Source organism: Antennarius striatus, chromosome 17 (assembly GCF_040054535.1).
Source record: "Antennarius striatus isolate MH-2024 chromosome 17, ASM4005453v1, whole genome shotgun sequence".
NCBI lineage: Eukaryota > Metazoa > Chordata > Actinopteri > Lophiiformes > Antennariidae > Antennarius > Antennarius striatus.
In genome coordinates this window covers 10,657,944-10,710,940 of record NC_090792.1, presented here as the reverse complement: position 1 = coordinate 10,710,940, position 52,997 = coordinate 10,657,944, and the positions used below count along the sequence as shown (strand labels likewise).

Below are 52,997 nucleotides of genomic sequence, written 5' to 3'. Positions count from 1 at the left end.
CTCTGTGCTGATGGAAAACGCAGTGGCAATATGGACACCTCCGCTATTTATACCTCTCAAATCCTCATGCATATTCACACGGTGCAGAGTCGGGGAAAGAGCAGGCAGACACCCTGACAAATAAGTGCCTGGATCTCATTTCTTTTGGAGTCTAAGCTATTTCAGCATGCAGGGGCCTCCTCCCCTCCTCACACTATGACCGCAGTTTCATCCATTCTCTAGGTCTGCCTGTTTTCATTTACTCTCGGGCAACATGAGTGAGGGATGTGTATGATCGTGTTTATATGTGTGATAGAGAAAGAAAAAAGAAAGGCGAAGAGGGAGAGAGTGAGGTAAGGAAAGTAATGACAAAGCTTGGTGGAAGCGTATAATCTGTTTTGTCTGAGGCGCAACTTCCATTGAGTATGTTAGAAATCGCTCTATACTTTAAATCATACTGTAGGCATCCCAAACAAAGCTATATCCTTTGGTCACACTGAACTCTGCTGACTGTGATATAATTCTCTGGCCTTACACCAAACGCTCTTCAGGCTGACCCTTTTTATTTTTTTCAAGGAGTCTTCAGAAAAGCACGGATTTTAGCTAGCAAATATTAAATAATAACCACATGATATTCTTCTGTCATGCTGCTGAAGAAAATGAACTTAATGATCCTCTATAATAACATGTCAGTTCTCTTGGCATCTTTAATAATGGTAAATTATCACAGAAGGGTCCTAAAAAAGTAATAAAGATAATATAAGGGGAAAAAAATCATAGCTTGAAATTTCTAAACATTGTCTTTGGTTCTTTTTCGTGTGATTAACACTGCTGTGTTCTATCACAATGAGCTACATCGAATGCAGAGGTGATAAATGAGTAGAACTCCGCATAAATGAATGAACAAGGATAATAATTGCACACCATGCAAACAACAGATGAGAGATCATTATTTAAACAATGTATTTATTTATTTACTGTTTATCACCACAGTTGGGTTCCAGATCATGTGGTTATGAGCTCTAAATCGCTTCTGACATGTCAGATTTGTTGAGCTCAATGATGCCCACCTCTGCCCACTATTTATAATATCATAGAAGAGTAAGTTTCTGGTAGATGGGAGGCTGGGGGATTTCATTATAATTCATATATTGTTTTAAGCCCACATGCAAAGATAAAATGACATTAAACTGAAAAATATGAAATTAAATACTGTAGCTTCTGGTTCAGCTCAAATTCCACTTTCCATTAGTTGGTTAGAGCAAAAAAAACAAAACAAAGTGAAAAATAAAATGAAAAATAAAATGAAAAAACAAAAACAAAACAAAAAAACCTGCTAACAATATGAAATAGGCCAAGATGAACATGGTTCACATATGAATAAATAAAGAGACTCAAACCAGCGGTTCAGACTGATAATCAGGGTTTTAGGGACTTAGAGCTGCTCTGGCAGCTCTTGGTGGCACAGCAGCTCACTTTGACTCTTCTTTTGCTTTGTCCTTTAATTTATCACCCACCTCTTGGTGTGACTCTTGTGAGGCTGTGTGGGCTGACAGAGGGTGACCTTACAACTCTTTCAGCTGTTGGACAGGTAGTCTGGTTGATCTGTCACATGAGTGGGAGATACCAGTGTTCCCCCCTTCAGTCCCTCTCTGAACGCTCCTTAATCCTGCTTAATATCAGGGCAAAGAAATTCTTGTACCAGTAAGAATATTTACAGGGTACTCTACTGCCATTTGTCGCAAAATTAAAACAGGGCTGATGCATCAAGCTTTAATGATCTTACAGCTGGATAGTGTGGTTGAGGGGTGATATGCTCTACCACTACATCCTGTACCCCTAACTCTGTGTGTCATCACTGCCACAATCAGCCATCGTAGTGTGGTGGAGGATCTTTGTGTGAGAACGAAGGTGAGACAGTTGGGACAGAGGGAGCCGTGGGCCAGAGAGATGCAGATTCATTCCAATAAAGATTTGAACACCTCCTGACTGTGGGTGGGCAGACATGAGGAGAGACAGAGCTAAAGGGCTGTATGGCCACCCGGTAGGAGAAACTCCACACTCAAACGATGGCAGGCATTAGTTCAGCACCAGCTCTCTGGCTCACACATACTGACAAACCCAAAGGCTGCAGAAGTAGCAGCTTTGATCACTGAATCACTGGCAGTGACGACATGAAGACATCCACCATTTCCATTTAACCCACTTCCACAAAATCACGAAAACTCAAAATTTTCTCCCTTCAAACATCAAAGTGGTGTAATAGCATAAGGCTGGGGTTTTTTCCCCCAGTAAGGTTCCATCTTCATTTAAAAGGACAAAGTGCCATTCAGCATCTGGCTATGAAATGAGACATTATTGGATGCACTGACAAACAAAAGTAAAACCCTCACCAAGATGCAGAGCACAAACTGTTCATATTTTCCCGAGATTCTGTTCATAGAAGTAAGAAACATGAGGCTACAAATCCTCGGCTGACAAAGGCGCTATCTCATTGTTTGTGGTGCTGAATGTAACGTCTCATATCTCATTGGCATCTTCCTTTGGCAGGCTCACTCGCTTTCGTCTTTGTATTTTCATTGTGGATTGTTGTTTACTGGCTTCAGCGTGTTATATCAGTGCCTCTCTTTCCTCAAAACACCTACTCATTTGAGAACTGATTCATTCCAGGCTAATTCATATTCCCGAGGGATTAGAGACATCTAATTTGGTGATATTTCTGTCATGCACACGTTGGATGTAGTATTCAAACATTCTTCCCCTCCCCCTTTGCCACAAGCTCAAAAACACAAAAACACTGCAAGACATAGTTACCTTGGTTTCCAACCCATATATTGTCCTATATGGTTGAGCGAATCTTCTGCTTGTGTCTTTATTAGACATCTGCATTGCCATAATGGTGGCAATGATTGGTAAAACTTAGACATTAGTGGAAAAGTCTCAACAACATAGAGACACACTGTAGTACAGCTGTGAGCCACTGGATGCAGATATGAAGGAATAAGATAGACCAAAAGGTCAGAGCCAGTGGATATGGCTATGTATGCATAGGCAAATTAGGTTATAAATGCTGCAGTGTGCATAACAGGGCACGAGTTATTGGAGGAATGTTTCAAAATCGACAGCAGATCTATCGTATGGGATTATCCACAAGTTCAGCAGAGTTTTAGAGCTGTATCATGTTTAAAAAAACAACAACATCAACAAGGAATCATTGGCAAGTTCTTATTAACTTTCTGATATATATAATCAACACTATTTTTGGACAAAGTAAATTTAGACTATTTTGTCTTGAAGTGCAATAATTATTTAAGTTGTGTAGCTCCATTCACTCCCATGAAAAACTCTTTTGTTTTTAATGGGAGTGAATGGATTGCAGCTGATGTTGGTACATTCGAATAGGGAGTGATTATGCTGAATGTTTTTGATACATGTTTGTCAGGTCCTACAACTCATGATTGGGGAAAAAACTAGAAATGCATACAAAATCAACTTTTGAATCATCAGAGTCTGTTAAAATAAATGATAGGGTGGTGTATAACATATTTTTCTTTTGGACATTTTAAAATCAAAGATTTAGGGCTGTCTGTCTTCAGGACAGGGACTCATCATATCATTAGAGCAGTAGTTAAGACTATTTCTGTCACTGACAACATTTTTATTTGACTATAAGCATATATTCTTAGCCTTTAGGGTGTAAAAACAAAAATAAATATGATTTATTAACAAATACACTGTTTTTGGTCCACCAATGAATTCATTCCAAAATATCTATCAACATAGCACAGCATTTCAGTCTCAGTGTCAGTTCATGAACAAATAATGAATAAATAAGTAATTTATGATTTTTGTTTGTTTGTTTGAATTCTTAAATTCCTGAAGCCACAACTGTTGATGCAGTTTCTCCCCAACTATAGTGGTTTTCAGAGGGTGGCGTGACAGTGATGGATAGCTGTTAGCTTGGTACCAATAAGGGCCTCCGAGTGGTCGATGTGGAGCCTCGGCCTCCAGTAGATGGACGCACCAGGAGACAGACTATAAATTAAAACCTCTGGGGCTGCCAAGGTTAGGGTTAGGGTTATAACGGTCTCGCCGTGCCCCATGCCCATTCTCAACTACTGCCTCCAGCCAACCTCACTTTTGTTCCCCATGAACAAGTTTTTCCTCCTTAATGAACTCAACGGAAAAGTAATTAAACCTTTGCATTTTGGTGACATGCCCCAGCCTCACAAAACACAAAGACAATTTATCCTACCTTTTCTTTGTGGAGAGAGGGGGGGCACCAGAAATAAAGAACACTTGGTGCCAAATGACTGTCGGAAGCAAAGCAATATTATCCCCATGAGTTAGTGGCCTGGACTCATAATATAGAAATAACAGGAGAAGGCATAGAGCTTAGATGAATGCCCTGCATGGTTCAGGTTGTATTATTCTGCAAGGAGGTGTAGGCCACTGGGGTGGACGGCCCCAGCTATAGAGTCTGCTCTTAATTTGCTGAGTGATGTAGGTCCTCAGGGGGGCATGTTGTTTGCCCTGAGGGGTAATAATGTACTTGGCAACTTGTCATTTTCTCCCCTGCATGCAGCACTTCTGTAGAAATTAAGGAAAACGAAATGTTCTATAGAGATAGATAGATAGACAGATAGATAGATAGATAGATAGATAGATAGATAGATAGATAGATAGATAGATAGATAGATAGATAGATAGATAGATAGATAGATAGATAGATAGATAGATAGATAGATAGATAGATAGATAGATAGATAGATAGATAGATAGATAGATAGATAGATAGATAGATAGATAGATAGATAGATAGATAGATAGATAGTCCTGCTCAAGAGTAGCATCAGTATTGTGGGTATCATCATTCCCAGGCATGTCCAATGGATGTGACCATGAGTAGACCACCAACTTCTGGATGGATTCCATCCCTCATCTGGCCATGGAATATCTTGGGATCCCCCAGGAGGACTTCAGAAGTGTTGCCAATGTCAGGGTTGAGAGCAGGCCAGGTATCTGGACAATGTGTCTGTTTATTCCAGAAACAGCGCAAGGCAAAGATTTCATCTTTCAGCAAATCACAAAGTTTATTTAACAGACAGAATGAAATGAGTCTTTAACTCTGCAGAAGGTTCATTCATTGATAACAGATCTTACCGACAGGAATAGTTGAAGAACAAAAATTCTTAGCATTTATAGTTTTTTTAGTAGGCCATTGTCACCTAAATCTTTCCTCTTCCTACAGACTATGCAGAAGGACCCTGGCATGTTTTCACCATCTATTGGATGATATCTGCTGTCTGCTCTGAACAGACCTATCACCCAGAACTTGAGTGCATCAGGAACAGGACATTCAGAAATACATACAAACCCGCGACTTTCTTGCAATGAGACGGCACCTAAACACTGTGCCACCGTGCCGTCCAGACCTCAGACACTAGGAAGAGAAATGTACAGTATTTGTAGTTGTAAGGTTTTTATTTTTTCAATTATGAAGTTGATATTTTTACCCATTGAAATATTGTAATTCAGATAGAGCTGAAAGTGTATGTGTTTAAATTCTTTAGACTCTTGTGGTAATTTCTCATTTTACAATGGAATACAAGTTCCATTACTTGCATTCATGACCCTTGAGTTCCGTATGTAGAATGGCTATTGTGCATGTTCATCGTGATCATATGATTTACCATTTAAACACAAAGTTCTGCATGACATCCGAGAAATTATTTTCATTCTAATTAGATTAGGATTCATGGCCATCCACTGGGTGTGGTCTGGCATTGTCTTGATGGTTTGTCAAGTAACTAGAGAAGTTGCTTAAGCACATGTCTTTGAACTGTGATGTTGGGTCAGACGGCCGAGTCAGATATTTGCACAGCAAATATTTTAATCCTCAACTAATCACTTGGTGAGTTCACTGGGTGGAGTTTTTTTTTTTTTTTGGTGGGGGGGGGTGTCGACTGTGGTGGCCTGACACATTCTTCCTGTCAATGACGCACCCTTTTTCCAATAGAATTACGGGCAGAGGCAAACAGGGTGACCTGTGGAGTGAGCCACTGGATGTTAGGAGGCATTCTAGATTCTGATGCACGTGGATTCATTCATTTAGAAATCCACCTGAACACCAATGAACAATGGTTATAATTAATAGCAGATACTGTATGCCCCCATTTGTCACCAATCTAAATGTTAAATCTGAGATATAAATGAACATTGTCAGTATGTGCCTCTTTCATCTTTGGCATAAAGAATGTGCCCTCTAGAAGCCTTGCTCTTTCTGCAGCTTGGATTACATTTCCTTTCAGTGAAAATGCTGTGCATGCACTGCTCACTCTCAACATTTTTCCACTGATGCAGAGGAACGCACTCTCACGCTGTGGCACTCCAGATTCCTTAGCCATTCGGTGACTCTTGGCATTTGCTTATAATCAGAATATTCTTAATCATAGTGGAAACAGTGCCAGTGGAGAGAGCGAGCCGAGAGAGACACGTCAAAACATCTTCAACCGTAAAGGACCAGACAGCAAGCGTGATGGGCAAATTAGTCAGAGGCGCTGCCTAAACGGATGGTGAGGGCACAGGGGGAGAGATAGGGAGTACAAGTGTGTGTGCAAATCAGCGAGGGAGCAGAAAACAGAAAGAGAGGAACCTTCTCCATTTCACCATCCAGCATTGCCTCCTATTCCCGAAGCACTTCGCCAGATCACAACCCACTAACTGATAGACAAATAAATTAAGGAAAGGCTGCTCAAAAAGATATGATTTTGAAGGAGATTTAAGGAGTGGAACTGATTGTGCATGTCTGATTCCTGTGCTTCAGAGTCCTCACCCGGGGGGCTTGGCTTTCAAAGTTGAGTGACTTGCATGGAGAAATGCTCCATTAACAAAGTTCAGTTCCCCTCTGAGTCCCCATCTCTGCTCTCCCCCCTCTCCCACCACAGAAGACCTCTCAGAAGAAGCATGGGCTTTTTTTTTTTCCAACAATGTTTCAGGGTGCTCTTAATATACAGTAAATGCTACACAGAGAGTTAACAGCCGACTTACTGACTGTGAAGTAGGAAAAGGAAAACTGCAGCATATTACATCTCGGGATGTAGTTTCTCATTTTTGGCCGCTGTTATCTGTTATGATATAAATCCTTAGAGTCCTGATGTCAGCATAAAACGTTGTGGCAAGAAACACGAGCTGATTAGAAAGAGTGTAAACCATAATTTTAGCCAGATTGCCGGAATTAAAGTATTTGTCCTGGTATCAGTTAGTGCAAATACTTAACTGAGAGGAAGAAAATGTTTTCATTAGTCTTACTGTACCGTTCAGTAATGTTCATTCACTTTCAGTGGATCATGACTCAGCATTCAGCACTACAGCCTTCACCTAAAATAAGAGCATCTGAAATATTTATCATAATCCCACTTCAAACTGTGAACAAAAGCATGAAGCATTTGATCATCTGTTCATGCTCCTGATTCTATGACGTAATCAATAATAATAATAGATCAATTTTCAATTTACACTTACCCTTATCCTGTGTTTTTAATTTTAATTCTAAGTAATTTTAACCAGCTTGTTGTTGAAATGAATAATTTCACAGTTTAATCTGGACAAAAATTTAAGATTTAAAATCCCACTAACCTGAATTTCATGTGATTTTTTCCTGAGAAATCATTACTTCAACTAATTAAATACTGTACAGGAAGAAGAAGAAGGAGAGCACAAGTTAATCTTTATAATTCTTTAGCTATTTATTATTTTTATGTTGCTTTATCCCTAATTACTTTAGTGACTGATGATCAATTAGTTTGCATAATGATTTTGTACTTTAGGATAAACATTTGTTGAGACTGCAGTTTGGAGACAGGCAGAAGGGCAGTGAGAAGCAACATGCAGAAAGGAAGGCAGTAGATTTGGTCCTGAGTGTCAGGATTAAAGTCATGGGACTAGGAAAAGGCAGCACTACTGTAACGTCTGAGGGGAAAGACTCAACCCAGTGACTCCGTCTCACATCAGATGGAGGGAAAAAGAATCAGATAAAGAGAGAAAGAAAGAAGAGAGGGAGCCATAGCTGACTTAGTCCTACTGATATGACTGAATCCCTTTATCATTCCAGCAGTGCTGCTATCACCTGAAAGCATTACAAGTTTATTTCTCAGTTCTTGTTTACAGCTGAGCTCTTGACCCTTAACCCTTTTAACTTGTAAATATGTCACTAAATATATTTGATTTTTTTTCCCCGCAGGTGAGAGGAAGAAGAAGAAGAGCTAGGTGGGGATAATCGAGGAATTTGCAGGCATGGAGCCCAGAGATAAGTGAAAGAGTCAGAAATTGAGTGTGATGGTGAAGTGAGGATTGGACCTTTTATTTTGATGGAGAAAAAGGAAATGAAAAGAGGATGTCTCTGAGGAGGAGAGATAGACAGCAGCGGAGCAAGGGACTCAGAAACAGAGAGGGGAAAAGATATGGATGGCAGACAGCAATTACTGAGACCGAGGCTCCATGTGAACACAGTCATGTATGTGTGTGTGTGTGTGTGTGTGTGTGTGTGTGTGTGTGTGTGTGTGTGTGTGTGTGTGTGTGTGTGAGAGAGAGAAGCGTATAGTGAGGTGGGGGGGATTGAGATCTCTGGCTGCCTGGGCCCCTGCTGACTCTCATGCAGGCAGATCACAGGCTCATCATGTCAGCTCTGTTTGTGGAAATCCTCCCTCATCAAATGACAAATTTGCTACACGTTTACCTTTATCAGATCGGGGAGGAGAGGCAGAGGAGGTGAGTGGGAGAAACGGTCCTCTGTCAGTGTGTGTGTGTGTGTTTGTGTGTGTGTGTATGTGTGACTTTCTGTGTTCGCTACCGTCTAGGGGCCAATTACTTGCTCCTCTGAGAGTGACTCTGCCTTCTCAGGCCTTTCATTCAGCCCCAGCCTTGTCCTCTAAAACATCTGTCTCTGAATATGCAATGAGCATGTCAAAGAGAATACAGCACCTCATGCGCAAAGCTAATATTTGCTAACATCAAACCTGTCTGTTCTGCCTGTAGTGCCATGTACGCTGCTGGAGCAGGATGCCACCGAGCTGCTGGGAACCTCTCTCCCTCCTGCTGAAAGATTACTAGTCCCTCTACTGACATTATGTCTCCCTTCCCTTCTCCTTCTCCTTCTCTTCGACTCCTTTTTTGGAATCATCTTCTTAAGACTGCCCTTTATCTTTTTCTTTACGTTAAGGTGTAACTTACTGGACTTGGGCCTCATCATCCTTCTTGAATAAACATCAGTATTTGATATTGACTAAAGGTTTACATGTCATCTAAGGCTATTTGGGTTTTTTTGGATTATACGCCATGATAATGACGTTCACTCAATCTCCATGTGTCTTTTACAAACACTATAATATACAGTATATTCAGTATGTTCTGATATTTCATTTGATAATGAGAACCTAAGATTCAATAGAGATATGTGAAGGTTTGATTTTTAGGTATGGGTTTTCACATTTTTATAGTAATATGATTTTTTTCAAGTACATTTACCTGCTTTTATTTGTCTTCAGAGTTAGTTTGAGAGGAAGGTAATTTACCAGCCCAGGCATGAAACAGAGCCCATAATTGTACACAAAATAAATAAATAAATGAACATGATAAATGCATATGAAAGTAAAAGTGCACACGTATGATTGTCTCTCCACTTTAAAAACATAATCAGTTTATTTGTCTTTGAGCTAGCTGCTAACTGCTGCTAGCTGCTTTTCCATTATTTAAATCTCCAGGCTGTGGGACACAAACTTCTTTAAATATTATCAAAACATCACATACAATCCTTTTCCGCTACTCAACTAACTTGAATATTTACACAGGTAGATTATTTAGTTGCTCGCAATTATATGATCTCGTATCTCATTCACTTTTCAGTTCCCTGTTTGGGGCTGCCGTCGTTGGTACACTACCATTTGTTCATGATCACTACATTATTGATGACTGGGACAATGGCATGGTGGGGTTTAGTGTTGTTGAACAGACTCACTGATTATGAGTCGTATTTGCCACTTTTGCCAGAATTACGTTATCTTAATGGCTTATAGCTGAGACAGACGGTCCTACGAGAAGAAATGAATAGCCATCCAGCTGCTTCTATTCATTGCTGATTATTGTGATTATTGATTATTATTCCTTGCATTGAAACATTCTAAGTTAGGAGAAAAGTGAAGGTGCTTCTCCTCTTAATTAATGTTATTGCTCCCAACCACAGGTAACTCTATTCATACACCTCAGCATTGATAGGTAGAGAGAGGATGGAGATTTACCTTTAGAACTGATGCTTTTGGCTCTGCATCTTCTCGACCTTTCATATGTTTTGGAGATTTTTGGGAACCCAATACCTGAATGAGCGTGGGAGATGTGTGAATGGCAACAAAGACCGCCGCTCTACTATGTCTGTAACTGACAAAGATTTAAAAAAAAAAAAAAAAACATAGACAGACTGAGAGTAAAAGATTATAGAGGACCAGAGATTGACTAATAGAGAGTAAGAGTGAAAATAGGAGGGAGATAGAGAGGGAGTGGATGATAGCACGCTATGACAGAGAGAGTGTGAGGGAGAGAATTTGCATAATGTCCTCCACCACAGTAAGTCCCTGAGGCTAACCATGCTGGATAACAGAGGACCAATACTCTTAATTCAATCTCTTTATTTTTATAATACTTTAGAAATTAATAATTTGTCCCCATTCCACCCCCAGTCTCCCCCACTCGTCCATAAAACCACCGTGAGCGCAGAGCTGAGCTGCCTAAGTTTGTAACTTTAACCCAAGAAATTGATGTGAGCAGGCCTTGAGGCAGACCTGCTAATGAATGGATAGAGAGAGAAAGAAGAAAGTTAAAAGATGGTCTTTATAAAGTAATTTAAGAAAATCCTGTTAGCTGGATCAAGTACAAGAGTATAATTTCTCAAAATGGGAAGAAGAGGAGCTTTCGCGCTTTTCCCGCACACTTAATAACAAAATTAAGGAGGTAAAAAGATAAAGGGAGGGAATCAATTAGGCTGGGCCTGGTAAACAGTACTGAGAGGATGGGATGGCCCATCGAAGTGGGATGATGGGCGTGAGTGCTGACACCCTCAGGCGGCTGAATTCCACACCACTTCCCACACTGACATCTTGAGTGTGAACTGGGTTGGGTGAAGCCTGGGGTGGGGGGGTGGGGGGACTCATGACAGGTAGACACATATACTTCTGTCCACACACCTGTCCTCATTCATACTAGACTTCATTCAGAGAGGCACTCATCACAGTTTGAATTTAATCCCCCCCACACAAATCAGTCCTCTACATCACTGTAGGTTGATTTATTTGAAAGTTATTTGTACAAAGGTACAAAAACATGCTATTAAATGAATTTCTCTCAGTTCAGTTTCTCTCCATCTACAAGCAACTCTTTTTTTTTTCTCCTTCAAGTTCATGATGTCACAATCATTTCTCTATAGTGGGGACGTGGAGAGACACCCATCATGAAGACAGCCTGTTAACCAGGCACTAAACACACTGGAGATAAGAGGAGATTATCAGACTGATTGTTCCAAAGGGGAGTCCTCTGTCACAGAGACCTGGCCAGGCTCAGTCAGGCAGGCAGGAGGGAGGGATGGATGCTACAGTATTGTTTTGTTGGTGGTGGTGATTGCTGGGGCTGTGGGGGTGGGTGGGAGAGGATCCCTCACTATCTCATCCCTCTAGTGTAAGCATAACCTTGGCAGTGTTGCCTTTGGGACTAGAAAGCAGATAAATATAGATGAGGGGTACTTGATATTTGTTTAAAAAAATGACAAAATTCATCTTAGAATATTTAAGTGTGGATTGTTTGTGCATCTAAATATGTGTGTGTGCATTTAAATATGTATGTGCATATATGTGTGTCGGGGAGGGGGGGTACATCTGCTGCAATCTTTTCTTAAATCATCAGAAGGTTTAAACCTTTAATAGACCATTTTCTGCTTTATGCTCTCCTTAATTGAGTTGTTAAAATGATCATTAATCAACATAATCTTATATTCTATACCATATTTACAGTGTCAGCTCTTCATTGAGGCTATATACCTTCAGCATCTTCAGTTTATCACAAACTGAATAACATATTTACATCCATGACTCCGTGTTTTTATGGCTGAATGATTTCATCAAAGGTAAATGTTGAACCTACTACTTATTTATACATTCACACATTCAGCCTGAATGAAGATACTGAATGTAAAAACTTTAAAAGTAATGTCTGACTCATCTGCTGCTCATTTAGGAAGATATCAAGACAGTTTTATAATTTATATTCTCTTATAAGTAAATTAAGTATTATGCCGTACTTTAGTTGAGACAAATATGAATTTTTAAAAATGCATTTGTTCTAAAAATATTACTTTTCTTTACAGTTATGCATAATATATATATATATATATATATATATATATATATATATATATAGTAGTCGAGTCATGTTATTTTTTCTGATTTTAATATAAACATAATAATCTACAATAAATAAAATACATGTAAAATGGTGATCTCAAATGAAGTTATCAGTTTTGAACATGCTAGACATTTGTAGCTTTGTATTTTTATATTAATCCATTTTGTCAGAAGGAGAAATTATATATAGTAAATTATAACTATCATGAATTATGACATGTAAAAATTAGAATGCATTTTATGAAGGTGTAGATTATATCTAAGAATTAACTAAAATGAATTTATACATTTCTAACTTTACCTTGTAGTCAAACATGACCCCTTTGACCTTTTATCCAGTGTTTCACTTACATTCCACTTCCTCAGTTGATAAAAGCGAAGATGAATGGTCTCAGTGGGTGTACCAAACACTGAGCACTATTTGATTCAGACTCCCGTGGGTGTTATGACTGGGAAATAATTGTACGTATTTGTATTTGTTTCTTTCTCACTGTGTTGTGCTCTGGGTAATTCTTAATACCTTCTAGAGATTATACGGTAACTCCCAAACTCCCATGATTATAATTAAGCCTGACTTGGTTATAAAATGAGGAAATAGCAATTTAGTTTTGCGTCGTGTGAGGGAGCATCTCTGTGTGTTCCTCTGTACTCCAGGACCTTCATAGGCGCATCCATTTTTGTTTTGGACTATGCTTACTATTTGAATATGCACAAATATTGTGGCAAAATGTTGTACTGTTGAATATACAGTACAGTATATATATATATATATGTGTGTGTGTGTGTGTGTGTGTGTGTGTGTGTGTGTGTGTGTGTATATATATATATAAAATGTGTGTGTGTGTGTATATATGTATATATATATGGAGACCGCTATCATCTTCCTTTTAAGCAAAGAAGACAAACACACAAGCTTTCCCCATCCATTCTCTTTCTCCCTCTTATTTTATGTCTTGCTCTCACTCTGTTCAGTTTCTCTCTCACTCTTTCTGTATCACTTACAAAGGCAGCCGTTTCCTCCAAAATGAGGCCACGCACAGAAGGTATGCAAATGAAATCATCGCTCGTGGATTAGAATGGGACACCATATACCCTAAATCATGATTGTCAATCATGGCTGGGGATTAAGGGATATGGGCTCACAGACCTAAAAAAGCAACATTTCCCCCCCTCTGGCAGATCCCCATTGTGAGGAGCTCTGAGGAAGAGAGAGCTCCACAGGGGAGGGGAGCAACACTGGAGCACTAGTGCCCCCTTCTGTCTGATGTTCAGTGCACCATTTCATCATCAAACACCAGCAGTCTGAACAAAAATAGAGGCTGGCACACACAAGCCTATTCATTTACATTCAGTGTAGCCACAGGCAAAAAGCTTGATTAGACAAATGCACATGCTTTGGTGATGCAGTGTTTCATCTTCAGTGGAGGAGGGAGAGACCTCATTTGTTTCTCTGGCATGTGTGCAGGCTTGGTTCAACATCAGTGGGTTAGGAGGGCCAAAGGCCTTACAAACGTAACAGATGTTTGTTTGCCCTCTGAGTGAATGTGTTTAGCACTGAAGTCCCTTACCCATCAGAATCAATTTGCTCTTTACACTGTTGCTATGTGATTTTAATATGTAACGTATTGTTTATGCATGACGATTTGTACATTTGCCAGTTTCAATTTGTCAGTGGAGTGTGACTTTAAGCATTCGTGCTGGTGCATTGAAATAACAATATAACACATAAAACAGGAGCAACAGTATTAACGCAGCAGCTACTACGACTGTTAACAAAAGTATGTACTTAGTGACGTAGTGATACACACAAATATGATATCAGCTTATTATGCAGGCTAAATATTTTACAAATCAGATCTCACACTTGTATTTCAGAAGCAGTGCAGCTCCTCACACAGAGACATACTGTATTTAGTGGATTCTGTGTGCAGACCCTGGAGCCCTCAGCTAGAGTGCCAGTCTGTTCCTGTGGAGCAGTCAACCAGACAAACCCAGCCAAGAGAGAGCAAGGCACAGGCACCAGGCCAGGAAATAGCACTGGAAAACACTCCACTATGGCAGAGAATTAATAGTACTCTGATAGGAGAGAAGGCATAGGGGAGGGTGAATTTTAAAAAAAAGGAAAACAGTCTGATTTAGCGTCATCAAAAGGACGGCTGTATGTGACTGCTGGTATCAAGAGAGCTTCTTTATGCTCCGCTAGACTAGACCTCCATAAAGAGAGGAGAGTTGGCAGCATCCACATCCTGCACAGTGTAGCTCCCAGCTGCCCAGGACTGAAGGTGGTATGGCACCTGTTCCAGTTTGGCCCCAGGATTGTATGGGCAGCAGGTCAAGGCCAGGGCAACATCTGCACCACATCAGAGGGCCTGGCTGTGAGCCCTCATCATGGAGGGGTCACAGAGAAATATTAAAGAATAGAGGTAAAAAGCCACACATTGTGCTTCATATGGATGCTCACACATGTTGCATGTATGAATACACTGGATATTTACCTGACAACACATCGCTTTGAGTCCAGTCACAATCACTTAGGGGGGATTGTTAATACCGTTTTGCGTGTCTGCTGCAGCAACACCACCCGAGTCAAATTTTTTGATGGCGGTTAAAACAAACCACCTAAATTGATATGAGCCACCAGATCACTAAAGAGCAAATCATTAGGCATCATTAGGTGAAGATTTAGTTTAAACGTGTTTAGCAGGAATTAAGCAAAGCTGTTGTTGACATGGATTGACTGCTGTAATGCTTTATTGTCAGTGCTCCAAGAGGCAGAGGGAGGGCCGCCTGGTTGGGGTAGCAGCAATGAGCCGAAAGCAAGGATTTATTGGATGTTGGAGGACTAGCTGGATATTCAGAAAAAGTGAAAAGTCTATGGCTGATTATGTGGCAAAGAAGACAAAGGAATGGAAAACAAATATGGACAGGGCAGGAAGCTAAAAAGGAATCCAGTAGTACAATTTGGAACTTTCTGGTTTGACAGAAGAATGAATGTTAGTGAGGAAATCAGAAGGTGATGTCAAAGCCTAAACATTTAAAGATCACATGATCTGTACACTGAATAGAAAATCTTAGGTATCTTTTTGAAGCATTTTGAGTTGTCACTGTGCTTTAAAAAATTAATATGGTTTAATGTTTAAAACATTTATTTTAACCTGTTCATTTACCTGTTCAAAATCACAAAATCCCATCCTGTGTGATCCTACAGTAGTACTTTCCTTTTTTTTTTTTTAGCTTGAAAAAAGTTTACGTTCTAGATCTACATTGTAGGTGTATTGTTTGGCGGTCGCAATTCATCAGAGAGATGTACTAATATCTGGACTGGAGGTAATATATACTGTATTAATATTAGACGCCCTTGAAAGCTGCTGCCTTTACAAATGGAGTGAATCTACTGATAAAAGGCCCCAAAGGACATAAATTCAAAGGAAGAACATTTCAAACTTGTCTGGTCAGTTCAACCGGACGCCCGTGTTTGTATGTGTTGTCATCTTTATGTGTCTGAGTGTGTACGAGAGCTGCTCAAACTGACGAGTAAGAGAGGACAGTCTTATCCAGCTCCCCAGTGTTGACAGTCTTACTAATCCCCTCCACCTGCTCAAACAGCCACCCCAAAAAACAGCCACCCCCCCCACTCTTCCATGTGCCTGCGCCGGGATCCCTGGGGCCAGGCTGCGCCTCTGCCTTCGTCTCCCTACCAGTTATCGTCCCCGGCCCGGCTGCGCTCCCCCAACCCCTTCCTGCACCGTGCACATTAATCGGCGTAAAAACAAATAGTTTTCAAATGTTTGGAAAAGACCCACTGTTTGCATCAGGGCCTAACAAAATAATTTTTACAAGCTATCCAGTTGTGATTAGGGCTGAGTGAATTGAATTTATATGGCATTGATAAAATTAATATTAGCCTAATTAATTATGTTGTTTGAACGTGCACGGCATAGTGTGTACCTTCTACACAACACTAACCAGCCGGAGCTGGAACCGAGCTCTCAGGCGTCTCTATCTCCCCGGTTCTCCCCCAGTCCATGACTACTGCACACAATTCATCAATTCGTAGATATCTAATCCCCTCTGGCTCTGCTCACTTCCTGAAGTCTAAGAAAGAACTTTACTCTGGTGGCAAGAATTCCCATGAATACTTGATGACTTCTATAGAAAAGAAGACTGTTTCATCTCACTTTGAAAGTGACATTCGAGGACTCGGCCATACTTTCTATTCACAGCAGCCCGTTTGTGAACAATATTGAGGAGAAACAATAAAATGCAACATATATTTAATAATTCACTAATAAAGGTACACAGCAATACAATGGAAGCAGCTTTGTGTGATAGTTTCAGGCCATGGGGAGGTGAGCTGCTTGCTTGTCTAGTGCAGAAGACTGTGGTTCAGAATCCTTTAGAAGCACCGCGTGAGGATAGAGTCACCTCCAGGTTATTTCTCTCATTAGCATAGGTCAGCAATTTCAGTGTCACCTGACCCAATAAGCGTTGCAGATCCTGCCGGTGTCTTTGGTCTGTGTGTAGATGACCAAGTGTTGATCTGTGCAATTCCAGTGACATACTCACTGACCCATCACACCAGTCATCTGAGCCTAAGAAGTGACCACCCAAACCTCCAGAGAGATTCTCAGACTTGGTTGTAGCTCTGCTCACACTCCTCTGTGATAACCTCCACTAGTCTGAGGTCAAAGGTTAGAAGGTGGTCATGTGTTTCTTTTAGCTCATTATTTGTTGGAGCATACTATTTTCATTACAACAGTTCCCAAAACACACTGCTGCTGCAGGCTTGATGTCTGAATTCATAGCATTGTGGCGAGTCTCCCTTTATAGCAGCTTCGGGGTCGATTTCAAGCAGCTGCAGAAATTATATATTTGGCACAAAGAATATGTTTCTTTTTTTAACATAAGCACAGAAATCAATGTTGTCAATTTACTTATATATGTCGGAAATCTTAGCCGTGTGGATTGGTGGTGGATTAGCTTTAAAAACAAATGAAATCATGAGTCAATTAACATTTAGATTTCTTCAACTTGGAGAATTAACATCGGAAAGGAGGTAAAATGCACATTTCGCATATTCAAGGAGTGGTGAACCTCCTCTCCTTGATGATGTGATCCCAGTAAAGTTTGTAAGCTGGAGCGTAGTCGATGCATTCGCTACAGCGGGGATCGCTATCTTCAAGTTGCAGTATCTCATCAAAGCCCGGGTTACTGGACGGAGGGCAGCGAGGTGTGAGTCAGTCATTAACTGAAATGTCGACCTAGTCTGGCTGAACGGTAGTCCACTCTGAGCTGGACGAAGGCATGTAGGAGGTTTCGGTCCAGATTGGTGAGCTGTTCACCTGAGCAGACCTGCTTAAGGTTGTCCGGGGCGACGACCAGCAGGTTGCAGAGGGCGTGAAGTGTGTCAAAGAGCTGCAGCACCAGAGGGACCTGGAGAAAGGAAACACTATTACTCCTTGGAAGTTATTCCCTTCAGACATGCAAGGCTGTCATGAAAAAACAACTAATTGGTCATGTGATTTTGATACTAACAAAATGCTAAAAAAGTAAACCTACTGTTGTCAAATGTTTTATCAAGTAAAAAGACACTTCTATCTCTACACATCACACTGCCTGAAATATACTAGTGATCGGCACCATGTTTACTAATATTTATTGCTAATATGATTGTTCAATTTATCAAATTGTTGCTCAGCAGAAGATGTATTAAAAAATAATTTATGTAATTTACATTACTTATCAAATAAAGATGTCAAAAATATGAAATCTTACAGGATCACTAACATGAAATGGGAATTTTGACTCAACGCCATAAATTCACATTTAAAGCAGGGGAAAGCAGACTTCTGGGTAAGTGAAAAAACATTTTATAATAGGCTAATAATCCTAATGAATTGAGCACATGTTTAAAATATGTTAAATTACCACAGCGCTGTACCTGAAGTGACCCAACCTTTTATGTAATATGTAAACACACAGGTAGTCTTTGTTAGAACAGCAGCTTTTTGCCCTGTGACCAGTGTTTCCTGGACCTAAGCCTCCTCTGCTCACCCTGAATTCCTTGGCGCACCGTCGGTACTCCGCCACGTCGCAGATGGCGAGCATGCCTCCCATTGAGCTGTAGCTGTACTGCTGTAAGTGCTCATGAATGAGACGGTGGAAACGAACACCCAACTCCGTAAGCACTGTATCTACATTTTTCCCATCCATGGACCGCCGCACGTGCTCCACCTGCCGACTGACGTAGGCACATACTTTGGAGCAGGCCTTCAGAGTGGGGAGACACACACACAGAGATAAGGAATGTATGCTAAAAAACAGCCAAGGCAGTTCAAAACCATCCAGAGATTATTCCAAAAACAAGCAAGATATATGGATATGTCGCTGTCTGAAAGCTGCTTCGTTGATGTCGGTGGAGGCTGAGGCTACGTCTTACTGTGGTGTACTGTATCATCACGTTGTTCTCGTCCTCAGGTTTGAAATCAGTCTTCCTCTGCTCTGTTGCCAGGATGTGCTTCATTTGCCCCACCATGCAGTTTATTGTTCTGTTTGTGGCAGAAAAATACACCGGAGAATAATTTGAGAAATCATTCAGTGTTCTCACGTGGGTAGATGCAACACATCACATGTAAGAGCAGTCTTGTGACCTTTTAGAAATGCACTGACCTGTCGATTCCTGTGTCCAGTTTCACTTCCATCTGCTCAATCACCTCTTTCTTCTTGTGCAGGCACTCCGCCAACTTTGGAGATGAGCTGGAGATAGATTTTAAAAGGTACAGTTACCCATATATCCTGACTAAAAGCAGTGGCAATACACTATAATACTGTACATTGTAATATTTTGCATATGATTAACCCAGAACTGACCTTATTAGAGGCATGAGCTGGTCGTTAAACTGCTTGTCGAACAAGTGGAATATAGAGTTGGCCTGTTGAACAACGTCCAAGAAGTAAAGGTTGGAATTCTTAGCATCCGGTGAGGGAATTGCTGTAGATCAAAGACAGACAGAATAAATCCAGACAATAAGCCAAACGGTAGGTGCTAGAGTAATGAGTCATTGAAGCCAGAAAAAAAATATTACCTGCTTTCTGTAATATCATACATAAAAACAAACCTTCACAGCAATGTTCTGCTTTAGCATCAAACAGTGATGACACACTGATTAAACTAAGGAGACATCAGTGTTGAATTTCTTTGATGAAAAATATACATTATGAATTGAGTAGTGGGAGATGAATAGACACGTTTAGTTCCACTGTAGCTGTTTGAGAATGATAAGGTGTCTCCTGTATTCAGCCATATATACAATAAAATGCAAAGAAATGCCACAGAGACACAACCCGCTATGGATCAACTGAACGTCAATGTCTGTGTTTTTGTTGTGAAGTGCCATAAAAATGTGTTGGTTACATAACAGAGTGGTAACCTTGGCAACAAGCATCACCTTCCTCTTGACAAATCAGAAGCAATTAATAACAGCAGGCAGATGGAACTTTATCCATTTAATTGTATGTTTTTGTTTTTTAAAATGATTTAGTGCCCCTGACACATTAAAGGTCCCATATTATGCTTTTTACATCCTGCTTCAAAGCGAGTGATGTATTGTAATTGTCAGCGTTTTTGTGTTCGTCCGTTTGTCTGTCCGTTAGTCCACCAAATGTCTTCAAAACCATTGCAGACAGAAAGATGAAACAAAAAGCACATTACTCGGGCAGCAAAAGGGATGAAAATGAGATGACCTTGAAAAAACTAGGTCAAGATCAAATTTCATCTTTCTTACTCTCAGGAACCGGATAAGATGTGAGGGAAGGCCAGTGTGACTAATACCATAGATCAAAGCGAGTGCTTTAATCAGTGACAGCTGATCTTTGACCTATGCAAGTAGGTCAGGGTAAAATGTTGAATTCAGGGTAAAGCATACTTCAGGATTGTGTTTGCCATGTCGCGGGATGTTGCAGTCTGTGACTGCCTTGGTTCTTGTTTTAATCAATGTCATTCAGCTGCCAGATGTCCAACTGCATTGTTTTTGAAATGTCTTGCCCCAAAGTGATCTATGGTCCTCAATATCTTTGATTGAATATTGATAAAATCACTTCCGCCCCCAAACGCTCTGTGTTAATGGGGCGTAGGTCTCAGCTCCCTATCTCCACTCCCCTCTTCCCTCTGAGCTGCCTCCATCAACAGGGACAATATCATCACTGTCCAATCACAGAGCGCCGTTTGTGACGTCACAAATTGCCCTCTAGCAAAATCCGATCGTTTTGATTCAGTCTGGGACATGAATTCCTAAACCTCCAAATATCTATTAATGCAGGAAGCGTTTGTTTATGAGATTCTAGGAGTTGGTCGGGTTAGGCGGGACCACTATGTATGTGTAGAGATCAGAAAAAATTTGACTTTAATAGGACCCCTTTAAGAGAATTTAACATTACATTTTCCTTCAAGTGTTAATAGGGAAATAAATGTAGTAACGTCGCTTATTTCAATCCACATGAATTTGAGTTGATGTAGTAAAAAATTAAAAAAAAGAAATCACAACAACAAATTGTCAGTTCCTTGCCAGTCAATTAATTACAAAATATCATTTGACCATGTCTTATTTGCCAAATATTTTTCTTCTGGTAGTCATGGCAACATAATGAAAATCTACAGTGTTTGTTCTTATACCAGCCTAAATATGAGGAAAAACACAAGTTGTAAATACTTCATACCGTTGCTTTGCAGTTGTTAATCGTGCCTTTGTAATCATTATAAATGATTCTTTAATTCCATCAATAAATTTTGATGGAGTTTGCTTATTTTATCAGCAATGGTTTGGTTCTTTGATTTAAAGTGTTTCCTTGTGAACTGAGAGTGACATTTAGTCTCATTCCAATGACATTGACTGTAGGCTCTGGACAGACTTTTGTGGTCATATTTCTAAAAGAACCAAGTCCCACTTCAGGACATGGTTTGGGGATTAAATCATCAGTGCTCACTCAGTGTGATTCAATCAGGATTCATCTCCAAACTCAGCTAACAAAAGCACAGATTATGATTACAATTAGCCAGCCAGAATGTACCTGAGAGACCAATCTCTAGGGCATAGTCGATGTGTTCCACACAAAGATGCTCAACCAGCAGCAGGAAAATTGAGAAGGCATTCTTGGGAAGGTCTGATGGATCTGAAAGCTGTGTGACACCAAACAGTATAAAAGGGAAACACTTTTCTTAGCCGAGAAAAACTTTCTCTATGAAAGTGATTTTGTCCTCCCACTTCTTTGTGTCGTCCTCACCCTGTGGCATCTCTCAAAGGCATGACGTGTCTCCTGCAGCAAGTTGACAACTAGCTCTGTGGAGAGGAAGGTCTCGCCGTGGGTTTCAATGAAAGGACCAAGGGGGAGGTTGGTGCGTTGTCTGATGCGCTCTTTCAGTTCCTGGATACTGCAGACAGAAACTAATGCTGACTATTTTGCTATATATTGAAATAACAATGAAATCCTCAGCCACCCTGATTTACAAACAACTGAGATCCAGAAACTGACCTTCCCGTGCCAATGGGGCGTTTCTGGTGATTCTTTGAGTCGTAGTATCGCTGCAGAATCATGGCACCTCGTGTGCGAAGGTACTCCCTCTCCATGTCAATGTAGCTTTCCAGGTATGATGAGAAGATGCTTTTTATCAGTTTAGACAGAAAAGTGTGCTTGTCTGAGCCCAGGTTAAACTCTGTCAGCTTTGTGGCCAATGCTGTGGTCCTGGAAATGTGTATATAAAAATACCGTATGTATAAATGTCATCATGTACTCAGGAAGTAAATCAAAGCATTCAGAAAAATGAACTTAAATACCTGGTGTAAAGGTCATAGAGGTTCTTGAGGTACTGTTCCACATCAGAGTTTCGAGTCTCATCTAGTTTTTCCTTAACATGGGCCTTTAAACACAAATGTGTCAAACAACATGACAAATTAAACAACTCACAACTACATAAAACTAAGTACATGATGACACATAATGAAATAAATACCTGTAATTTGTTTTCAAAGATGTTCTGGATGAGTTTGGCCATCACGGTCTCTGGGCTGCTGAAGACCTCGCCCACCTGCTTGTTGACCCTCTGGCAGAGGACTGCAGTGTCCTCAAACACATCATTCCTCATGTAGGCCCCCTAGGGAGATAAAATCAGGTCTATTCATAAGTCTATGAATAGAGATGGACAGCGACAAAACAAATATTATGAATTGGAGAAACTTTCACACTCACCTCCTGACATTGCTTTATGTAGACATCCACACAGTGTGCATAGCCCTGGTACAAAAAATGCAAGTTAGCTTTGTCACACAGTTTTAGACCCATCTGATAACATAAAATCATTTTACTGATATTGAACCTGCGTGTTAGAACAGTATATAATGTATAATAAAAGACTAATAGTTACTTTAAATAGGGATAATGAAATATGATTCTTTCAGGTCACCTTGAAATGTAACAGAACTGCTGCCACCTCCCGCATGCGTCCAATCTCTCCCCTGCGCTGGGCAGCAGTGAACTCCTGGATTAACTGCCGCTCCAAGTCATGGTACTTACCTGGACAGGAGCGTATCGTAAGTTCTAGCATGCTTCTAATACATTTGCAATGGAGACTAAGCTAAATGATACATTTTTAAATACTTACTTGCAATTTTTGCCTTGACATCTGCAAATCTGCAAAGGGAAATGATTAGACGATTACAAAATTTGTTCTCCCAATGTGTTAAATAATTGTCTTTAAGATATGAAAATGCAAGGGTGCTTTTAATTTGAGAAATGTACGGTTTATGAACTGATGCTTTAATACTAGATATGTTCTGACATCACACAAAATGAGCAACAGTCTGTATCACTATTACGTACCCTTGTTTGACATTGCTTTTGTAACAAGCTGCCTCCAAAATGCATGACTCACCTGTCGAATGGCAGCTCCTGGGCAATGAGATGTAGCTTCTGAATGATATCTGCAGCCTCTTTAATCTGAGAGAGACAGGAAGAGAGGGAGAAAGAGAGAGAGAGAAAGAGAGAAAGAGAGAGAGAGAGAGAGAGAGAGAGAGAGAGAGAGAGAGAGAGAGAGAGAGAGAGAGAGAGAGAGAGAGAGAGAGAGAGAGAGAGAGGTAAAAAGAGACAACATAAAAGGACCATGAGAGGTGGACCTTCAGACAGAAAGCTGGCAGGCCACCGGTGGTGTCTCCACTTGGGGATCATCATTTCAGAGCAGCCCTCCTCCACCTCCCCATGTTGAACAGGGGGGCTGATAACAGAGAGGCTGCACTCACCTGGGCATCGACAGCAGAGGCAATTCTGACTTAGCAGCACATCCAACACTTTATTGGCATGCCTTTTCTGAATGGGCTGTAATCCCACAGGAGACTAAATCGCCTTCAATAATCTGTCCGGCCAAGGATATCTGTCTAAAAAAGGGGACCCTGTTGAGAATCCCCTCCCCCCCGTCCCTCCTGACATACACACTGGCTAAAGGAAAAAAAAAAAAAAGCAGACCCACGAAAGGCCCGCCGTCCGCAACTCCTCTGTTCCCGCAGATGCCTGCCTCAGCTAACATCATTACTCTGCTCCCGTGAGGAGGATCCAGCCTTTCTGCTCGGCGAAGGTTTTCTAAGTATCTGTCCCCCAGCTAAGATTAGCTAAATCCCATGTAAGTAATGTAGCCGTCTCCCTGCAGTCAGGGTTTAGCAGCACTTGTCTCCACGCTGGCGGCCCAGCCCTCCCTTTCAGAAGGATTAGCAAAGCCATCCCCCTTCAGCTATTCACTTGCAGCTTTCCTCTTTCCCCTTCGTCTGGAGGTATGCACAGGAAAAGGAATCTGGCCAGATATTTCTGCATGGCTCTTTGGAAAACTAGCTCCATCTCTAGCTCCCGTTCCTGGGATTGACCCCCAGACTCACTGATATGCTCCCGCTAATGATGTTGTTGCAAACAGGAATTACCTCAAGCATCCCAAGCTCTCCACTGTCAAAACTGCTAAATCAAACTTTGAGGGGTCACTCATCTAACATCAACATGGTGAGTGGATGTGTAGGCAGGAACTAAGTAGAAGAGTGGATCTCTCATCTTCCTGCAGTGCATGTTATCACCGCCCTTACATGTCCCATAATGCCACAAGCTATTTTCTGCTGTAATGTGACACAAAGCTGAGGACCAACCAAATTCTTGCTCCAAGACAACCTACTGTAAATGCAATTAGGGTTGACATGAGAATGTTGGCATCCATGCGAGTCAATCACCCTGCTATTGTCAGACGGAAGGTGACAGTTTATTAATTCAAATTAGCAAAGGCATCTAACTAAAAGGATAAACTTGACAAATTAAAATGGATGGTTTACCTCATAATCCTGTTCATTCTCACCTCCAGCAGTTCCACAGAGGGGGTCCTCGTCAAAAGGCTCTCTCACAGACACATGCACATGCCTTACCACTGAAGTGAATAGAAGAAACGCCGCGCACTCACCTTGTCTGGGTTGTTGAAGACGTCACTGCGTAGGTCTCCATCCAAGAACTCGTTAAAGTATGTCATCAGGCGCTGAGCTTCCACGGCCCTCTGCCGTGGCGTGTTCACCCCCTCCAGCTGATCACCGAGATGACAAACCTTGGTTGCCACATAGCTGATGTGCTCATCCAGCTCCTGAAAATGCTGAAAGGCTACCTGAATTGACAAACAACGGGATGATAATAAGAAAATATATATGTAAATAAAAGATCGTTGTGCAATAAATAGTAACAATCAGGTGGGTCTCATTGACCATTTGACTGTTGAACGCACCTGGTTGCTTCTCTGCAGGTCTTGCACTTTGTGCGCAAACTCCTTTGCCTCACGATGACACTGATGCTCAAGCTTCTCCACTCGCCGCTGGATCTTCTCGTCCAATTGCTTTAGCTCTTCTATGTGGTTCTCAAATTCATCCAAAAGCCTGTCACAGAGAAAAGCAAGAACATCCTCAAGTTGGAACAGGTCATATTTCCAAGAAAATCTCTGGGGAATAATTAGACCAAAAGGTTAAATCTACTCCACCAACCTCACAGTGATAGTTAGAGTTAAAGAATAGTGTCGGATGTTTAATTCCTGGGTCCCCAGACTTAAGAAGCTCTGAAAACTAGCAACTTCGTCAGCTGCATTTTAAGTGTCATCAGGAATGCAGTGCAAATGTTCTAAGTCAGCATCACATTTCACAGAGAAGGAAACATCCCAAAATGATGAGTGTATAATCTTTTGACTAATTCCCTCAGCACTGGCTAGAGCTTAAAGACATCTCCCATCCCTTTCCAATAGACACTCATTCCCAGGCTGGTGACTCACAGTATGGTGGCCTCCACAGATATGTTGTCTCTGACTCCTCTCTAAGAGCTTCAGAGGAGGTGGTGGCAACAATTTTGTGGTGGAAGTAGATAAGGTAGAATGGATCCAAAGCATAGTAAAATTGTTGTGGCATTTTTGCTTACAACAAATAACTTGGTCTCTGAGGGTAAATATCACAAGTATCTTAGGCATAGACATTTCATGGCTTTCTACAATGAACTAACTAAAATATTAATGTACTACAGAAAAGCAAAGATGAACTTTATGATGTGCAAGACTAACTAGGTTTCTTTCCAGTATCTTAAGTAAGCTGATACAGGTAGCTGTAAAGAAAAAAAGCTTGATTTAAATTAATCTTTCAGTTCAAAACACATAATTTTTTAATGTAACACTTAAACCACATATTTGCTCTTCACCTTATAAAAAAGTTGACAAAGGGCAAAGACATTGATTGCAGTAACAGAAATAAACACAATGTGGAAAAGAGCTGCGTTTACATCTGGCTCAACATTTATATATGCTCCATTTCAGAATAATCAGGATGAATTAAATTATGGAACAGGACAGTGAGACAGTTCTTAACATACAAAGCACATTTACAATTGTTTTGATGGTAAAATGTGTTAAACTACTATGAGACATGAGTGGAAAAACCACATGTCTACCACAATGCCTGATCCATTTCAATTAAATATACAGCAAAAATTCTGAAAAAATCTAATTCTTAACCAAGGTAAATAGAGATGCAAGTAAATTTATGTTCAGTAAATATAATGTTTTATACATTACATCATTTTTCTGTTGTAAAATTAGATTGTAGAGAATTACTCTTGATACAGACACATATTGTGTTTTATAAAAAACGAGTCAGATGACATGTTAGGAAAGACATAGTCAGTTTGATGAAGCCAGAGAAGAAGCAGGATGTGTGTGTGCAGTAAATGAGCATCACAAACACGTTCAGCACCTTTTGGGATCAAACGCTTCAGCTCCTCCTTTGGAGCCTCCTCCAGGTGTCCTCCATGCCAACCTCTCTATGTACTCATCTGCATCAAATGGCTCCTTGGGGGACAGGAGGAAAGTTTTGAGTGTCCCTCGAATAAAAACGTCAAGTAAACACATAAAGTAATACGTAACACAGGAGAATTACTCGACGAAATAGGTCACAATCTGATAAAACCAGTTACTACTGTCTTTGTGTCGAATTTACTATTCCTGGTCAACAGCATTAAGGTTAATATGCAAAACTAACTATATATAATAAAGATACAGTAATTTGCTAATGCAGATAACATTGCATGTACAAAATATTTTATATTGCAAGAAAAAAAGACTTGTTTTCGTACATAGGTATGCCATTATTTATTTTATATTAGACACTAATGGTGAATTGAAGTGGAACCGCTAAGCTACCGAAAAGACATGTAGCAATTGAACTAGCCTAACAGCTAATACAGCTCTTCGAACCATCTTACCTCGAACAGCTGAGCAGTTGTCGCCATGTTTAATATCCAGCTAACAGCTTGAAATGCGATTTAGTGGAAAGTGCTCGGAGTCGACAACACCACCGACATTCACATGGATTAGTTGGTTTCATACAGTTTTGCCCTTTGTTGACAGGTAGCTGGTTAGCAGTCCAGCTTCCTGTATGGGTGGAGACGGGTGCGGATGCTAAATTTTGAATCATACTAGGGTGAAGGCACGACCCGCCCCACTTTGTCTCTTATTGGGCAGTACTTGTAGTCTTCGTTTGTTTGGTTGGTTATGTATAGCCACGAGGGGCGAGAATTAGCGGAAGAACAGAGGCGCGAGCCAATCAGTGGGCGAGAACGGAGCGGGCATGCCTTCACCATAGTAGAAATACAAACCGCTGTACAGGGGTTCTGCTGCTTACGAGTGCGCATGCGTATATGTCGGCTGATTGGTGACCGTTGTCACGTGAATCAAATCAGGAAGTGAGACGATGTGTTGGTCAGTGTCTTGTAATAAGGATCGTTAAGAAATGTAAAATGTTCACGTAAATCATGAAAATATATATTTTGAAGACGCAGATTAGTCTTTAAAATTAGGGCAAATGAGTGTGCGCGCTTTGTGGATAATTTCTCATGACAAGGGAGAACATGCGGCAATACGATTTTCAAGGTATGTATATCTGCGTTATATGCCATTTATATTCTACTTCCTTGTTGGAATGGTGTATAAGACCATTCATTCTCTAAATTTATTCACTGTCACGTAATTTTGTATCGTGTCTTCCAACAAAGGAGATTTGCTACTGTGGAACACCGGGCAAAGCGCCTGGCGGGTTCCTCCTACGTAGCAGTCCCGGAAGACAACACCGTGCTGAAGCTCCTGCTCACTGAACTGGGAATGTCAGACTCAGACAAAACCTATGTAGCTCTTAGAGATGATTGCGTCCACCAGCAGACATCACCAGCCCTTGAACTGCATTTGGAAGGTCATAGAAAGGGAACACTTTGGCCAGTGTTGACCATCTTGCATGGACCTCTGATCTTGGTTTGCCTGCCTTTGGTAGATGCTCCTCCTGAGCCACGACCACCTCTTGGCAGCCTTCTCTCTGTCTCCCAGAGTCTCACGCTCCTTTCGGGTCTGCAAACATTTCTCCTCGGCTCTGGGGGTAAGCCTGATAGCGACAGTCTTCCCTCTCGCTTGACAATGCTGCCCTCCGTGCTCCTGCAGATTTGTCCTCTTGGTACACCCCTGGATGTTCCTCCAATGGGAGTGCCTACATCACCTACAGCGCCCATTCATGTTGGGAATGAGAAGCAGCCAGCTTGGAAGACAGGGCTCCACCGAGGTCGAGCTGTGGTGAACGTAGCACTAGTAGAAACTGTGAAATCCACGCAGTATGGTAACCAGAGTAGACAGGACCTCTGGGATGTTTATGGCATTGTGACATGCAAAGTAAGTGTTTGGTGTAAAAGTAAGAAAGAGTATTGTTAAAGCTTTTCCTGTTTCTGCTATTTTCCGTAAACTTCATTTTTTAACCCTGCTTCCAAAGTGTGAAGTTGAAGGTGTGCTTCCAAATGTGACAGTGACCCTCACATTGCCTCCAAATGGTTCCCCACTGCAAGACGTCCTAGTCCATCCCTGTGTCACGTCACTGGATTCCAGTATCCTAATGTCTAGCAGCATGGATAACTTTGATGGCTCAGCTTTCTCTGGGCCATATAAGCTCCCTTTCTCTCCCCCTCTTGAGCCTTTCAGACTATGCAGCTATACGTCTCAGGTATAAAATTAAAGTACTTATATACGTCTTTAGTGCTACACATGAGCTAATGTCTCAAGTCATTCTTGTGTTTATTTTACAAGGTTCCTGTTCCCCCAATACTTGGTTCATATCAACTGAGGGAAGAAGTGAACCAGCTGCATGTGTCAGTAAGTCTTAAACTTCATGAGAGTGTGAAGAACAGCTTTGAATACTGTGAAGCACATCTGCCATTTTTTAACAGGTAAGTTGCACAAGGAGATGTATTCTTATATGTATGATCACCTTTTTTCCTGCCATGCCTCAATTTATTTGTTTATTTTTAATCTTTGAAGGTAAATTGACTGAATTTAATTCAGAATTCTTCTCTTGATATTATTGCTGTTTAAAAATGGTTGGATTACTAAACATGAACATTATTAACACTAGTCATGATATTAGTTGCAGGTTATTGATTCTATCTATTGTTAAAATAATGTTGTTTATCATATAGTAAAATAATTAACTCCTCAACCTAAATAAACCTAAGAACGTTACCTGTAAGTCTTAATATCGTATGTTTGCATGAACATATGTAGACCTGCTCTACATCCTGTGTAGGGCTCAGATGGGCATAGTGGATGTGAAGGTGAACTCTGGACAACTGGATGTGTCAAAGGAGAAGAACCTGCTGGTCTGGGGTCTGGGTAGGCACCTCATTGTCAATGCAAAAGAGCAGTCACAATTACTGCAGCTGTGAATTTTAAAAAGAAACTAATGATTAGTTTTACTCTCACTGATACTTAGGACAAAAATTTCCTAAATCTCGTGAGGTCACAATGGAAGGAAAAATCAGCTTTTCGGGGCCAATGCAAGGACCCACCGATCCTCTCTGCAGACAACTTACAGCCTATATTAAAGTAAGTCAACATGAGTGATAATTTTAGGACAAAATTGTGATTTTAGGACAAAATCAAACAAATTTTTGATTGGCGATACATCGGATAAGGTCAAGTTGATTAGCGATCTCTTAGTCGTTGGTTGCTGATTAATACTTCTACTATTATCTTCACAGCTATATTTCAAAGTGCCTGACATGACACTCTCTGGATGCTGTGTAGACCAACACTCAGTGCAGGTTTATTCCTCTGCCAAACCACGGATTATAACATGTAAGCTATTAGCAATGTTTGTTTCAAAATATTTCCTATATGTCCATTTTTTAAACTACAAAATATTCTGTGTCTGTCTTATTTTCCAGCCAGAGAACTTGTGTCCAAAGAGTACTTCATATGGAATTCAACAGGGTCGGCGCCAGTGTTCTCTGGACATATGATGCTATAGCATGAATACTTTGGTAGAAAGGTGCACAGTTCACTATACTGTAGCTGGATTGAGACTGGAAAGCCTTCACACTGTTATAAACTGGTTATGCAATGTTATAAAAATGGATTTGTTACATCTTGTTCTTCTTGGAGATAGCAGTGAAAGTAAGTTTTAGATATTATCTTATATAAATTCTAAAATTAACAAAGGACTTGCTGAAAAAGACAAAGAAAAAAATATTGATCTGTAAATGAAGGGATTATTTTACAAAAGAAACCTGTCCCAACGTCCAACTCCCTTTATCCTCCAATCCTTACACTCCCTCAGATTTATCCCACTGCAGGCACAAGGGCCACCCCTCACTCTGACAGTCCCACTTCAGTGAGTCTCCATCAGCCGGGTAATTGGCAGCTGGGGCCTGTCATCAGCTGTTGTAGGCCTGGAGAAGAGGGGCAGCTTGTGTGTGAAAGACCTGGCCACTCTGGCAAATGTCTCAGCGACAAAAGACTCCTCTTTTAAAGCTGGCGGGAGTCTTTGCTCCCTTTATCAATCATTCCTCCACCTTCTTTTTATCCCATCCCCACCCTGTCAACTAGTAGCTAGTTTAAACACACAACCTCTCCAACCAGAGTGTGATTGAGCGCTGACCCCATGGCCTCTGAGACTTTAAAGCAGCCGGTCCCATTGAATGAGGAGGACCTGCCTAATTGGTGAAAAAGTCACAAGGATAGAAGTTCTTGTGTCGCCTCTTGAAGTTGCATAAATCTTTAACTCAATTAACGGAGGACTGTAACAAAATAATTTTGAGTACAGTCTTTTACTTCTTTTATAATCAATACATACTTATAAAATCATTAAAAGTGACAGTTGCTTGTATCTTTTCACTTTAAACCTTTCCGTCAACTTTGTTGAGTTTTGTATAAACTCTGTTAAATTACTAATACAAAAGCTCAACCACATTGTGTTAAGTTTACTATCTAACTAACTGATGAAGGGTTAAATCAGGGATGGAACTTCTCTGTTCCTTAGCAGCCAGACTCCTCTGAGTGCCCTTATTGTCTGCTGTTGGCCTCTTGTACCCCTTGCTGGTCCAAATGCTTCATTCTCACGTGGATTTCCACTCAGAAGGCTGACCATGACCAATCCTCTGTCAATTGGAACCAATTGCTCACACGGCATCCTTCACCTTCTTTTTCATGTAGCAGTATGGAGTGGCAGACACCGAGACCTTTCAGCTCTCCCCCTCCATGATGTTTTGGCTTTAAGGCCCAGTGTGTGTGGCTAGTCAACTGGAAAAGGAGAACTTTTTTTTTTTTTGAAGAGTTGGGCCACTCTAAATCTCTTCAGTGGCCCAATATGTGGTCAGTCTGGCTCCTCAAGTCTGCAGTCAGTGGCCTCTCAGTGGTAGATTTTGTTTTGTTGATTGAAAGACTCGCTAAGTAGATGGACTCGTTTTAATGTCTAGCTCTACTCCTCTGCCTCAGGCACTTTGGGCCCTAATTCCGAAGTGTTTTTCAGAATTTTTAATAGTATATTTTATCATTTTTCATCCATGAAAAGAATTAACACATTTGTACAATGCTTATGAAAATAAAACTAACATAGTCCCAAAATAAATTTGTAAAGGTAAAGCAGCAGTGTGAGTTGTCTTTAGTCAGGATGAAATATCACAAGTTAGCAGAGTTCTTAAAATGCTCTTTGACACCAACGTATTTATTATGCCTTATAAACTATTTTAAGCACTTAAATGTGGGAGTTTACTTCACTGTGTCCCTCAGCCCAATAATGACACCCAGTGGTAGAGTATAATAAAGTTCTCTGAATCCTTTGAACACTTAAATATAGTGTAAAGCTCTATTTTTGTTGAAATAGTTCAACATAACCCCTGCCCCATAATCCCTTCTGGTTTAATTCCTTTCCAGCCCCCTGGTGTGAGATGTGACCCCAGTAATAGTCCTCTAACACACCGTTCCTGAGAACCAGGCTTCTAGTTGTTGGCCTCAGGTGTGTGATAGATTCCATTTCCTCTCATCCTCTCTTAACCCACTAAGAACCAGCCTCAGGAAACTGCTTGAACAATGATGGTGCAATTAGCTGTTTCCTGTTTTCAGTCAAAGTTTAAAAGAGCTGCATATCTTTTCAAAGGCGAGGATATCTTAGAATACTGGAGGGCTCTATTGTGCCGAAGTCTGGACCAAATGTCCGGTAATGCACCAGGTTCCTTAAAAGCTGGTCGATCTGAATTCCAAGAGCTAAATATAAGATGTATATAGATACTGATTATCAATGCTGTATTGTGGGAAGGCTATAAGAACTTCAAACTCCCAGGTTCATCATGAAGTTTTCCCATGATTTGAGCACTACTTTCACCTGTAGAGGGCATTATAAACTCAAACATAAAGACACTAAAGGAGAACTACATTATTTTTCCTATACTGTAAATTGGATGATCAATTTCTCTAACTCCCAGAGGCTTTCCTCTTTTATTCCTGCATTTCTGTCTCAGTTGTCAATGATGAGTTTCTGTCTGGAGACAGTCCCATGTTGAGTTTGTAGAATTCCACCTTGAGCTCAAACCGTCAGGATTCCTTTTTCTTTGTTAGAGGGGCTGTTTCACTGACTTTCTATCTTCGTAAAGGTAAGGCAGACGGTTTGAGTCCAGAAGGCAGCAGGGATCCAGATGCTGTCTTGTGGTATCATCCCAGAAGATGTCCCTCTCTGTGGGTCTTCTAACAAGTTTCACCCTCTGATTTCCTTCTTGATCACCAAATAAAGTGCCAAATGGAAATATACAAATAACAATGGAATCAACCAACACATTTTTTTTTTTTTACCAAGTTTTGTTGCTTGATTGGTTTTGTATAGCCATACCCTTAACCGTCAATACGACCTTGTCCTTTCTCTGCTCTGGCATGTCGCCTCTGCCGATATGTGTTGAGTTGAGGGCCGTCTGTGCCCCAAGGAGGATCCCCTACCAAGGCAAGAGTCTCATTAGAAACCACTGTTGATAACTAAAAATATCAATATCAATGCAATAGTTATTTACTAATTTAAAAAGCACTAACAGGCATATTATGATGTACACTCTTAACAGATTTGATTATTATACTTGAATGCAAAAATAATTAAAATAATGACACGACTGTCGACACATCCCTTTTCTTTGCATCTTTTGAGACTGCATCTAATAGAGCAGGTGTCTTTGTTCCCTATTTCCTGAAAATAGATCCCAGTGCGGGCCAGTCATGGCTCTATACCACCCTACTTTCCACTCCACCGATATTATAATCAGATCTTAGGGGACGGTGAGGAGTGAAGAGTTGGTAGTCATCGCTCATGACTGTCCTTCTTTTTTCTCCCTCTTGCCAACCCCACTTCTCTTAAGCTTTGCAGCAGACTTTAATTTCCCTGCAATATAAAAATATATGATCTGAATTATTGATGGTATAGGTGCACTTTGGCTCGTCTGTACTTCGTCAAGATGATATACCTGAATCATTCTGCTGGTGCCAGTGTGTCCTGCCTGGCAGGACACGCTGGCACAGTTGTAGAAAGTTGTAAAAAGCCTGCAGGCACCACCCTCGCTGCAGTCCCTGCCCTACAACAAACATCAAAATCCTTATTGGATTTTAAGCCGTCACAGCAGTGTGTCATGACAGTCAGCAGTAATATTTATCTTTTTCTTTTTGAAAATTTTTCATTACCATGGCGATTTGATTGGCAGTGCTTGCGTGGTCAATTTGAAGGGCTGGTGGTTGCAATGTCTGAGAAGGGATAATAATGAGAAGTCTGGGTAAAAAATGCAACTAGTCAGAAACAATAATGTAGAATAATGGCTGCCAGATTCCCAGCGTAGGAGTGATACGATGAAAAAGAAATGTAATGAATCTGACAAAGTAATCTCACTAAAACTACTGTAAAACAGCTGTTATAGTTAGTAGAAGCTGATTGTGCTGAGCTAACCAGGGGTCTTTGGGGTGGATAAGAATTGATGATGCCTGAACAGTTGCTTTGCTTTGGTGGGTGGCTTCCTGCAAAACATGGTTTTTACAGCACACACATGCAAACAGTGTTATCTTGTATCAATGTAAGTATCACAAATATGTCCTCTCATTTAGCTCTCTGTTACTTGGAGCTACTTTCCTCAGCCTTGGTCTGGAGCCTATGGCACCCATTGCCCCACTCCTCCCTTCTACAAGTTAAACACTATTTTAACTTCCACTGGGGACATTTCTTCTTTAAGTGATTCCCTGTGAGTGTTTGAACCTTCATTTAAGAGCTGCATTAGGTACAGGATAACTACCTGTAAGATTTCTCGCCTCATTTCTTCTCTCTACCGCCAAACAAACCTGGTGTTCTTGAAATTTCCTCGGACTTCCTGCACTATCTGATTCCAAAGTCATGTAACAAACAGCGGCAGTTTAAGGGGTGGGTGTATACTTTACCCCTGCCTTCATACTTGTCATTATAATGAGCTAGGTTCCTATGGGAACTCTCCCAACAGATTACCATGTAACTCACAAGTTAATGCTTGAAAGGGCCTGATCTTTCCTTTTACCTATTCCAGAGTGGAAAGCCCAGAGAGGGGAAGATGCAGTTGTTGTGAGGAATTGTTTACAGACTTAATCTGACTTCATGAGAGATGGCAGCAGTAAATGTTTGTTTATACAGGAACTTAAATAAGATAAAATACATTATTTATTGGCGATGCTGAAACATGCTCAGCCACACCAAGTGTAGGACTGGGACACCAGGAGTGATATTCATTCTGTAGAGGCCTTTGGTTTAGGTTATAAAAGCCTTGTTTGTTTGAAAGAAATATTCTGTAGCATAAATTAAACATGAAAACAAATATATTTCACTGGTATGCCTTGATCATGATGTGATTTTACGGACTTGTCACATATGCTAACTCAGAATTTCCTTATTAAAATATTACAAAACAGTAATTGGTCTGTAATAATTTTCCCTTTATTCCCTAAACAACATTAGTCACATAAATATAAGAAGAAGGGGAATAAAAATTAGGATAGAAAATTGTTCCCTTTAAGTCAATTCAGAAATTGTATGAGATATCATCTCCTGACATGATTGATGATGCCCCCAGTCATCTGTCACTATCTCTAGGGACCTATAGTACAATCATATAGTACAAATTTTGGCTTTCTCTTTATCCCAGAGCTTGGTCTTTGCCTGATTAGTCATATAAAGGAGTGCAGCCTCTCCCCACGCAGAAATAGCAGCTCCAAATGAATCCCATTGTTCTGATGATTGCCCACGTCAGAGCGTTGAAATGAACCTCATAGCCTGCACTTATTTTTTTGTATGCTCCGGTGTTCAACTGTACCGAAGTGAGTCATGTTTGTGGGGATAGTGCTTTGTACCTATGTTGCTTCATGTTGCAAACTTTGCATCCACCACCTGAAGTTGCATGGGTGTTTTTTCGCTGGAAAGGCTTTCTGTCCCGTTTGACAGGCTAACATGTTCAGATCAGGTCAGACAATCCAACAGTGGTTTCCTTATAAAGCAAGACGGAGATTATCTTGGACTCAGTTGCAGTGTTGAAGGGTGGTTTTTCCCTCAGTGTCAAACATGTCATAGACTGCTTGAACTTGGCGGCAAATGCTAATTCCAAACTATTGGTGAAGACTCAAATATGGAATCGTTTTCAGCAGGACAGCATTGAATCCAACGCCCCCAGTTCTTTTCCGTGACAGACCACAAAACCCCTCCGGGAATGGAATGTTCTAGTGTGTGCACGGCCTAACACGGCAAAGTGGTGAACCAAGATAGTATGACGGCTGGTGGTGAGGTGGGTGTTTTGGTGTGCTGTGGTTAGCACAGTCACCTAAATCAATGTTTGAATCGAGGTTGGAGGCAGTTCTATGACGAGTTTGCGTGTCAAGTCTTCAATATAGTAGTCAAAGATTGATTGATGGCAGTGAGGCTTTGGCAGCTTTCACTTTACAGGAACCTCCTCTCTTGGACTTAGGAGAAAGTGGTTTGTCCACATCCAGAATGTTGAGAAGTCCAATTTACTGCACAAGAGTGTGCCCACAAGTGTGAAGGCAACAATCCAATGTGCGATGGCCTCAACCAGTGCAAGCTTGTAAAGGGCGAGCACTTGCACAGTGGTGCCAAGGCCGGAATGTTCTCCCATTTCAATAATCCGTTGGAAATGTTAAGATTTCTGCAGGAGCTGCTAAATAAGGGTGTCTCCTTTTCCAAAATGAAGGTCTGTCACTACATGTCTGTCTTTTTGGCTTTGATGGAAGAACACCAAGTGGCCTGTGGTCAAATCCAACTATAAATTATTGCTTGAGGCTGCCTGTGGTCCCAAATATGACCCCATTGAGTCTGGAGATATTAAATTGATTTTGGTCAAAACTAAAATACTTCTGGCTTTGACTTTTGCACAAAATTAAATTTGACATACTTGTGTGCCTTTTTTTTCTGTTGCCTAATCTGGTTAGGGAGAAAGACCTGTTTAAACACCATTATTCCCAATGGACTGGAGGCTCACTATAGCAGAGATGGCCACAGGTGTAAGAGCCCCAATCAAGGTCATAGCAACACACTGGGGTTGTCCTGCTACTTGGTGGAGACTGACAATCAAAGTGGACGATTATTGTAACAACTGGATATTGTTGACGTGGAGTCACATTGTGTCATAACAGGTTATCTGACGTACCTGTAAAGTCAAATCCTCAGGCAATAGCAGGCATTATATCCCAAACTGTATTTGTATTTTGTTAAGTCCATATATTATTTACTCCTCAACGGCCTAAAAATGTGTACCAAAGACACTAAGCTAAATAAAGCTGGCATAGGGCATGAGGCGGGGGACACTCCAGGCACAATGCCAGTGCACCGCGGAGCCACACACAAGACAGACAAACATGCACACACACTCACTCCTACAGGTAATTTGGGACCAGCCAATCAACCTAAAGCGCATGCTTTTGGAGGTGGGAGGAAGAAGAACGGAGAACCTGGAGAGAACCCACGCACACGGGGAGAGCATGCAACCTCCGCACAGAGTGGGACTCGAACCCGGAACAGCCGTGTTGTGAGGCGACAGCGCTACCCACTGCGCCACCGTGCCGCCCATGACTGAATAAACAATATTTATTCATTGTTATATGATGCTACAGAAATAGCAATTACAATTTAAAACTGTTTTAACATCAAAATGGGTGTTTTTCTAACATTAAACCAGCTGTTATACATGTTTGGAGGCTTCATCTGGATCATAAGTCAGCTGGGCTGTAGCCATGATTTCAAGCTAGAAACAAAGATAACCTTCACTGATAACAGACATCATCAATAGTGATTAATATTTTAACAATATTTGCCTTCATCGATAAGCCCTTCTATTGGTCCAAAATAGACTATTAGAATTGACAGAGCTATTTTAAGTTTGTGTTGTTACAATCAAATTTTTAGTTTTTACAACTTTATATAATTATTTATAACATATTTTGTATATTTTTGCTTAATCAATCAATGAAAAGTTCAATCAATGAACCAACCAACCAACCGACTGACAAACCAACCAACCAACCAACCAACCAACCAACCAACCAACCAACGGACAGGGTTGAAAACATGACCTCTCTTGCTGAGGTTAGAGTCCACATGAATATGGTGCTGAGTCTGACTAATAATTTCTAGTGATGCACAACTATGAAGGTGAGTTTTGAGTCTTTTATTACGAAACCAAATAAACCTGTACATTGCGCATAGTGTAACTGCCATTGCCTTGCATATAATACTATTCAATAAGACTTAAAATAATACTCTTATTGATACAGCTCTAAATAAATATCTCAAGATATATATACGATTGAGCCAAACTCGCCCTGCCAATATTCATATTCACAGAATACAGTCTGCAGAACAGGCTAGGGGAGGACACACAGCTCTTGGTTTGGGTGCGTGCAGAGAAGGGGATTGAGCATGGCAAATAATTCAAGAAAGTATCACTTTCCGTTCTTTCAGTTTGCAGGATCCATAAATGTTCTCATTTCCCCTCTTACAGTGAAGTGGCAGAGACACAGATGCGTTTCCAGTTTGAAGTTCAAAACAGTACTTCCTGTCTTCCTGCTGGATAATTCACTGAGTATCCCCACACTTCCCAAGTGAACAGTGGGATAACATCAGCAGACAGGTGCTCAAGACTGGATAGCCCAGACCCATAACAGCACTCAGCAGTGTTATGCCATGGGAATGGTAACAGCACCATTTGCTCGACTGCGAGTGCGCGTGTTGATGCTGGACTCTGTGAACTCCTCGCCGTGTTCCTCTGACTTCTTGTCTGTGATGTTGGCCAGGAAACGCAGTGTGACGGAGTCCCACTCCTCTGGCAGGAGAAGGAGCAAGAACCCAAGGCAAATGATACAGGTTGCTGCCAGGCGCACGACGCTGAAGATCACCTCATGCTTCAAAACATCTACAGCTAGAGCAGACAAAAGAAAGAGAGAGACAAAGGAGGGAGACAAAATGTTGGAAAAGAGTGGAAGGGGAGAAACAAAAACCAATTGAAATTAATTATATAAAGTAAGATAAACCGCAGGACACCAAAGCTGCAGGGGGATGAGTAAAGCAAATGCGGCTTACTAACAGCGCAAGAGATCCACTTTATCCCCTGTGTCTTTGTGGTCTAAAATCCTTGGACAAGTTGTCGCAACCTGCTGACCTTCGTAAAAACCATTATAGTTAACGAAAAGAACTTGTCTGCAGACTTTAAGGTTGGCCTTGACAACCCGATCCTCCCTCAGAGATAATATTGTTGCAGTTTCTGTTTAGGCACCTCGATGATTGGTTTCCAGGATGAAGGAGGTAGACATGCTGCGTAATCACTTCTCTACAGTGGCCTTGAGTGCTGCTGATCTCTCAAGACAGAGCCACAGTATGTGCAGCACTTTGCTGCCATTATCACAATTGTATTAATTTTCCTTCTAATCAAAAAATAAAGTCTACATTTAATTCATGGACTTTGCATGTGTATAGCTGCATAGCAGCTATAACAGTACAAAGAAAGACAAAACAAATATCTAATTTAAAGATAAATCTGAATGCTATTATGTGTTATTTAACTTTAGAGGTAAAGACTCAATGATGTTCGGTATGTAGTATGTTGGTTGAGAGTGGACAGTGGCATGTCGCCTTACCTGCATTGCCTGGCACACTGAGCAGTGTCCCTATGGAAATGAGAATGGGGTATGTCAGCACCACACCAACATGGATCAAGATGTTGAACACTGCATGAAAGACGATAAAAACATAGACATGCCAATGAATTAGAGCTGAAACAATTTATCAATCAACAGATTTGCAAGAATTTGTCATTAATGTAGTAATAGTAGTAGCAGTAGTAACAGCAGTAGTATTATAGTTAAGTATATTTTTTAAATTATCCAGCAGAGGTCAAGCAACTTAAAAATATATTTTAGCTTAACTTGGACTTATTGTGGTACTAAATGAATTTATAATGACATCAATTGTTAGTTACATCCCTACAATCAGTTGAATAAAAATTATTTGTTCACAGAAACACAAAGGTGAAGCCATAAAGTATTTGCTCTCACCCAACCACAGTCCTGCCAGTCCACACATGTAGCCCCACGGTAGAGAGGACAGTGAACCCCAGTGCTCCACCTTGGTGAAGTAGAGGATGAGGGGAACACAGGAGATAAAGATAAGATTGAAGAAGCCCATGGTGGAAAGGAAATGAGCCACTTCTCCAAGGTTGGCGCTGCCCAGGAACATCTTGAACATCACCTTGATGGTGAAGAAAGAGTGGTTCATATAAACCAGTAACTGTACAAGTGTGTAAAATCAGTGCAAAAGCAATCACATGGGCGTTCCAACTTGTAATGTGTGTGGTGGCCTAACCTTGTAGAGAGCTGATGTTGAGGCTGAGCCCACAGCCAGTGCCACACCCACAAAGGAATCACCATGGAACCCATCAGCATAAGCCATCATCACAATACCTGTGATTGCCATTATAGCTGCTACAATCTGCAGGTAATGATTCAGAGAAATTATTTACATGAGTACCCCTAAGAATTAAGAAGAGCATCTGTTACTGTCGTGCTGATATGTGCATACAGACCCTAACGCCCATGAACCTGTCCTTAAGAACAATCCAGGACAAGAGAAAGACAAAGGCCTTGTGACAGCAGTAGAGGGCTGAGACATCAGTCGCTGTCAGCTTCTTCAAGGCCAGGAGGTACAGGTAGTTGGTCAGTGTCCACAGGATTGAGAAGGGTGCTGTCCTCTTTACAAAAATCTTAAGAGTCATCCCATCCTCGCCAAACAGCTTGCTGCACTCCCTGGGAGAGAAAACCACAGAAAGTTCAGGGACATCATGTTGATTTGTTTCCATCTTCGAACAATTCTAGACCTCTCACTATTAGGACAGTTTGATGATTGGTTGCCTAGTTACCTGAATCATATTGTTTAATATGCATTCCAGTTAGAGAGCAGTAAGGCCTCTGGGGGCCACGAGTCAAGCTGTTACGATATGTCGGTTGCTGTGAAAAGGAAAGTCTTGCTCTATGTGACACTTTCTGTGCCAGTTAAAGAAGCCTGTTTCATTTTTCCCAAACATTGACAGGGAACAAGCTATATAGTCTACTTTATATTGATGTAATGATAACAGTTGTGAGTGCAGGTTTTCAAATTTCCAAATGGACAGATATTGTACTATTCCAAATGATACATTTTCTTGAACCCCTGCGAATCTATGGTTTTATTAGAGGCTTACCTGAATTTCTGTATAGGGGTCTGCTTCTCCCTTGTGATGATCACATGTGTGGAGTAGTAGATGGGAAAAAAGAGAATGTTCCAGTTGCTACTGAACCACGATATGAAGAAGGGACAGGAGAACGACTGGAAAGTCAGCTTCACCACCTGCGTTGTGCCCACCCAGGAGGAGGAGATGCACAGCACCATCAGAAGGCCCCCCAGCACCTTCAGAGCTGCGCTGGTACAGGTCTGATAGGACTGGCTCTCTGCACTGGTCTCACTGCCTGGGGTCTCTGCGTGAGACTCTGATCCATCTTCTCCTGATGGGACAGAGCAGGAAAGACAATAACACAAAATGCACAGCAGCAACTCTACTGTTGGACTACTTGGTGCTTAAAGAGATTTTTTGTTTTACTCATGCAACCAGCAAGGCTGTTAGCATGGCAATGGGCTGAGAAGTAGTTCTTTGGTGATGGAAAAAGAGTGTTTCCCCCAAATTAGGTCCTGGAGCCACGTTGAATGAGCAGGACCTCATGAGGCTCATGGAATTTTAATAGATAGATAGATAGATAGATAGATAGATAGATAGATAGATAGATAGATAGATAGATAGATAGATAGATAGATAGATAGATAGATAGATAGATAGATAGATAGATAGATAGATAGATAGATAGATAGATAGATAGATAGATAGATGGATGGATGGATGGATGGATGGATGGATGGATGGATGGATGGATGGATGGATGGAAGGACGGACAGACAGACAGACAGACAGACAGACAGACAGACAGACAGACAGACAGACAGATACTTTAATAATTCCAGAGGAAATTGCACAATAGCTTTGATACCCCATATTTTTTCAGTCAGCTCCATTTGATGAACTTTTTTTCAATACTTTTGCTCATGACATTATAAACTAAGGTCTTGCTGGCACTGATCTGCCTGTAAAGCCTAATAACCCTGTTCATAAATCCTTTAAAGCAGCCACGCTTGCAAATTCTTTATCATTGGTATTACTGTATACTGTACGGCACATAGTAATAATGTCTCTTTGTCAGGGATCCAGCACATAAGCATCTATTTATCACTTGTCCTCAGTGAACACTACCACCGTTTGCCTTTCACGCTGTAAAGGCAGCAGTGCATTAGTGAGGGCTTTGCTAAAATGTGATGGGTTTGCATTGTTGCTGTGCGTGTCACCAATAGCATTGCAGACAGGCGTGCACAGAAACCTGACTCCAAGAACGCAGAAGTGAACTTAATTACATGACCCAAGAATGTCATGGCAACCTTGGCAGTCACGACTGATAGATGGATGGATGGATGGATGGACGGACGGACGGACGGACGGACGGACGGACGGACGGACAGACAGACAGACAGACAGACAGATAGATAGATAGTAGATAGATATATAGACAAATAGAAACAGACAGACAAATAGACAAATATAGATGTGAAGTGCTGTGTGTGTGAGCATTTTTTGAGAGCTCAGATTCATTCTTTAACTGCCAACAGTGTGATCAATTTACACCACGGCAGGAATAAAAGATGACATGTGCTGCCTGCCTCTTTGCTAACTCAGCATGTGAAGCTCTGCCATTCCCACCATGGCTACAGACGGAAGCCTTGAAAGTACTGGAACTTGCACTCAAAGTGTCTTTTATCTCCACTTTGTTCATTATGGCAGCTGACAGTTTTTGTTTGTTAACCACAGTGAGATCTAAGCAAGAAATTGACTAATGGGGTTAGTCATCTCTGACTTGTCTAATGAAAATGGGTTGTACCAACATGCATCATTATTTCTTTTATTAAATACTCACACTGTATGGAGCAGATTGGGATTGAGGTGCCCTTTTTCAATCATCTAAATCTATGTGTACACCAAGTTTACTGGACACAAAGAACAAAATGGCAGCTTTCCAAGGGGCACTTCCATCTTTCAGAGAAGTAATTAACAGTCTTGCCAAAATTACTTTATAAGCCTAATAAGTGCTTGAGATCATTGCTGGCACACAGAAAGAAGACTGAAGTCAAGTAATGGCTCTATAATAGGCCTGTCAGGGAAAGACTGGTGGATGTCAAGTCAAGGTTAGAATCATCTTGGTGCAGTGCTGTTACATTGACATGTAAATTGCACTGTGCAAGTTAAAGAAAATATCTTGAAGGTCTTAAATTAAAATGCATAAGTATTAGCAGTTACTTTAATATATCTATTCTTTTAAAAATGTTCCTATGTGAGATATTGTTCTTATGCTATACTTTGTACAAAATAGCAGTTAAATATTGTAACTAGTCAATGTAGAGCTTTTTTTTGTACTCTGCAGAAGCTGTAGCAGGTTATATACAATAGTTTATTTCTCATATAATGCTGTTATTTACGCCTCTCAGATTTATTTCCTGCTCTTATCGTCTCTGGGCTCTGTGAGGATTTATCTCGCTTACGTTAAGGGCAGATGTCCTTCGATCACAATCTCCCTGAAGAATCTAATCACCAAACAGTTTCTGACTGGCTGATTGTCTGTTCTAACGTATGCCCTATTAAATATATTTCATTCACATGTCTTTCCATATTTATTTGTGGTAGTTCTTTCCAGTGCTAACAAATCGTGGAACAGATATATGATACAGATATATCAGAGGTCAATAAGAAGACTTGAATTTTATATTTTGGATTTCAATATTTTATTCCAATGAAGTACTGGAAAGTTCTGCCTTCTCGGGTCTTAAAGAGTAATTATTAAAAATCAAATACCAAAACTTTAGTTTCATTTGTATTTGTAGTTTTTTTAAGTATATACTGTATAGTGCTATAGTATTTTGAATCATGAATGAAATTTTAAAAGTATCCAGTATCTATATTTGTCTGTTGAATGCAGTGGATCAAAAGTAAAATGTTTAAAAGTGAGTAGTGAATAAATTTCAGGTATCTGAGTAAATACCATGGTTACTGTTCAGCACTGGATCAATCCAGCACTGACTTTCATTATAACATCTACAGCAAAAACATAATGTTTCTCATTAATAAAGTCAGTTAGTTTGTTATTTTCAATTTGGATCCTTACAAAGTGTCAGTATTACCTGAAAAAAACCTTTCCACATTCCCAGCTGGGGGCAGATCTGGTGTGTAATGAAAGCAAATGTTCAGCACTGCTTTCTTCATGTAGGACTGTCAAGAGATTTGGTTTAACTACATTTGTTACACAGCAAGAATTGTTCATCAACTCAATGAGCCCTCTGGTTACAAATCACACGTCTAAGACTTGAAATAGCAGTTTTTCCTAATATATTTAGTGTTGGATATGAGTCCCCAGAAGCCAAAGCCCCAACAGACTGTTCATGAGCCAAGGTTTAGTTACGTTACAACTTTCCTGTTGTTGCTGACTAAAACATTGCTAAATTGTGAAGGCTGATTCCTGAAGCACACAGATGGCCATAGCAGCAATGCAATGCAATTTCCTACTTGGAAATTACAAAAAGGAGGTACTGTGACTTATTCATCAAGCACGATTCATCATAAATCATTTGGTACAAAACAACAAAATTTTAAAACATTTAAATTTAAAGAACGAAAAACACTAACACTAAAATACTAAAATACTGAAACATGGACGCTCTATAAAATAAGTCATAACAGCAGCAGTAGATTTATACTAATTGTTTAAGATAACTGATGAAAATTAAAAAAATTATTAGAACCTTGGCTAGAAAAAAGAATCCACTGAATTAAAGAAAGATATTTTTTAAAAGTACTATATGGGATATGTTGCTAATTAATAATATATAGTTATTTAAATATGTAGAGAGAGATATATTTGGATAGGCAGAATTGTCCACTACTGTCTGCATGGTTGAAAAAAGATATTTGAAAGCTATGCATCGTTTCATTTCATTACAAAAATCCCAGCACGGTATTCACTGCTGGCTGCCATTAATAGAGCTTATCCACTCTCTGTGATGCAGTATGCTGCTCAAACCTCACATTTCAATCCTCTCTGACTTTAATCCTCTCCACTGATGCCACAGGCTCGTGACATTTACAGCTAGATGGACCCCTGCCCCGTCCAATGAGCTCATGGCTCTGTTCACAGTGCTAGCTAGATAATGAAATGATCATGATGCCACTGTGTTAGTTAGATGAAGGCAGGATTGGTGAAAACATGTTTGTTACTTCATCACTTGGACCTTACAGAGGAATCAAAAAACTAGACAAGCTGCTTCTACATCTGCACTTCCTGTCATCCCACTGAGGTTCTCAACTCCACCTGCAAAAAACTGAAAAACGCTTTTGTTTTCTGACCATCTGGGGATAAACTGTTAAAAACTCCTTGAGGAAATAGTTCTGTTCAATTTCTGATTCCAATTTGTGATATCATACAAAGTCACATTAAAATCTTACAGCCTGTGAGCATATTATGCCTTATGGGAAATTATATGCTGCTGTTCTTCTAGTTCTAAAGTTATAATGTAACTAGTATGAGCTAATGCTGTAAATAGCCCCGTTCATACAAATAAAATCACATAAAATTTATAGCTTAGATGAAATGACATCTCTCAGTTTACCTTCAGAGATGGGGCAGGTCAGGACCTGAGTGCTGAACGAGCTGAGAGGAGCCACTCGGGCTGAGTGCTTCTTCATCCTCCTCTAGGGTGCAAGGGTACAAACACTGTCCTTCCCTCGGAAGTGTGCAGTGTGTGTGTGTGTGAGTGTGTGTGTGTGTGTGTGTGTGTGTGTGTGTGTGTGTGTGTGTGTGTGTCTGTGTGTGTCTGTGTGTGTTTGTGTTGTCTGTAAGTGCACCCAAGCTGGCACTGCAAACTCAGCAGCTCCTCCTGCTACCTCTGAGCATCCTGACAATCCTGACTCCTCCGCTTCTTCTCACTTCTTCTTTTTGAGTGACCCCCCCCCCCACCCCCACCCTGAGCACAGTTTCACCAAACGCTTCTGTCCTCCTTCCAGTACTCCAGTCGTCCCTTTCCAGTTCACTACTGGTTCTCTCCCACTGTCTCCATCTGCCTGGATAGAGTGTGGATAACTAGTGAAGCGTAAACTATTGTAGCGCTGTCATATCATGATCCAGCGCTGCGACTGTCTCCCAGGGAGACTGAGCTTCAAGTGCATGTGGCATGGCGCAATCACTCCTCTCATCTCTCTCATCCTCACCCTCTTCTTTGTCATTCTCGCTTTTCCCCTCCTCTTCTTTTGCTCCACAAATCAGCACCTTTGTTTGGAAGGTAACCAAGCAGCGGGGAAAATTATGCTGATACCCCCTCTTTCCCTCCCCACTCCTCCCATCTCTTGTCCCCTGACCCATTCCTCTCCCTTCCTCTCCTGTGCATATTGAAGCTCAAGAAAAGAACAATTATCTCAACTTCGTTCTTAAGTGTAGTACTGTACTTGTTTCAGCATAGACGGCATAATTACAATCGACTACTGACTGAGTAACAAGAAGAGACGTTACATTATGTTGGATTGCTGAATGTGATTGGACATTAGTAGTTCGTTGATACGCACACAGATATGAGTGTGTCTGTGAAGCAGCAAAGATAATGCAGACTCAGCTTCAGCTTGCCTGAATAGATGGTTCCTCGTTCACGGGGAAATAAATGTTGGAAATGTTTTTACATGGAATATCTATAATATGATTACTCGCCAGTAAAAGTATTGTTGAGTAGTGCAGAGAAACTCTCACATCAACAGCCTGCATGGACCACAGGACTCACCTCCTGAACTGATGTCAGGAGTTTCCATTTCAAGGAAAACCCTCCTGCCATTCTATCTCCAGCTGTGGTGAAACTACCAGAGGATTTTAATGGACTTTAATATTACTAAATACATCAATATCAACAATGCATCAGTCAGTGGTTCAACAAGTAGACATATGAGCCCTTGCAAAATGTAACAAGATCTTAATAAAGCCTGTGCTATGCCGTGATGACCCTCTCATCAGTAAGATCCAAGCTAGCCTGGCCAGGAGCAATAGCACTACAGGAAGAAGAAAACAGTCACGGAATGCATGCAATGTAGTAAGTACTACGGTCATTTAACTACACTGGTAAAAGAATGCTGTGTTATATTTCCTATCTCTCATTAGACCCATGACAACCACAGCCCCTCCCTTCCTGTTCTTCGCTCCCCGATGCTCATCTGCCAAAGTTGTGGCTCTTCTACAGAGGGTGCAGCAGATCAGAGTGCTCCTGTCTAACAAGACGCATCACAGTTATGGGCTGTTTATTACACTGGAAAAGATGCAGGGTCATGTTCCAGTAACAAGATGGTAGTATTGTGTTTGCAGAATTCAGTTGTGGAGCGGATTTGAAACAGCAACACATCGCTACAATTGCTTGGGACAACTCTGTGGTGCAAAATTTTCTATAGTCGCTTAATGAAACTATAATGAGTCCAACTTTAATACAAATGCCTGGAGTAATTTTGTCAGAATGAGACTTAATTAAAACGCTTGTGCATTTAGCGTGTGATGCAGTCCTAGCTGAAATTAATGTTTGGTCTGAATTGGGGCTGTAGATCCCCTGAGGAGTAGGCCCTCATTGACTTAAAAATAGTCCCACTAATAAGAGCAGCCAACAGCTACATACAGACGGGGCAGAAAGAAGAACCAGTCAGCAGACCCTGGGATGCTAATCGCAACCAGAGAATCACCTGAAGCTCAGGAGGCCGGAGACCAAGTACTCACATTAATTGTTCCATTCTCTGTTGTGTAAATTTATATTTTTACGTAAACTGTTTGACACTTTAGCTCACATTTTCATTGTGAAAGTTTTTCTCAAAATTTTCTCTCTCAAATCAAATCACGAAACAGTCAGCTTCCTCAATATTCACCGCCATAGCAACAGAGGGCTTCCTGTGTCCTGATACACTGCACCGATTCTGGGTCTTTTGTCATTTAGATTAACCAGTGCTCCTTATTTTATGCTGCGGGCTCCTTTGTCTTTAGTCCATTTCTGGTACTCATTACCTTTCAGTGACGACCAGAGTGGGAGGATGTGAGTGATAGAGGATGATGACATCAGCAGCTGGTAAACATCATTGTGAAAACTGCATAGATCTTGAATGATCCAGGTGTATTTACTGGATCTCCTCTGATCCATTCAGCTCAGTCAGAGCTCAGAGGAGCAGAGATGACGCCACCTAATGGTGGATGTTTTTGAGTAGCACTACTGAACATGATTGCATTGGAGGTGATTGAGGTGGACTTTTTAACAGGGGCATTATTTGAAACAGCTGAAATGGTCCATCAGGGAACCTCACAATCTTTCACTAAGCATATCAAATCCATTCAAATAAAACATAAACTCTAAATGACCAGGCATTTCTACCACTAAGCTGTTTTACAGCCATTTTTTTCGGCTTCAAATTTATTTTTTTGCCTCAGGAAAGATTTGACATTTGCACTAATGTGTTGTGGTACCACATGTATTTTTAGGCTCATTTAAGACAGGGGTAGTAAAAACTAAATAAATCAAGACGTTTAATGCCTGGGGGATGTGGAAGTTCAGTTTAGTTTTGTTGTTACATTCACAAACCACAGGGGGACAGTGTTAGGCTGCTGATAACATCAGTATTCTGGACGATGGAGAAACCACTTAGACCCATTTGCATATTTTACTCTCCTATTGCATAATATTACTTTTGCATTGTAGAAAACTCATTGCTGGAGGAGGACTCATTCTTCACGGTAAAGCAAGGTCAACAATTAACAGCAATGGCAAAGTGATAGGAGGGCAGGGCAGCGCTTATGTAACTGCTCTGGCAAAATATTACATCCATTACTTGGGGAGTGTTTTTGCTCATTTCCCAGGAGCATGTGAGACTAACTGCACTCCAGGAGTTGTTCAGGCAAAGCTCATATCCCATTCGAAGCTTGGTTAGTTATAAATAGCAGTGTATGTGCAGGCATGGGAAAAGGACAGTCCAAAATAAGTCCACGCACATATAAAATGCTTGAGGCGATGTTTGAGGTAGAAAATGAAAATTTACCTGCTGTTAACACTGAATGAAAATGGATTGAAAAAGGAATAGTGAGTTTCTAGTCACAACAAGAATGGAATGGATGCAATCTGTGTCTCTCTCTCTCTCCCACCCCCTCTCCCTTTCTCTATCTATCTATCTATCTATCTATCTATCTATCTATCTATCTATCTATCTATCTATCTATCTATCTATCTATCTATCTATCTATCTATCTATCTATCTATCTATCTATCTATCTATCTATCTGTCTATCTGTCTATCTGTCTATCTGTCTGTCTGTCTGTCTGTCTGTCTGTCTGTCTGTCTGTCTGTCTATCTATCTATCTATCTATCTATCTTTCTGTCCGTCCGTCCGTCCGTCCGTCCATCCATCCATCCATCCATCCATGCTTTACTGTTGCCATGCTATTTCAGTTGTTGTAAACCAGAGATCAATACCAGACCGATCGTTCATGCTCCGGCAGCTAACAGAAAACAAGACAGGAAAAACGTTACTCTACTTTTAATGACTTTCCACTTGTACTGTATTAAGATTGATTTTCACATGCAACTCATTACTTTATACATCCTTTGTGGCCTGAACCCTGACTATACATCACAGCTTCTGATCCCTCACCAACCAGTACGCAGCCTGAATGCTTGATGGTGAAAAATGTCAGGCATGTTTACGATATTATGTGAGTAATTTGTTCAAGATCCAATAAAAAATCTGGATCAAGCAAACTTTTATGTTACTGCTATTATTATATCAGACTGTGTGTTCCAGCTTGGTCCCCATCACCAACTGAGGTCCAAATCCCCTTATAGACAGCTTTTAATTCAATGCAGATGGGAAGGGGCATTAATAAACAAGCAACAGAACTTTACTAAATATATCATTACCCCACAGGCTTGGCAAGATGAACCTGCTGTTCAATTTAAATGTTGCTTCACCCTTTTTGGAGAGCTGTACTATTAAATAGACTTGTGGGGGATGTGTGACTCTCAAATCAAAGTATATAATGTGTAAATAAAACACAGTAAACAAATGTGACACAATGACTTTCCATGCTTCCGTGAAAAAAAAAAAATGAGGTGGATGGATGCACACATGAGAAATTAAGTCAAAACACCTTCACAGACGCTGCACCGTCAACAGCATGACTAATAGCTGTGCAGAAAGGAAATATGGAGACAAGTACGCTGCCCTGAGGAATACCTTCTGTCAACTCTGGCAAGCACAAAAAATCAGGTGATGGATAGATGGTGAAACACATGGCTGGAGATGGCATATATCTTAAGAGAACTGCTATTACAATCTGCACCTGCTCCCTGAACCCGAAACTGCATCGGGGATAAAATCCCATAATTCATTTTCCTCTGCTACAACACACAATGTAGTCAAGGGGAAAGGGGGGGGGGGGGCACAGCAGCTTGAAAAGTAAGCATGCAGAGAAACTTTTAATAACTTTTTTTAATTAACTCCTCATTTACATTTTCTATTTAATCATTTTAACTTCTCATGTGTCTGTTTTGTGAAACTGAAGCCAATAATTCTTGGTCATTCTTCCTGGATAATGCTTAATCAATCAAGCAGAAATGCTTATTCCAGCTACCTAATCATTCAAACAATTAATTTGTGAATACACGTGCCAGTATTCCAGTAATGGATCTTATGACGGAGCATCAATTAAAAAAGAAAACCTTTTAAGCCATTGAAACATTGGTAAATAAACACTGAACAGAAATAAATTATGTTCAGTTAGTGGGTCTGTTTTCCACACTCTTCCACATAGACATAATTGGCAAGAAATGTGCACATTATATTATGTATTTGTTACAGAGGAAGTCCATAGCTTCAGAGGCGGCTGATTTTCAAAATGTTTTTAGTTTACACTTTTGGGTGTGTTTGTCAGGTTTGATTTCAACCCATTCATCTGAGGATGTGAGTATATTCCTCAGTGAAACTGTGTGACTGCATTCATGGCCACTCTACTACAATTGACGACCCTCATAAACATGTGGTAGGTAATAAGAGACAGATTAATTTTCTTTTTCTCAGCCTCTGTCTAAAAATTCATTGCAGTGCTCTCAGCTCATTTCAAAACATGCAGAGCTGGAGCTGTTCTTCATTGAGCGAGGCCCCTATCTGCATACACACAACTTCCATTGAGACTCAAAACAAGTTGTGTCAGAGTAATGCATTTTGTTACAGAGTCCAAAGGTTGAGTAGTGGATTTGGAAAAGGACTTCAAAACACTGGGAGTTCATCTCTCTTCCAGATGTGTGTCTCTAAGTTGGGCTTTTATATAACAGCCAGAGGAGGACATTAGGGAGCTTGCGTGACAAGTCAATTTCATTTGGGTTGAAACGTACCTGAGATGAAAGAGGATAAAAGATAGATGACCAATTACAAATGTTGGAGGCGTTTTAGATTTCTGTAAAAAGTTGCCTCTTCCTCTTTCATTAAATAGAGAATAATGTAGCAGCACAAGATGTTGGAATCCTGCGCTGCACATCTTGCTTCAGTACCATAAACACATTTGTAAAGCAACGCAGATGCTGAACACACAGTGCACTGTAGTTGTTTTTCCCCATTATAAATCCCACTGGTGCTGGCAACACTTTACAACCAGAGGGCAAGATTTTAAAGATCATATCCTGAACAGAGTGCATCATCAGCTCTCTGCGAAGAACCCAGCTATTGTCTGAGTCAGCAAAATTCTGTATATTGGTCTACCAGTCAACACCGCATTGGGCAAATGAAAAGCGTAGAAGAGGATAATGTATAGGAGCCCAAGGGCGTCAGGAGATAGGGACCAGCAATATCTCCATGTGTCACAGGAACAGCTGCCATATTTGACATTTGGAAAATTGATTGTATTAATGAGAAGCTGCCAATAAATGTTTGCAAAGTTCACCAAGAGTGTTCGATGTAGATGGCTCTTGGCCAGTTTAAACAACTGAGTTTGATAATGCATTCAAAATGACAGCATTTGTTTGATTTGTACGTCACACTTTGCTGTGTAATTACAACTGGATGCTATTATCTCTCTATCTCCCCCCCTCTCTCCCTCTCTCTCTCTCTCCCTCCCTCCCTCTTTCTCACTCACATTGTGTCTCAGAGATGGATGGGCTGTCGCATCTTTTTGCCTCTAGCAGATATTAGTAGTGATTGGCATCATGCTGTTCTATAATGGAGTCAATTAAAATGCAATCACCTGAGTTTACAATAGAGAATTTAACGACAATCCATTCAAACTGGAAATGTATTTTCAGGGACAGAGGAACAGGCAGTGTGTCTCCCTCCACACTCCACTGCCACTGCATTGACTGCATCTCCATTTCTATATTAGTCTAAAATCCCTTGACGCACACCGACCTGCTTCTGTCAGAATGTTATCATAAAATTCATGTCACTGTAATTCACCCATCCCGCACCTGACAGACACAGAGATTGTCGCATCATCTAATGATCCAGTCAATCTATCTACTTTTCTTTTTCACTCACTTCTGTGACTGGAGTAGCCCGGGTTGTAGCCGTAGTAGCCGGTGATCCTCAGTATCCGGTCCTCTATGTCGTGCACTCCGTTGGCTGTCACTTTGGGGCTGCTGTCCTTGAACGCAGCGCAGTTGCCACCGGTCGGCGTCGCCTTGCCCGGCAAGTGCGTCTTCTTCAAGGGCTCCAGCTGGATGCAAGGCTGGTCTCCACTCTCCAAAACAGTGTCGGGGCTGATCATGGTAGGTCCGAGCGGACAGAGATCAGAAGAGAGCGGGCATGAACCCTGATCACCATGCATCAACAATTAGCAACAAGAGGAATACATCCAAGCCCACATTTGCATTCCATCAGTGATGCTCTCGGACGCACAGCAAGGTTATCAAACTCCAGGAGCCTGGCAGACAGGAACCGCTAGGGGGCGCGTTCCTACTATCACATACTGTACAATTCAATTAAAGAAAGGAAAAGAACTGTGGTCAGCCGCA

The 52,997-nt window shown here is 40.9% G+C and overlaps 3 protein-coding genes across 3 annotated transcripts; 1 reads left to right on the top strand and 2 right to left on the bottom strand.

Moving 5' to 3' along the window:
- Positions 1 to 16,687: 16,687 nt before the first annotated feature.
- exoc5 (exocyst complex component 5) lies at positions 16,688 to 27,403 on the bottom strand. The gene is made up of 18 exons (XM_068338522.1): positions 27,222 to 27,403; positions 26,714 to 26,808; positions 25,213 to 25,360; positions 24,901 to 25,095; positions 23,347 to 23,411; positions 23,077 to 23,105; positions 22,879 to 22,988; positions 22,665 to 22,709; positions 22,429 to 22,569; positions 22,253 to 22,335; positions 21,951 to 22,160; positions 21,702 to 21,849; positions 21,489 to 21,597; positions 19,293 to 19,413; positions 19,092 to 19,178; positions 18,862 to 18,970; positions 18,477 to 18,692; positions 16,688 to 17,855 (listed from the first exon to the last, which is right to left on the bottom strand). Exons 1-18 carry the CDS (start codon positions 27,246 to 27,248, stop codon positions 17,667 to 17,669), a joined length of 2,127 nt encoding a protein of 708 aa, XP_068194623.1. The 5' UTR covers positions 27,249 to 27,403; the 3' UTR covers positions 16,688 to 17,666.
- Positions 27,404 to 27,689: 286 nt separating this feature from the next.
- On the top strand, positions 27,690 to 32,378 carry ap5m1 (adaptor related protein complex 5 subunit mu 1). The gene is made up of 8 exons (XM_068338667.1): positions 27,690 to 27,888; positions 28,011 to 28,671; positions 28,769 to 28,996; positions 29,080 to 29,219; positions 29,576 to 29,661; positions 29,762 to 29,874; positions 30,030 to 30,126; positions 30,216 to 32,378. Exons 1-8 carry the CDS (start codon positions 27,821 to 27,823, stop codon positions 30,296 to 30,298), a joined length of 1,476 nt encoding a protein of 491 aa, XP_068194768.1. The 5' UTR covers positions 27,690 to 27,820; the 3' UTR covers positions 30,299 to 32,378.
- Positions 32,379 to 38,047: 5,669 nt separating this feature from the next.
- Positions 38,048 to 52,750, bottom strand: slc35f4 (solute carrier family 35 member F4). The gene is made up of 7 exons (XM_068339308.1): positions 52,522 to 52,750; positions 41,052 to 41,352; positions 40,398 to 40,617; positions 40,178 to 40,303; positions 39,871 to 40,063; positions 39,454 to 39,543; positions 38,048 to 38,738 (listed from the first exon to the last, which is right to left on the bottom strand). The coding sequence occupies exons 1-7, from the start codon at positions 52,748 to 52,750 to the stop codon at positions 38,497 to 38,499; spliced, it is 1,401 nt and encodes a 466-aa protein (XP_068195409.1). The 3' UTR covers positions 38,048 to 38,496.
- Positions 52,751 to 52,997: the final 247 nt, after the last annotated feature.

Coding starts and splice junctions, on each gene's coding strand:
- exoc5 (XM_068338522.1), bottom strand. CDS start 27,248: ATGGCGACAACTGCTCAGCTGTTCGAG. Junction 21,850..21,950: donor CGCCCCATTGGCACGGGAAG/GTCAGTTTCTGG, acceptor TTCTGTCTGCAG/TATCCAGGAACTGAAAGAGC. Junction 19,179..19,292: donor CAGCTCATGCCTCTAATAAG/GTCAGTTCTGGG, acceptor ATCTATCTCCAG/CTCATCTCCAAAGTTGGCGG.
- ap5m1 (XM_068338667.1), top strand. CDS start 27,821: ATGAGTGTGCGCGCTTTGTGGATAATTTCTCATGACAAGGGAGAACAT. Junction 27,889..28,010: donor GCGGCAATACGATTTTCAAG/GTATGTATATCT, acceptor CTTCCAACAAAG/GAGATTTGCTACTGTGGAAC. Junction 28,672..28,768: donor ATGGCATTGTGACATGCAAA/GTAAGTGTTTGG, acceptor CTGCTTCCAAAG/TGTGAAGTTGAAGGTGTGCT.
- slc35f4 (XM_068339308.1), bottom strand. CDS start 52,750: ATGATCAGCCCCGACACTGTTTTGGAGAGTGGAGACCAGCCTTGCATC. Junction 41,353..52,521: donor GGGCTACTCCAGTCACAGAA/GTGAGTGAAAAA, acceptor CTGTCCCATCAG/GAGAAGATGGATCAGAGTCT. Junction 40,064..40,177: donor CAACATCAGCTCTCTACAAG/GTTAGGCCACCA, acceptor TTCACCATCAAG/GTGATGTTCAAGATGTTCCT.